The sequence below is a fragment of the Salvia miltiorrhiza genome, chromosome 7 (genome assembly GCF_028751815.1).
Source record: "Salvia miltiorrhiza cultivar Shanhuang (shh) chromosome 7, IMPLAD_Smil_shh, whole genome shotgun sequence".
Lineage (NCBI taxonomy): Eukaryota > Viridiplantae > Streptophyta > Magnoliopsida > Lamiales > Lamiaceae > Salvia > Salvia miltiorrhiza.
The window spans coordinates 46,257,267-46,329,355 of record NC_080393.1 but is presented as its reverse complement, the minus strand read 5'-3'; the positions used below and the strand labels follow the sequence as shown (position 1 = coordinate 46,329,355).

The 72,089-nt window shown below is 41.3% G+C and overlaps 3 long non-coding RNA genes across 3 annotated transcripts; 1 reads left to right on the top strand and 2 right to left on the bottom strand.

Moving 5' to 3' along the window:
• Window positions 1-23,291: 23,291 nt before the first annotated feature.
• Window positions 23,292-24,192, bottom strand: LOC130992789 (uncharacterized). The gene is made up of 2 exons (XR_009091399.1): window positions 23,655-24,192; window positions 23,292-23,560 (listed from the first exon to the last, which is right to left on the bottom strand). It is a non-coding gene; the product is annotated as an uncharacterized LOC130992789 (long non-coding RNA).
• Window positions 24,193-32,149: 7,957 nt separating this feature from the next.
• Window positions 32,150-43,404, top strand: LOC130992788 (uncharacterized). The gene is made up of 4 exons (XR_009091398.1): window positions 32,150-32,321; window positions 32,402-32,440; window positions 34,095-34,159; window positions 43,167-43,404. It is a non-coding gene; the product is annotated as an uncharacterized LOC130992788 (long non-coding RNA).
• On the bottom strand, window positions 32,505-33,314 carry LOC130992787 (uncharacterized). Its single transcript, XR_009091397.1, has 2 exons — window positions 32,880-33,314; window positions 32,505-32,785 (listed from the first exon to the last, which is right to left on the bottom strand). It is a non-coding gene; the product is annotated as an uncharacterized LOC130992787 (long non-coding RNA).
• Window positions 43,405-72,089: the final 28,685 nt, after the last annotated feature.

Below are 72,089 nucleotides of genomic sequence, written 5' to 3'. Positions count from 1 at the left end.
GTCGTAGATGATTATTCTCGATATACTTGGGTTATATATCTCTACAACAAAGGAGAAACACTGCTGGAACTACCGAAGTTGTTGAAAAAACTAAGCGTTGAAAAGGAAGTCAACATCATCAGCATCAGATCAGATAGAGGGACTGAATTCCTCAATGCAATCATTCGAGACTACTGCGAAGTGCGATGAATCAGTCATCAAACCTCTGCAACAAGAACTCCACAGCAAAATGGAGTAGTAGAAAGAAGAAACAGGTCTTTGAAGGAAGCATCAATGACGATGCTAGCCGAATCAAAACTCCCAGTGAAGTTTTAGGTTGAAGTAGTCAACAACGCGTGCTACACACATAATCGCTCCTTCCTCACTCAAAGATATGGAAAAACTCCATACGAACTATGGAAGAACAGGAAGCCAATAATTTCATAGTTTCATGCTTTCGGTTCTCGGTGTTTCATTCATAACAATAACAAAAGAAAGTTAAACACATTTGATAGCAAGGCTGATCCAGGAATTTTTCTTGGATACTCTGGAACTGAACGATCCAGCAAATCCTATCGAGTGTTTAACGCTTAAACTCTTTGTGTGGAAGAAACACCTCATGTTTTTTTTGACGAGTAATTTCAGGAAATAGGAGACTATAGGAAATGCTGAGAACACTGAAGTTTCTAATACTGAAAAACAAAGCACCGAACCCTCTACAGTGTTGGTGTGGGGACCAGGGAAAGAAGAGGATACTGAAAATCTTCAGTATCAAAAGATCAGTCAAAGAACTGAAGGTCCGACTGAAGAAGCTACAGAAGGCATCAGTCAAGGGGGAACTCCATTAACTGAAGAACAAGTTGAACTTGCTGCTGCAACATCAGTTCAACACTCCCCTGCTGCAGAAGTAAATGAAGAAATCAGATCAATCCTGACTGAAGAACCTCCACCCTCACAAGAAGAAATCAAGAAGTAACGAAGATGGTTTGAACTCCACTCAAAAGACAACATCATTGGAGAACCATCCGACGGTGTGAAGACTCGAAGATCAATGTGCAACCTCGTCTATGACATAAACCAAAACTGCATCAATGAAGATGAGCATTTCAACTGTGTCTTGTCAGACAATGAGCCCAAAGACATTGAAGAAGCACTGAAGTCCACTCAATGGGTTATCGCAATGCAAGAAGAACTTAATGAATTCAACAGGAATTCAGTATGGGAACTAGTGGATCACCGAGATGATGCAAAGGTGATTGGATTAAAATAGATTTTCAAGAACAAGAAGGACGAAGAAGGACACGTGGTGAGAAACAAAGCAAGGCTAGTGGCCAAGAGATATAGTCAAGAAGAAGTAATTGACTACGATAAAACCTTTACGCCTCTTGCAAGATTAGAAGCAGTCAGACTTTTCTTAGCCTACGCCGCTCATAAGAGATTCAAAGTACACCAAATGGATGTAAAGTATGCATTTCTCAACGGAGTACTCGCTGATGAAGTTTATGTGGAACAACCTCCAGGATTTGAAGTTGCTGGGCCAGATAAGGTGTACAAGCTGAAGAAAGCTCTATGGTTTGAAGAAAGCACCAAGAGCATGGTATGATACTTTCTCTGAATATTTGATTGAACAAGGATTCAAGAAGGGGTCAGTGGACAGAACTCTTTTCACATTGAAAGAAGGAGAAGAACTCCTACTTGTTCAAATCTACGTTGATGACATCATCTTTAGATCCAAATTCAAACGGATGTGCAAAAAATTTGCTGATATTATGAGAAACAAATTCCAGATGTCAATGATAGGAGAAATGAATTTCAATCTGGGGTTACAAGTGAAGCAGACTAAAGAAGGAATCCTGATAAATCAGTCAAAGTATGTCAAGGAACTGATCAACAAGTTTGGGATTCAACACATGAAGTCAGTGAAGATTCCAATGAACACCAACTGGAAAGTGGATCCAGAAATGAAGGAAAATTTGTATCTTCAACTAAATACGGAGAAATCATTGTTTCACTACTTTATTTGACTGCTAGCAGACCAGACATAGCGTTTGCAGTCGGAGTTTGTGCGAGATATCAATCAGATCCTAAGGAAGCTCACATGGATACTGCAAAGCGTATTCTAAGATATCTTAAAGGCACACCCAACATAGGACTGTAGTATCCAGCTGACGACGACTTCAAGCTTGTCGAATACTTAGATTCAGATTTTACAGGATGTAAAATTGATCGGAAATCAACTTCAGGAACTTGTCAGTTCCTAGGCAACAAGCTCATTTCATGGTTTTCAATGAAGCAAACTTCAGTCGCCACTTCTACAACTGAAGTTGAATATGTTGCTGTGGGAAGTTGCTGCTCACAACTCCTATGGCTAGTCCAACAACTACAGGACTATGGGATCGACGAAAAAGAAGTTCCTATCTATTGCGACAACTCCAGTGTGTTAGGTCCTGAGGGTCTCGAATAGGTGTATGGAGGGGGGGGAATACACCTATGGGCTATTTTTCAATCAATCCTCAATCAGAGAGATCTCAGTCAGAGATCAAAACGAAACTTGGCATGCAAACAAAGACGCCTGTTTTACTGAAATCAGTTTTGACCAAACAGGGTTGACGACTGATACTGAAAGCTCTTCAGTAAAGAGTTATCAGTTAAGTTGCTGGAACTTAACTGATGCAAGTAAGGGCTTCAGTCGAGTTTGCTAAAACAGAGACAATAACACTCTTCCTGACTATCAGAAGATAGATCAGTCAGACTGATATCGTACGCGGCGGAAATTAAACTTAGTTTCGAAATAGCCTCGGTGGAGCAAGTTGTTGGTTATGGTTTCTCTTTGCAGTTAGTCAGTATTCAGTTTTATCAATTGAAATAACACAAGTAAGAATGTAAAACTGAAAGCTGTAAACAACACAGAGACTTTTACATGGTTCGGAAAAACCCTTTCCTACATCCACGGTTGGTTGATCAGACCAATAATCCACTCCGCAAGTGCTTAACAGGTGCACTGCAAACCGAACCGTGTGCTTTTCGGGTGCACACAACCGTACACTGAAGAAAACCCTTCTCCAGTACCCACGCTTCACTCGCATCGGATTTCCCTTGCTTAACACAACCCGTGCTAAGACTCTCAGAGTCAGAAAACTCTTCTGACCTCCGAATCACTCAAAACACTCTTATGGGGGGAGGTTTGAACGAGTGCCAACTATACTTACAAAGAACAAGTTCTTTGAAGCAAGTTTGACCTTTGGCTTCTGGGTAAACAGATATATGCCTAGGGTCTAAGAGAATGTGTGTAATCAGCAGTGACTGATTTTGGCTTTGGAATTCTCTTCTTCGATTCAAGCTTTGGGGAGTTTAAGCTTACTGCTGAGTAGCAATTTCGACAGAGCTTCAGCTTATGTTGTTGAATCGGTGAAGGTTGAAGTGATCCTCAAGCGCTATTTGTAGGAGAACTCTTGAATAGATCCGTTGGCATAAATCGTCCTTAAAATTTCTTCCGTTGGAGAGCAATTCGAATTTGGGCTGAGGCTTCAATCTTCGAGGTTCCTTGTTTGGGTTGAAACGACTCTCTTTGATGGACAAGAGATGTGACGTCTCTAAAAAGTAACCACCAGATAGGAATGACCTCTGCAGAGATAAGATCCTGAGATCTCTGCATTTAATGCGGCTGTACTTTGTGAGTATGTGGCTTCCTCTGAACGTTGGGAGATCAGTCCTAGGAGGAATGTTCAACTGATACTTGACTTTAGTATCAGTCCTTTGCGCGCATTAAGTAATCAGTCTTCAACTGATTCTTCAACTGATACTTCAGTTGGTATCTGCAGTCTTCAGTCTTCAGTCCTTCGTTCTTCAGTCTTCAGTCTTCGACACCGCAAGCTAAACTAGAAACGAACTCTAACACTTAAGTTCAAAACAATTCTAGTCTATTACAATTAAGTCCTATGATTTTTGGTATCATCAAAACAAGGGTTAGGATATTCCACAAGGTTCCCAACAATTTCCCCCTTTTTGATGATTCCAAAACCACACAGCAGTTCTAGACAGCAAAAAGACTGAACTCACAGTACAAGTTCTAAACATGGGGTGAAAACAGTTCCCCCTTAACAATAGAACCTAAAAACTTGTACTAAGAGTTAAGAACGAAAACAGTTCTAAAACAGAACAAGGAGAAGACAGAAAAACCATAATCAGAGCCTGGACAAAGAGTCATTATCTTCAGGTTGAGATCAAAAAGAAGTTCTTTTCATTAATAAAAGACTGATAAGTCATCAGTCTAGGTACAGAGCAAGACTTACATTGGAGTAAAAAAGAAAAAACAAAAACAACATGGGAAACCCATGGACTCCAGCAGTCTGCTTGGCTGCGCCTTGAACTTCTTGATCTTCATCTTCTGTCTTCGTGTCTTCATGTTCCTAAGCTTGTTCCACTCTCACTTGTGTTCCGTTGATTTGAGGTCTTATCTTCTTGGCTAATCTTCCTCATGATCATCGGATGAAATAGGATGATCATGGTGCTTAACCAACTTAAGTTCATAGGATTGTGCTTCTTTTCCCCCTTTTTGGCAACATAAAAAAGAAGGACGAACCTAAGAAGGAAGCGAAGACCATGCGAAGGTAAGTTCGCATGAGGAAGATATTGGGGTTATTGGGGATGCAGAAGGCGAAGGCTTAGAAGGAGGTTAGGAAGAAGAGGGAAATGATGAGGGAGACAAGAAGAGAAGCAGAGGTTTGGAGAGGTGAGGGGACGTCAATTCAGTGGAGATTGTGAGGGTCTCACTGTTGACGCAGCGCCGGTTGACAACGAGTTCCTGCTCATTGTTGTTGCTCCGCATCGAAGCTTCACAAAAGGCGAGAGGCCTTTTGGTGAAGACGATGAAGTCTGTCCTATTTCAGACAGGTACTTCAAACCAATGCACCGGGCATGAGGATGGAAGACACTCGCTTCGCTGGATACAAGTGAGGGTAGAGCAAACTTTGATGTCGGAGAGACGTTGAGATCCAGTGGAAGGGTCCGATGAAGACCAGGTATGTGAGCGTCATTCTTCCACACCATGACTTTGCAGTCATAGATTTCTCCTTTCGTCGGAACAATTTTTCTCTGCAACTTTGGAAATATTGAAAAACAATTCTCACAGTGAAGGCTGTGGAGAGTTGTTAGTTGAGGCAGAAAAATTGAGAAGACAACATGGTATAAATAGACAAGATGTGAACCATGTGAGAAGATGAAAAGATATTCGAAAACTGTGCCTAAAATGCATTTGAAGAAAAATCCGCGTCCGCCGTCACTGCGAGGGACTGTGTCTTCAAAAAGTTGAAAGGCATCATTGCATTCTGTCATGTCAATGAGCTTCTCAAGAAATTTTATTGCAGAGGCAAAAGGTTGGAAAGATTTTTGGTAAAATATCAGGACAAGTTCCATCAAAACAGATTTTCCTTTTTAAAGACTTTTGTCCTTCTCGGATATTCCATTTTCCAACAATCAGTTAAAGTTTTTAAAAGAAACTGATCAGTTAGAGAAAAGTTTTTGAACTAAAAACATAAAACTCTAAACTGAAATAACTGATTTTAAAAGTAAGCTTTTTAAAAAAAACTTACTGATCAACTGAACATTGTAGTCAGTTGATACCACTTGATCCTGGTTGATTCATCAGGATGTCTTCTTCTTCAGATGAGCGTTCAGACTTCATTGCTTTCCACATCGTAGAATCAGCAGTTGGTGACCACCAGTCAACATGACTGTTTGAGTAAGTCTTCAAACACAGCATCACTCTTCAGGGTTGATGAGGCCGATCTTTCCACATAGATCAATGAACCTCTCTTCTGGAAGAGCCTTGGTCAGCAGGTCCGCTCTCTGAACAGCAGTGGGAATCCATTCCACAGAGATATTCTTCTTTTCGACATGATCACGGATAAAGTGGTGTCGAATAGCAATATGTTTAACTCTGGTGTGATGAACTAGATTCTGGGAGATTGCAATAGCATTGGAGCTGTCGCAATAGATAGGAACTTCCTTTTCGTCGATCCCATAGTCCTTTAATTGATGGACTAACCACAGGATTTGTGAGCAGCAGCTTCCGGCAGCAACATATTCAGCTTCAGTTGTAGAGGTGGCGACTGAAGTCTGCTTCTTTGAAAACCATGAAATGAGCTTGTTGCCTAGGAATTGACATGTTCCGGAGGTTGATTTGCGATCAAGCTTGCATCCATTGAAGTCAGAGTCTGAATATCCGGTGAGCTTGATGTCGTCGTTTGCTGGATACCACAATCCTAAATTGGGTGTGCCTTTAAGATATCTTAGAATCCGCTTTGCTGTATCCAAATGAGCTTCATTTGGATTTGATTGATATCTTACACATACCCCGACTGCAAATGCGATGTCTGGTCTGCTCGCAGTCAAATACAGCAAAGATCCAATGATTTCTCTGTACTTCGTCGAAGAGACAGATTTTCCTTCTGAACCTGGATCAACTTTCCAGTTTGTGTTCATTGGGATCTTGACTGACTTCATGTGCTGAATACCGAACTTGCCTATCAGTTCCTTGGCATACTTGGACTGACTGATCAGTATTCCTTCGTTGGTCTGCTTGACTTGCAATCCGAGAAAGAAATTCATTTCTCCCATCATGGACATTTGAAACTTGTTGGTCATGATGTCAGCAAACTTCTTGCACATGTGTTCGGATTTGGATCCAAAAATTATGTCATCGACATAAATTTGAACAAGCAAGAGATCTTCTCCTTCTTTGAGAGTGAACAGAGTTCTGTCCATAGATCCTTTCTTGAAACCTTGTTCAACAAGATACTCCGAGAGAGTATCATACCATGCTCTTGGTGCTTGCTTCAATCCATAGAGCGCTTTCTTCAGCTTGTACACCTTTTCTGGTCCAGTAAGCTCAAACCCAGGAGGTTGTTGTAACACCCCGTATTTAGTTACCTTACAATAGCATCGAAATACTACCGAGAGTTAAGGACTAACATACTAAAGTCGAGAGGAAGTTATCGATGGATGGTAATATGAGTGAAATAGAGATCTTAAGAGAATTGAGAATGATGTTAGAGCTAAGATGGAGATGTTATTTGTTTTCGAGTTGAGACGAAGTGCGAGAGATAGAGTCGAGGTAGTGATTGAGAATTTCTATAGAGAAGATTAATCTAGAGTGACGATTAGAGTAATGACGAGTGATGATCTGTTTTTAATGTGATAACTTTGCAAGTTATTTATTTGACGTTATGTGATTTATATGATACGTGCGCACTTATATTATTTGAGTCCTATAATTTTCGAAAATTAGCATACATGATTTTATTTACCACCACACACTCCTACACTCACAACCATTATTTTAATCTTTTTCCCACATGTGGAATTAGCGGATTGGACTTGTTGATTAGGGGGAGACAAAATACTATTGAGCATTTAATGGTTCTTATCTTAGAGAATAAGAATATTGTTAAAACCGATGAGTCTCTCTCTCTCTCCGTCATTTCTCATCATTTTCGGCCCTTCAACTTCTTCTCTCTCCCTCACGACATTCTCTCTCCTCCATTGGAGACTAAGCTCGAAGCTTCACCAGTCATAACTGAGATAAAATACTCCGCTAAATCTACCCTTAAACACTTTCCACGCTTGTTTCAAGAAGATTTGTTGAGTTATAACCTGAAGAAATCGATAAAAGATGCCCTTTTCTTGAAACTCTTTGAGTATGTGTTCTGATCCTTTAAGTCTAGACTTGCTGTGAGAAGTATGTGGCGATATGTGTGTGTAATAAGATGTTTTAAGCATGAGAAACTTCCCCTTCTCCTTTCTTCTTCATTTTCGAAAAACTTGGATTCGTACCCTGTTAAAATCTTTCTTTTCTTAAAAGGAGATGAGAAATATGTTATGTGATGATTTGAAGTGATTATGATGTGCTTTACAAAATTTAGTCTTGAGATATGAGTTTTTACAAAATTTTAGTTTGATATAAGATTTTGGGAAAAATCTGTAAGTTATGTCTTGAATGATGTTTTGATGTTGAGTATGAACGTATGAAAAGAGTTACGTGTTTTTGATGATTTTAGAGTTTGTAGAGTTCGTAAGTGGTTTATGATGATGCATGATAAGTTTTGATGCTGAGAGTGTTTGATGATTTTTTTTTAGAATGAAAAAGTTGATGAGTTTTCGAGTTGCTCTTGACTGCATCGTTCTGTCTTGAGTCCTGCTCTACTCAGCCGAGAAGTCATTCCCCGGGTATGCCAGGGAAATCGTTTCCCCGCTGGCATGCCAGAGAAATTGTTTTCCCGCTGGCATGCCAGAGAAATCGTTTTCCCTCTGGGATGCCAGAGAAATCATTTCCCCGCTGCTCTGCAGCGAATTCGATTCCTCTGAGTTCGATTCATCTGAATTCGATTCCTCTGAGTTCGATTCCTCTGAGTTCGATTCCTCTGACGATTGATTTCTCTGACGTTTGATTTCTCTGACGTTTTGATTTCTCTGGCGACAGAGAGTTCGCCATTCCTCTGGCATTTCTCCGCTGCTATGCCAGAGAGTTCATGATATCGCTGCCCGGGCAAGTTGATTCCTCTACCCTGGCGAGCATTTCTCCGCTGTTCTGCCGAGCTATTCCGCTCCGCTCTACTGAGTTTTCCCACTCCGACCACCGAGCATTCCTCTGCTCTGGTCTACGAGTCAACTTATGTTTCCTTACTTGTGATATACTTTTAAGTGAGTTGTATGCTTAAGTGTTTATGCATGCTTATGTGCTAGATTGCTCGTAATCTAGCCTGTTAAGCGTTAAGTCGAGAATAAGATTAAAGTTTATTATCATAGAGTCGAGTGATTAGACGGAGATAAGCTGAGAATGATTATGATGAGTGTTATTATAAGATTAAGGTTAAGCTTTTTGTGAGGAAGTTTCTAACTAATTCCTCACTTGTCACATGCACTACTTCGATGTTACAACTACAGAGACCAGTCGAGGACGTAAGTGAAGATCTTCCCGATTACCACCTACAGTAAGCCGAGCACTACAGGTGGGCAGTATGTTGAGAATATGTTGAGTATGAAATTATACCGAGTTTTCTGAAATGATTTATTGATGTTATGAACTTATCAAATGTTGAGTTAAAATGATGTTTATGAACTGTTTGACTTGCCAATATTTCTGATGATGAACTTGTGTGTTACCCTCTACTGATGAGACGAATTCAGATCCTGCCACAAGCGGGGTTGTGTACACAGAGGTGACTGTGAGCCGTCTTCGGGTCGGCCGGTCACGGTGCTTGAGAAGGAGGCCTACTTCTCAGTACCTTGATGATGATAAGTTGTAGATGCGGTACATGCATGTTGATTATTTTTGTCTGCAGACACTTCTTTATGATGATTGATTATGAAAACTGCATACACAGCGTCTTTGACGTTAACTAAATTTATGTGTATTGCTGATGTTATGGCAAGCTTCAAACATAAAGCTCGAAGAGCACTTTTCTTGTCTTTCGGCGCCTGCCCACTGAGTATTATGTACTCACGCCCTGCATATATTTCTAAATGTGCAGGATAAGCATGGTCGGAGGATGGCATGGGGTTGGCGGGGACCGTTGTTTCGAGTGATCACATTTTGATGCCTTTCTGCCTCTATGGCAGCATGATGTTTTTGAAATTGTTCTTGGCTTACTTAAGAAATATACTCTCGGCTATATGTCTTCATACATATAGTTCGATCACCTTTTGTTGTGTAACTCTGTATATTTTAGAATCCTTGTACATATTTGAATCACAACCTTTTGTTTATGTTAACACAAAACTCTGATGCTTGACTTTTATAGAAATGCCGATGTTTATAATCTAGAAGAATGTTAAAGTTATTACGAGTTGTTTACGCTTCCGCACAAAGACGAGATTAGTTTTCTAGCCTTTGTTTCCTTCTTTCATATAGTCGTATCGATACCCGGTCAATGCTATCAATGGCTAGGCGGCGGGCTGCGACAGAGTGGTATCAGAGCAGGTCGTCTGCTCTGAGTAAGTTTCTTGACTAAGCCGAACTTTGCTAGCACCTGTCCTTAAATGGAGTCCTAGTCTAAATTTGAATCTTAGGCTAGATGAGAGTTCTTCTTTGAAACGACACCCCAACACCCCCATCTCCGCCTGCTTACCAAGGTAAGAGTTATTGATGTTTTTGATGTTCTTGATGTTTTGATGTTCATGATGTTCTTGATGTTTTTGATGTTCTTTACTGCTTCTATGATGAGTTTTAAACTTATTTTACTAATGAGTTAACGAATTGGTTTAATGATGGAACTGCTTGAGGAGATGGAGTATAACATGTGACAACAATTGTTCCTTTTATGGAGAGATTTTGAGGCTAGTATAGCCGAGGCACCACCGTACCAAATGAGAACGAGTATGTTGTTGATTGAGGAATACCAGGCAAGTGCTACGTCCACTTTTGATAAACACGATGTTACTACTACAGGATGCAGAGTCGAGAGGATACAGCGATGTAAAGACGATATCGAGAGGCAATGCGAAGATGGTTCAGAGAGACTGGACCTCAAGAGGGTGATACGCTCGGAGAATTCCTAGCGCGTTACCATAGTCGCTGGATGGAGACTACTTCTTGCGGCATCGGCGAGGCTGAGGCCATTACACACTTGATTCCGCAGCTCCCTTCGGAGTGGCAAGAGTGGGCAGCTTTGCTAGTACCCCACTACATCTTTCGGACTTATTTCGGACGCTACTTGGGCACCGACTTTCGCGGGTTTATTGCGATGATTAGTTATCGCTATTTTGCTTTAGACGATCCACCATCACCGCTTTATGGAAACCTAAATGGACCAGAGCCAGGAGGAGCAAAAGAGGCACCTCCACTGCCAACAGAGCCTTATCCAACTATTCCTCCACCTCCAGCTGATCCTATTCCAGTTACGTCTGAGCCTGTTGTCTCAGTGCCGATTGTTTTTGAAACTTATTCCCCTGTGAGGGATCATGATCCATTTTCATCTTTAACACTCATGCCATTTCCCAGTGCCAATTTCCCGTCATGGGATTTTTCTTCGGTGACGGCACCTTTGCCATTACCGCCCTCCGAGATGACACCGTCTGTTGTGGTTGCTGAGCAGCCGATTGTTTCTACTGAGCCGATTGAGATTATCCCCTTTAACCCATACCCAAGGGTTGCCCCTTTGCCTGAGCCGGGCACCTTAGCTTTTCAGACGATGATGCACGCGATTCTATTTTCGCCATCTCGAGATGCCCAGGAGGGAGGATCACGGCCTTCCCGACTTGATAGCGATGAGGACGATTCCGAGGAGGAAACTCCCGAGATGACAGTGGGCTACGGTCGGACTCGGCCACTGCAGCGTAAGAAGGCCGCTAATGGCGAAGAGACGTGGGTGCCTGTTCCCGAGGTACCTGTCTATGGGCCGATGATGGACACTGATGTGGAAGATGAGACGGATGATGATAGCGTATATCGCTTAATCGACGAATACGAAGATGAAGAAGCTGAGCCGAATGAGGGCATGCAAGATGATGAAGAAGAGAGGGGAGCGCCTGGAGCTGATGATGGGCGATGATAGTGCTGATTAGCATAGATGTTAGTATGTCTTTTGTGATGCCTGACTGATGTACATAGATGAAATAGCATAATAGTGCGTATCTATTGATGTTTAGTACATATGATGCATGTATAGATGGGGCATCATCGAAGTGTTAGGGATTGTTTTGATGTACATAGATCCCAACTTTTGTGAAAAGACCTCGAAGAGGCAATTTTCTATGTATATATGTTTTACTTGATGTTGATGTTGCTTGACTTGATGAGTGATGATAGAATTGAGTAACCAATAAATGAGAGTTTTGAGATGATGAGAAATACAATAGAGTAGAGGTAAAGAGAGTTTACGTTGGAAGAGGAAAATAAGATGAGATGAGAGCGCTGAGATATCTGCGCCAGAGCGGAAGTGAGTCCGCTGGCGAAGCGAGTCCGCTGGCGAAGTGATTCCTCTGGCGAGACCGTTCCTCTGCCTTTTTGATTTCGCTGTACTGACTAGCGATCCCACTGACTAGCGATCCCGCTGACTAGCGATCCTGCTGACGAGCGATTCCGCTGTTGAGCGATCCCGCTGATGAGTGATTCCTCTGAGGAAGGATTCCTTTGCTCCGATATGTTGATTCCTCTGACGGACCATGCCCCCTCTGATGTTTTTTTTATATATATAAATCGTTTCTCTACTCTGCACTGTAGCATAGAGAGATTGGATCCGAGGTTGATGCGAATTTTCTTTTCCTTATAGCATGCCTCCGAGAAGACAAAATCGGAATCGAGTAGAAGAGGAGGAGGAAGAACAGAGAGATCCTACACCACCGCCTCCACCTCCTCCACAGCAAGAGAGGAGAGTAGAAGGGCTCTTCCTCCGACAGAACCCACCTACTTTCAGCGGAGCCGGAGACCCCGCTGAAACGGAAGAATGGATCAGAAGTATGGAAAGGATCTTTAGGTTCCTTAGATGCAATGATGCTGAGCGCCTTATGTGTATGTCATACCAGCTGAAGGGGTCTGCAGATTTTTGGTGGGAGGCCAAACAGAAGACTTTGACCCCAGAACAAATAGATGAACTTACGTGGGAGCAATTCAAATCAGCTCTCTGTGAGAAATATATACCGTGTAGCTATCGCAGAAGGAAAGAAATGGAGTTCGCGAGTTTGAAACAAGGAAATAAAACGGTAGCTGAATATGACCGTTTGTTCTGTGACTTGGCTCGATATGCACCATATCGAGTAGATACGGATGAGAAGATGTCAGAGTTGTTTTATGCCGGATTAAAGCAGGAAATTCGAGTTGTTTTAGCAAGTCAGAGCGCACTTACGTATGCCGAAGCACTGAACAGAGCACTAGACATGGAGCTGGCAATGCAGCCAGAGAAGACGAGTCAACCCTCTGTTCCCCAGTCGAACCCGAATGTTCAATCGGGGAGTCAATCCTTTTATAGACAAGGACAGAAGGGAAAAAGAAAGTGGGACGAGAGAAACCAAGGTCCCGAGAAGCTGTGGCAAGGTCAGAATGCGCCACCTTTTTCTCAAGGCAAAGATAAACGATCTTATACAGCCCCAGCGGCAGCAGCACAAGGACCAAGAGGAATACCTCCCTGCCCAAGATGCAATAAGTTACATTTGGGAGAGTGCAGGATGGGAACGAATAGTTGTTTCACCTGTGGAAGAGCCGGGCATTACTCCAACCAATGCCCGAACCGACAGCAAAGTGGAACCGGTGGAAGACCGAAACCATTCCAGCCGCAGCTCAAGGCCATGGAAGGAGTCCTACCGCTACCACAGCCAGTACGCCAGCAGCCAATTCACCGACAACATCAGCCGGGAAGACAACCAGCTGGCCCGCAGGCGAATCAACAGCAACATCATCAAAGAATGTTCGCGATCAATCAGAAAGCTCAAGACCAGAATCGGGGAAATCTAACAGGTATAGGCGAGATGAAAGGCGTATCCATAGTAGTTTTGTTCGACACTGGAGCGACACATTCTTTTATCTCTCACACGTGTGTAGATACTTTAGAACTGAAAGTAGAGCCTGCCCCATAATGTCTGAAAGTGACTACACCTATAGGCAGAACTACTACGGTTTCACACGTTTGTCCTAACGTAGAATTCGAGTTAGGAACGTTAAAGCTCGAGGCCAAAAATCTGAGGGTGATGCCTATGTGGCACTTAGATATAATTTTGGGAATGGACTGGTTGGAAGAGAACCATGCGAAGATACAATGCAAGGAGAGACATATATCATTCCAGCCACCTGGCTAAGAGCCTACTGCCTTCGTTGGCATTGAAGGAAAATGGAAGAAGACGCCAATTATCTCGGCTTTGCAAGCCAAGAAGCTTTTACAAAAGAAGAATACGACCGCGTATGTCGTATATTTAAACCAGAAGGAGGAATCCAAAGCGGATATTGATGACGTACCAGTTGTGCGAGAGTACAAAGACGTTTTCCCTGAAACTTTGCCAGGTTTACCACCTGATCGACAACTCGAGTTTACGATAGACCTCGAACCTGGAGTCGCACCGATGTCGAAAGCGCCATGCAGGATGGCCCTTGCAGAGTTGCAAGAATTGAAGTTACAACTCCAAGAACTTCTAGACATGGGCTTCATTCGACCTAGTGTTTCCCCGTGGGGAGCGCCGGTCCTTTTCGTCAAGAAGAAAGTGAAGGAATATTAAACTGAATTAACGTTCCGCTTTGCCCGATGATCGTTTCTTGGTTATTATTAATTTATCATACAACGATTAAACCTAACATGCTCCTATGAATTTAACAGCTGCACACAGGTGTTAGGATTTACTTACTTGTGAATTGGATGCACAGATGATTGATGATCGTATCGAACAACTCCAGTTTTGATCTTCTGAACTGTATCCCGCTCAAGTCTCACCGTTGGATGGACAACGAACTGTGAGAAATCCCAAGACAGAAAGCTCCCACGTGTTTCCTGCGCCTCCTCTCAGTTCTCAAACCCTAATAATTATCAGTGTGTATTTCCTGAGAGCTGACAGCTGTATTTTATAATAAAATACAGTGAAGGGGCGCAGATTAGGGTGTGGGGCGTCTTCTGCCTTTCTCTGGGCTAGGAGACTTTGGGCCAGTCCAGGGACCAAATACAAGGAATAAAGATGGGCCTCAAATAAATTAATTATCTATGGTCAGCCCAGACCATAATTAATTTATAAATATTAGTTCATTCCACTAGAGAACCAATATTGACTTACCCCTTTATTACCGGTGATGAGTCGGGGCTTGTATTTAGACTTATTAAATCCTCGTATTTAAAATATCCGACATCCATTAATTAATTAGAGCTCTGACAGCCTAAATTAATTAATCTCTTTGTAATCCTTAAGCAGTACCACTCAAACCTTATTATTGCGCCTGAACTTAATCAACCTGCAGGGTTTAGCGCAATAAACATTATTGAGCTCCTTAAGGGGATGTCATTATCCTATACGGATACGAGTACCAATACAGATAATCAGATATCATATATTAACCGCTATCACCCAAGATACAGAGTACTCAAGTTACTATATAACTCTTGCTCATAGTAAGTCAAAGTGATAGACGAATCAATATATATATATCTGACATCTTATTAGTATTAAGATCTTATAAGTCACCGAGATCTCTAATTCTTCACTTAAGTCAGATAGAAGAATATATCTCACTGTGGTCCTATCAATACGTATTACGTACCAGTATAAATAAGGAGTCAAGACAAACTACTTCCATCTATACCGCAACCTAAACTAATAACTTGTCCTAGAGTTATTTCGGTTGTGATCATATTATATCTCTTAAGGTTAATCCAATTATATGGTCTTCTGTGATCTACAACACACCATATAATCTACTTATATAGAGATAAAGAACATACATATGCAATCATGAACCCAATCAGATAGGAGATTAAATAGTGAAAACAGGAATCATTGTATACAAGCATAAAACGTTCTTACTTTCAGTATACAAATCCAACAATCTCCCACTTATACTAAAGCAAAACTTTTAGTATACAATGTGTCTAAATACTAGCTATTACAACATCCACTTCACTCTTTACTTCTTCTCCCACTTATACTGAAAGTTTTTCTCTAAGTGGGTGGCATCAACCGCAGCCCCATCCCTCGAGCATGCTTCTCGTAGGCCTTTTGCGGTAAGCTCTTCGTGAAAGGATCAGCTAAGTTCTCCAAAGTGTTAATCTTCTCAACTAGCACATCTCCTCTACTTACGATTTCTCGTATGATGTGGTACTTTCTCTCTATGTGTTTGGTCGCCTTGTGGCTCCTGGGTTCCTTAGAATTTGCCACTGCACCCGAGTTATCACAATAAATTATGATACTCTTAGGCAAATTAGGTACCACTCCTAGATCCAAGAGGTAGTTCCGGAACCATACAGCCTCTTTAGCGGCTTCGGAAGCAGCTACATACTCGGCTTCCATGGTGGAGTCTGCAATGCACTTCTGCTTTGCACTCCGCCATGATACGGCTCCACCTCCTAAGGTAAACACATATCCAGAGGTAGATCTCTTCTCATCCCGGTCAGCCTGGAAATCCAAATCGGTGTAACCCAAAGGAGATAGACTGTCTGACTGGTAAACTAGCCTATAATCTCGAGTCCTTTTCAGGTACTTGAGAATATGCTTTACCGCAGTCCAGTGTCCTGGTCCAGGGTTCGACTGATATCCTGCAACCATGCCAACGACATAGCAAATATCAGGTCTCGTGCAGAGCATTGCATACATGAGGCTACCTACGGCGGAAGCATAGGGTATTTTCCTCATGTCCTCAACCTCACTAGGCGTTTTAGGACACATGTCCTTAGACAGAGGAATGCCATGTCTAAAAGGTAGCAAGCCTTTCTTGGCATTTTGCATGCTAAAACGAGCAATCACAGTATCAATGTAGGTCGCTTGAGATAAGCTCAACATCCTTTTCTAGCGATCACGGACAACCTTGATCCCCAGGATGTACGCTGCATCTCCTAAGTCCTTCATTTGAAACTGTTCGGATAACCACTTCTTTATGTCCGATAATAGCTCAACATTGTTGCTAATGAGGAGGATATCATCTAGATAAAGTGCAAGGAAAACCACGTCGCCTTCGGCATCTAAACGGTACACGCAACTCTCGTTTTCACAGCGAGTAAATCCATAGGATTTAATCACCTCGTCAAAATGCTTGTTCCATGACCTCGAAGCTTGCTTAAGTCCATAAATGGACTTCTTCAACTTCCAAACAAGATGCTCTTCGCCCTTCTTCACAAACCCTTCGGGTTGCTGCATATAGATGTCCCTTCCTTCTTCAAGGAAACCGTTTAGAAAAGCGGTTTTGACATCCATTTGCCAAATCTCAAGGTTCATGTGGGCTGCTATGGCAAGGAGTATTCGGATAGACTTAAGCATGGCAACCGGCGAAAAAGTTTCATCATAATCTATACCCTGTTCCTGGGTATAGCCTTTTGCCACCAGTCTAGCCTTAAAAGCTGCGACGTCGCCATCCGAATCTCGCTTTCTCTTGTATACCCACCTACTACCTATAGCTTCAAAGCCATCAGGTAGTTCCGTTTTCTTGTATACACCCATAGCAGTCATGGATTCTATTTGAGAAACCATGGCGTCGTACCAAGAATCTGCATCTAGATCTTTCATCGCTTGTCTATAGTTATCAGGGTCGACATCCTTTTGTTCATCAACAGGAAGAAGATCCGAAGATTCTCCCAAGAACATAAATCGATCGGGTTGAACTACAACCTTCCCACTACGACGAAGCGGTGGTGGTACAGCTGTGATAATGGTTTGTGCAGTATCCTGTGGTGCATTCACTTGCGCACTTGGCTGGGGTGATGGAATCGCCTGTCCATTGCCTTCGATTTCTTGAAGAACAATCTCGGACTTAGACTTGTGCTTATCTATATAATCCTGTTCCAAGAATCGTGCGTTGGTGCTAACAACCACTTTCTGATCCTTAGGATTATAAAAATAACCACCTTTCGTTCCCTTAGGATATCCTATAAACAGCATTAATTCGCATCTAGGTTCCAATTTCTTCGCTTCCTTGTCCAGCACGTATGCAGGACAACCGCATACCTTGATATAGCTCAAGCTGGGCTGGCGCCCTGACCATAACTCGATAGGAGTTTTAGGAACCGATTTGGAAGGTACTAGATTGAGCAAGTAAACCGCTATTTCCAAGGCATATCCCCAGAACGAAATAGGCAATGATGCATAACTCATCATTGATCGTACCATTTCCAAAAGAGTTCTGTTTCTTCTCTCCGCTACACCGTTCTGTTGGGGTGTACCCGGTGCAGTCAATTGAGATGTAATCCCAAAATCTGACAAGTATTGCAAAAATTCGTTTCCGAGGTATTCGCCTCCGCGATCAGACCGCAATGACTTGATAGATTTACCCGTTCTCTTCTCCACTTCTGCCTTGAATTCTTTGAATTTCTCAAAGCATTCAGACTTGCGTTGAAGTAGGTAAATATACCCAAATCTTGAGTAATCGTCAATGAAAGTGACGAAATACTCATACCCTCTACGAGCTTTTGTGGACATCGGTCCACACAAGTCAGAGTGAACCAATTCTAACACATGTTTCCCTTGGCCTTGAAAGGCTTTGCCCTCATCTTTCCTTCTATACAGGATTCACAGGTTCTAAATGGAACAGCTTGAAAGTCTTTCAAGACTCCATTTGAAACGAGCCTTTGGATCCTGTTTAGATCGATGTGGCCTAACCTTAGGTGCCACACATGCGTATATTGTTCATGAGAATAATACTTCCTCTTATTCGGATTAGGACAGATTTGTGATGTAGAAGCAACATGGACAGAATTTTTAATTGGACATGTAATAGTATAGAGAGAGTTGTTCAAAATTCCAGAACAAATAGTCATGTTATTTTTCATGATAGAGACGCCTCTATCAAAAGTAACAGAATATCCATCCAAAAACAATTTTGAAACAGAAATTATGTTCCGCCGAAAATTCGGCACATATAAAATATCTCTCAAAACTAAAATGTCATCACCAAAATATAAAGATAAATCTCCAATAGCAACAGCTGCGACCTTCGACGCATTGCCCATGGAGATGGTGATCTCATCACTTTCCAGCTCCCTTGTCGGCTTGAAGCCCTACAAGGTGTAACAAACATGATCAGTTGCCCCCGTATCCACTACCCATGAATGAGTAGAAAACGAAGCTAAACATGTCTCAGTTACTAAAACTTGTGACGTACCTTGTCCCTTTGCCTTGAGCATCGGACAATCTTTCTTCCAATGCCCAGTCTTGCCGCACTTGAAGCACTTCCCTTTTCCCGTTGGCTTCTTCACGCCGCCGCTAGGGCCGTCCACTTTGGCTTTGCCACTCCCACTAGCTTCGTTGTCATTCTTGCCTTTTGGACCCTTCCACTTCTTTTTCCCGCCTTTCGACGAAGAAGTAGATCCCTTGGCAGCGACAAGAACCTCTTTCCCTTTTCGCGTGCCCATGACTCCCTCCGCCGTAACTAGAGCATTCAACAACTCATTGAGAGTACAGTTGGCCTTGCTCATAACGATGTTGAGACGGAAGTTCTCATAGGATTTGGGGAGAGTGTTGAGGATGATATCGACTTTGGCTTCGCCTTCGATACCCTCTCCTAGCAGATCAAGCCTGTCAAACAAATTTATCATATGCATGACATGATCGTGCACAGAACTGCCCTCGCTCATAACACATGCTAAGATTTCTCTCATGATGTTAATGCGGGCAGATCTTTCGGACTCCCCATAAACCTCAGAGAGATTTAACATGATCGTAGTCGCATCGTCCATGCCCTGATGCTGGAGTTGCAAAGTTTGCGACATAGTCATCATAATATAGCACTTGGCCATATTATTCAACTTGTGCCACCTCCTATGCGCCTCACGTTCCGCATCAGTTGACTGATCAGTTAAGGCCGCGGGACGTGGAGTGGTAAGCACAAAACTGTGCTCGTCAGCGTCAAGAATATACATTATGTGGCGTTTCCATTCGGTATAGTTAGGACCGGTGAGAGGATTATTTGCTAGAATATTAATAATCGGAGACATAGACATATCTGAAAGTAAACAATTTAAACATGTAAGAACATGAACGCATATAGTTCGTAACAAAAATATTGTAACCTTTTGATAAAACAATATTAATGAAACCTCCAACTGCTCAAAGAATCCCATGTGCAGGCCACGCTGTGTGGACGTTTACACACGAACTCCTCAACCAGACTATTCACCTAGTCATTTAATTTTCATCCATGTCAACTTAACCTTTTGACAAAAGAAATTAATAGTTGGCACCTTAACTAGACCATAACATCATCAAGAAGGGACTCCTCGGGGAGTTGTACATTGTACTTGATATGATATCTAAGCAATGACCACATTTTAACCTTGAAAATTAAATTCTCGAAATTGACATACTCACTCGGACCATGCCGCTTTATATTTAATTTTCTTGGTTATCTTATTCAATTCCATTCTCCAAAGTACTTGTAAAAATTATACAAGTAAGCCACGCTGTGTGGACGTTTACTGCATAACTCCCACTACTTTAATAGATTCAAATATTTTAATAGAAACCTCTTCTGACAAACTTATGAAAAACAAATATGAAGTAAGCCACGCTGTGTGGACGTTTACTCATATTGCTAATCACTTTGTCTAGAGACCGCATGTGGAGGTCTAAAAATAATTTTAAAGAATTAAAATTATTAAAACTGCTTAGTCTTTTTAACTTCAAAAGGTTTGTACATGCTCAAGCACATAATCCTAATCATGCTTTTCTAGAACGCAACATGTAAAACATGCTCGCAGAATTCTAAAACATGCTTAAGAAAACGATAAACCTACTATCATGCTTGTCTAAGCGCAGTTAATAAAGCATATTAACAAGCAGAGACGATCAAAAGCAAGTTAAGAGCACAAGGGATTAACACCATGGCATGCAAAGAACATAATAAAAGAATTAAAATTCTTCGTGACCCATTTGTGGAATCCCAACATCTATTCTATTTTAAAAGAAAAATAAAATAAATAAAACAAGCCCAAAAACTAAACTTTGCCCGAACACATAGGCCCGTCTTTGGAAAAACTAGGGTTTGGGCCCCCTAGGGTTTGGAATTCGCAGCTAGGGACCCTAGCTGCCGCCGCCTCCCTTGCACAGCCGCCCTCCGCCGCACAGCAGCACACCCGACGCTGCAGTAGCTCACCGGCTGCGCACGGCGCTTCCAGCAGCAGCATCAGCCGGCAGCAGCCCTAGGCGGCAGCCCCCTGTGCGAGCAGCAGCTGCCCGGCGCGGCCTCCAGCGCCTGGCTCGGCCTCGGAGATAGCAACAGACGGCGACAGCAACGCAGCAGCGGCTCCAGCGTGCGGCAACAGCAGCGGCAGCAGCGGCAAGCGCGCAGAGCGCGCAGGCGCAGCCCCGGGCGCGCACCACCCCTGCCCACTGCTTCCCGTCGCACACCTCGCCACATCCCGCCTCGCCTCGCCCAGTCCACGTGCAGAACCAGAAGCAACAGCGGCCGTGCGGCGCCGGCCTGGGTGCGCTACGCACGGCGTGCTTGCACCCGCGCGCGCGCTGTCCTTCGGCGCCCGCAGCCCCTCGTGCCCGATTCCGTACTTTTTCTCCTTACACCGTTCATCGTCATTGATTCGTCGTCGTGCTCGTCTCGTTCATCAGTTTTATAGATTTACAACGGAAAAACAAATACAATTGAAATCCTAATCTAACCACGGATTTTCTCATGGTGAAAAATGATTACAACGTCAAACGACGTATCCCACGAATCAACAGATCACGAAGAACAACAGCAGTAAAAACAACGCACATTATTAATCGTACATAAATTAATAATAGAGCCAAGAAATTAATCCTGGGCTCTGATACCAATTGAAGGAATATTAAACTGAATTAACGTTTCGCTTTGCCCGATGATCGTTTCTTGGTTATTATTAATTTATCATACAACGATTAAACCTAACATGCTCCTATGAATTTAACAGCTGCACACAGGTGTTAGGATTTACTTACTTGTGAATTGGATGCACAGATGATTGATGATCGTATCGAACAACTCCAGTTCCAATCTTCTGAACTGTATCCCGCTCAAGTCTCACCGTTGGATGGACAACGAACTGTGAGAAATCCCAAGACAGAAAGCTCCCACGTGTTTCCTGCGTCTCCTCTCAGTTCTCAAACCCTAATAATTATCAGTGTGTATTTCCTGAGAGCTGACAGCTGTATTTTATAATAAAATACAGTGAAGGGGCGCAGATTAGGGTGTGGGGCGTCTTCTGCCTTTCTCTGGACTAGGAGACTTTGGGCCAGTCCAGGGACCAAATACAAGGAATAAAGATGGGCCTCAAATAAATTAATTATCTATGGTCAGCCCAGACCATAATTAATTTATAAATATTAGTTCATTCCACTAGAGAACCAATATTGACTTACCCCTTTATTGCCGGTGATGAGTCGGGGCTTGTATTTAGACTTATTAAATCCTCGTATTTAAAATATCCGACATCCATTAATGAATTAGAGCTCTGACAGCCTAAATTAATTAATCTCTTTGTAATCCTTAAGCAGTACCACTCAAACCTTATTATTGCGCCTGAACTTAATGAACCTGCAGGGTTTAGCGCAATAAACATTATTGAGCTCCTTAAGGGGATGTCATTATCCTATACGGATACGAGTACCAATACAGATAATCAGATATCATATATTAACCGCTATCACCCAAGATACAGAGTACTCAAGTTACTATATAACTCTTGCTCATAGTAAGTCAAAGTGATAGACGAATCAATATATATATCTGACATCTTATTAGTATTAAGATCTTATAAGTCACCGAGATCTCTAATTCTTCACTTAAGTCAGATAGAAGAATATATCTCACTATGGTTCTATCAATACATATGTCATATCCCGGCTTTTAATCACTGATTAAAGGCTTAATTATTAATAATTAGGGTTCGGCATCCATTAATAATAAAACTGGTTTGATTTATCTGATGTGATTTAATTGTTATATATGTGTTTTGATGTGCTTAGTTCTTATTATTATTTGAATCCATTTGAGATTTAAAAGAGTTTTTATAAATGTGGTGCACAAATTTAATTACTGATTTGAGCATATTTATATGAGCCACATGGATTTTAAATTGGGCATGAAATCATAAATTTTCCTTTAAATGGGATATTATTTTTTATTAATCAAGGGATTTCATTTTAATGATTTTATTAAAAGATCTTTTATTTATTAAGGTCACAAGTTTTATTTAACTTGATGGTACCTCTTATCCACAATTTTTTTTTATTTATTTCACATCCACTTGATACCCACATGTTTTAATTAGTTAACCTTATCTCACTTATCCACTTGCATTATTTTATTAGTTTAAGCCCCAAAATATCTACTACTTTAACTTCTTCATTAAGTCTTAACCTTATCCAATGTTTTAGCTTACACTCTAAGCCATTCTTACTCTAATCCATTTTTGTAAAAGTCACAACTTTCTTTCTCTCCTCAAGTCAGGCTACTTTCGATCAAGAAGGGGGTAAGGATTTAATGTTCCTCCTTTCACAAACTGTTTCACCTCATCACCTACTAATGCGTTGGTGATTACTTATTCTGCAGAAACAACAAACTCACAATATACATCCCTCATATCTCAAGGTTTTTCCTATACTGAAAATCTATATTTCTATGTTCCATTTAACATTTTTTTATGATCCATACAAACACATCAAGAGAGCCATAGCACACACACTCATTTTATTTCGGCAAGTATTACAGTTCCAATAGAAATTTTATATATGATTTTGATAAGAAAAAGAACAGAAATGGAAAACCCTAATTTTTCTAATATATGATTTTGGATTTGGGAATTTGGGGGTTGTGCTCCATGTCTTCGTTTGTGTTGAGAGAACAGGGGAAAAGTGGGGAGCAGCCTGGAGGCTGCTCAGGGTCGACGCCGTCGACGGCGACAGCGAGGCGGCAGCCGCCGCCCTTTTCCTTTTTCTGTCGAAAATCGAGAGAGGGAGAGAAAGTTTAGGACTCCAAAAAAAATAGAAAAAAAGTAGAGAAGAGAAAGAAGGGGAGAATTGGAACATACCTTTCCGGCGAGACAAAGATCGGCCTCCACCGCGATTTCAGCCACGACGGACGACGGAGGAGGCGGCCAGGCGGCGGCCGTGCGCTCCCTATGGCGGAGAGGGTAGATGCCCTGTTCCAGACGAGGGGATGGAGAGGAGGCTACCCCGCGCCCTTTTCCGAGCAGAAGCCGAAGGAGAAAGACCAGACGGACGGCGGCCGAGCTCCTTCACGGCGAGGCGGCGGCTGTGGTCTTCAAGGCGGCGCATGCATCGAGTACCGGCGAGGGAGAAATAACAGAGAGAGAGGGACGGATGAAGGAAACAGGGGAGAGAGAGAGGAGGGAGGCGTCTGGCGAGGCGGCGCGCCGGAGGCGGCGCCGCACTCGACCGAGCAGAGAAGCGAGAGGGGCGAGAGAGCCGAGAGGCAGAGAGGGAGAGTGAGGTGCTGATGCTTGTGTGTGTGTGTGTCTTGTGTTTATGTGTGTTAGATTAGGGCTAGGATTAGTTGTGGGCTCAAGCCCTTCTATCTTGTGGGTTGGGCCGAAAATTTAAAAAAAAAGAGAGAGTGGGCCGATTTTATTTTATTTCTGTTGGGCCCATTTTGCCTTTAAATCCTGATGGGTGTTTATCTATTTGATTGGGCCAAAGTTTAATTAATTTTGGGCTGATAATTGATTAATGAAACCAACGAATTTTGGCCTAATTTCTTGTAAAAATGTTTGAATTTTCACTAAATTATTTTAGTGAATTTAAATCTCTTGATTTAAATTTTAATATTGAAAGTTGGGACTATTTATTTTAAATGAAGTCCGTTTTTTTATTTAAATTTATTGATGGACTTTAAAAGAACTATTTTGGGATTAAGCCCTCATTTATTATAATACTTCAAGGCTTATTGAGCATGGATTTTTAAAAGGATTAAAATGATTTATTTAAGTTATTTGTAAATGAATAATGAAATTTCTCATTTGTTGCGTGGTTTTTATCGCTTATGTGAGCATGTGATTTTTTTTTAATGATATTAAGTTAAAGATATTGATTTCTTTTATCTTGTTTGTTATGTGATTCCCGTGAGGTTATGTGACTAGTCAAGATTATGTTGGTTTTTGACTATCTTTAATGGAACGAATTATGGATGCTAGAACCCTAAAACTTTAAAAGATACCCTAGGCACGTAGAATTAGACTTTGTCTTGTGACAATTTCTTCACGAACTTATCGACTCTTCATCAATGAAGGTCCGGACGACAAAAAGTGAAGCCGAAGGATAAGCGACTCCACGTCAGCTTTAAGAACGTTTAAGGTGGGCATTACTTTTACTATACGTATATAGAGATCCCCTGCGTGTCGTAGGCCTCTTATACGAATATATGCATGAGATGATTTTAACTGTTAATTTCAGTTTATTATTATGCTCAAATGATAAATGGCTCTTATGAAATGAAAATGAAAATGTTTATGAAATGAAAATGAAATGTTTATGAAATGATTGACTGCCAAAAATGTTTATGTTTTTATATGTATCCTATCTGTGTTGGTTCGCCAACTTTAAAGGAAATCCAATTGGGATCCTATGCTAGACAAAGGTCGCTAGCTAGGGTTAACGTGTACACTTATGGAGACCGCGAGTCGCTTGCGACCGGTCTTGGCATCCGTGGTAAGGAGGCCTCCTTCCCGGCGCGTGACAGAAATGAACAGATATGGATCATATGAAGGAAAATGATCGGCCGATCGACTTTATGAAAATGATAGAAATGTTTTAGTAAGCGCAGGACTTTCAAGAAAACCCCTGTGTGTTACTGTTATGGCAGTTCAATTTATATATGTATGCATGTTTGTTTTCGGCTTATGCCACTGAGTATTTTTATACTCAGCCCTGCATGTATTTCTAAATGTGCAGGTTGAGCAGGCGATGGAATGGATCGGTGTTGAGCGGATTCCCTTTTGATGGATATGTAATGAAACCTTGAGTATGTATCTCCACATGCATAACTCACACGTTTTTCCGCTGCAAACACTCTGACTTATTTATCGTTTCTACTTGAACTTTTTACTACTTCATTTTGATTAACTTTCATTTATATATATATATATATATATATATATATATATCACTAGTTTGTTGTTATTAATGTTGGTTACTTAACAAATCCCCTTTAATTTTCGTTTCTTATTGTTCACCCAAGTCATAACCCCGGTTAACCCGTCACTGGGATAGGGGGGGCTGTGACAGAATGGTATCAGAGCAGTTCGTTTGCTCTGGCCCTAGAAACCTTATTCTAAAAAGCCAAGTCTAGTTTGATTCACTAGACATACGTGGGATCATACGACACCGCTCAACACTCCATTGCATCGTGCTCAATCAAGGAAAAAGGTAACTGCAGTTTCAACGTTTTAAAGATGTTATTGTTCTAAACTGCTTCATGAAGATGTTTATGTGAAGAGCATGCTATGATGAAATGTTGAATGTTTTGTCTTTCATGGCATATCATTGCAGTTATGATGTTATGATAGAAAGAATGATAGAGAATTGACACATGCTTTCCCCAGAAAACATAGATTGCTATAAGTTGCTTGATCACGATTCTAAAAGAACGTAGACTACTAGATTAGTAGGATATCTCTACAATCTAGATTCTTAAAGTGATGATTAAGAAGAATGAAAGAGGAATGAAAAGATATGTACGTGTTGAAGGAAAAGCACGGAATGATGATACAAGACGAATTCAAGGCAAACGCTGCATCAAGGGTTTGAGCATAATCTTTACGTTCGAATGTTCACACGCGACGAAACATCAAATCGACTTTTACTACACGATAGATTTTAAGAATAGTATGTTTTGCCTGTATATATGTATATATTTGTGTGTATGTTATACGTGGGGGTTTGGGTTCAATAGGACATAGAACTTTAAGTTAAGCTTTTGGTTGCCAGTACGAACTTGAGTACGAACTTGAGTTTTATTATGAATAATTGTCCACGGCTTTCTAAGTTCGGAACTCATGTTTCCCGTGTGACTGGGAAGTGATGATGTTGGACCTGGCAAGTCCACATGATCCAAATCTCAGTAGACGTCTTTTCGGTTGAAAACCCATGTGTTTCAACTATCGGTTGATAAGCCAGATGAGTTCTTACTCTAGGTCATTTTGTTCGACCTTGTAGTTAATCATTTTCTACCATCTGGTCGTTCTTTTGAATCTCTTGAACAGTTTCTCTAACACTTTGCTTGATGTTGTGTTGATTTTGAGTCTTGCAACTCTTGAGTTATCATAATAGATTTCCTTAATCGATAAGACTAACAAGTATTAGTATATTGACCTAGTATACCACCCAACTATAGCTTCGAATAGTTATCTCTCATTGTGTTTAAATTAGTTGAGATTAGTCTTTGTCCTATGAATACTATCGACCCCTCATTGTGATAGAAATTCAGAGTTCAAACTGAGACCGTAATATAGTGTTTGTGTACAAGGACTTAAGTTATTTGGTCTATGATAGTTTTAAGATAGATTCACAGGAAAGTGTTATGTATGTGATAGGTAGTAGGAAATAGGTCGATGACCATTTTGGTCTTTGGAAATAGAATGCCTCGTAGATGAGCCCTAGGAATGAGGTAGGAGCAAAATGAACCGCCGCAAAAGGACGAGGGAACTTATTCTCAAGTGAATCTCGTGTATATAGATTGGATTGGGGAAATCCAATTGATAGTAAGCTTGGGATTAAGGCGATGGACAAGACCCTTGATATTTTCTTTCCTCCATCTTACCGCCAATAATGACTTCTTGTGTCGCATTCCTGTTGACTGAATCTGTAGATTTTGGTGGAAGGCAAAACGACAAGGGATGACTCAACAAGGGTTGGCATAATCGCCTTAGAAATGACCTTAAGGCAGAGATATACGATATATATATTTCTGATAGCTGCTAAAGGACGGAAACGAAAATGACTAACCTGAAGCAAAACAAGATATCTAGACTTAGTACGACCGTAGCATCCGCGACATGTTCACCCTACAATAGGTGGATACAATGAAAATATGTCGGAAAATTTTCACCCCAGCCTAAGGCACGAGATAAGAATGGCATGCACTGACCACAATGAGTTTACATACTTTGAAATACTCAGCAAAGATTTGAAGGCAAGGCAGTTATGCTGAGAATCGCCCGACACAAACTCAACTCAGGGAGCAAATGATCGAGGAAAAAGGTAATGAAAAGGAAACAACAACAACAGATACTACTATGATAGTCAAAATGACAAGAAGACTTGGTAGGAAACATAGTGTCCAAAGGCAAGGGCAAGGACGTCAAATAAACGTAGTACCTGCTAAGGATAATTAGGGCCAGCTTGGGACACCTTTATAGCCGAAGTTTTCCAAGTCATATTATAGCGTATGTTTGGATGGTAATAATACCCGCTTTAAATATAGTCAGAAGAGTCATTTTGCTAAAGATTGCCAAGTGAGGCCACAAGGAGGAATGTGAAGATCGAATCAACCCGGGTCAAACTCAACCTTTTAGGGTCATTCTAGGCCAACAACTACTATATCCACCGCAACTCCCTTAAGTTAGAACCTATGCCGTGCACAAGAATAAGCAAGGAAACAACCAATGGAATTTGGCAGGTATGGGCACATTACTCGACACACCTATTATACTTTTGTTTGACACGGGTGCCTCGCATTCTTTCATCGCAAGTGCATGTGTAAACACCTTAAAGCTCCAACCTGAAAAGACTAATCAGGACTTGAGAATTTCTTCACCCAGATGAGGGGCGACAGTAGTAACACATGCTTGCTCAAACCTAGAGTTAACCATAGGTACGTTTAAAGTCGTAGCAAATAACTTATACGTTATATCGATGGAGGACGTAGATATAATCCTGGGGATGGACTGGCTAGCGGAGAACTACGCCACAATATTATGCCAAGAACGGAGAATCGCTTTCAACTTTCCAGGAAGGGACGCTTTGAGTTTCCACGGGATTCGCATAAGGAATAGAGTGCCGATCATTTCAGCCTTACAAGCGAGGAAGATGATGAACAAGAAAGACTGCCAAGCTTTCCTCGTATACCTGAACGGGAAAGTTGAGACAATGGAGGATGTAGAGATCGTACGGGTTTTCCAAGTTGTTTTTCTAGATAATTTGCCAGGATTACCACCCGATAGACAAGTAGAATTCACCATCGATCTAGAACCAGGATCGGCGCCAGTATCAAAAGCACCATACAAAATGGCTTCAAAGGAATTGGAAGAGTTGAAGATCCAGTTACAAGAATTGCTGGACCTAGATTTCATCAGGCCTAGCGTGTTCCCTTGGCGAGCGCTAGTATTATTCGTCAAGAAAAAGGATGGCACCTTGAGATTGTGCATCGACTACCGAGAGCTAAACAAGTTAACGCTTAAGAACAAGTATCCTTTGCCAAGAATCGATGATTTATTCGACCAACTCAAGGGCGCGAGTGTTTTCTCCAAAATCGATTTGAAGTCTGGGTACCATCAGCTAAAGGTTAGACATGAAGATATACCCAAAACGGCTTTCCGAACAAGATATGGTCACTACGAGTTTGTAGTTGTGCTGTTCGGACTAACAAACGCGCCAGCTGTGTTCATGGACCTCATGAATAGAGTATTTCATCCTTATTTGGATAAGTTCGTCTTGGTGTTTATTGATGATATTCTCATCTATTCCAAGAATGAAGAAGAACACAAGTAACATCTGAGAACTGCGTTGCAAGCGCTAAGGGATGAACGTCTGTATGCCAAATTCAGCAAATGCGAGTTTTGGCTTAAAGAAGTTACATTTCTAGGACACATTATGTCTTCAGAAGGTATTAAGGTGGATCCCGCCAAAGTGGAAGCAGTACAAGGGTGGAGGTCACCAACTACCCCAAATGAGATCAGAAGTTTCTTGGGATTAGCTGGCTACTATCGAAGATTCATTGAGGGATTTTCAAAAATAGCAAGGCCTATGACGCAGTTGCTCAGGAAAGGAATTAAGTACAATTGGACTAACGAGTGCGAAGAAAGTTTTCAACTGCTCAAGGAGAAGCTAACTACGGCGCCAGTGCTAGCAATTCCGGAACTAAACAAGGAGTATGTGGTCTACATGGATGCATCAAAGAATGGACTAGGATGCGTTTTGATGCAGGAAGGCAAAGTGATTGCATATGCATCGCGGCAACTTAGGCCACACGAATTGAATTATCCGACCCATGATCTGGAGCTAGCGGCGGTAGTGCACGCACTGAAAATTTGGAGACATCATCTATATGGTGTCAGGTGTGAGATTTACACCGATCACAAAAGTCTGAAGTACTTCTTCGAGCAAAAAGATCTCAACATGAGACAGCGAAGGTGGCTCGAATTAGTAAAAGACTATGACTGTGGTATAAATTATCACCCAGGGAAGGCCCATGTAGTAGCCGACGCATTGAGCCGCAAGGTCCCATCGAAACTGGGATACATCCTTACAAAGGAAGAAGAACTCATACGATATTTTGATAGGATGAGATTAGAGGTGATAAAACCACCTGCTACAATAGCGGGGTGGTCGCGATTATACCGAATTTGAGGAAAATGGTGGTAGAAGCTCAGAGGAAAGATGAAAAGTTGGAGAATTTACGAGTGAAGATAAGAGAAGGAAATCTCAAGAACTATCACGAAGAAGCCGACAATGCTATTTTCTTTGAGAAGAGAATATGCATCCCCCATGATGAAGAACTCAAGAACAAGATCATGAGCGAAGCCCATGACACTCCTTATGCCGCCCACCTAAAAAAAAAAAAAAACACTAAGATGTATCAAGATCTAAAATAGTCCTTCTGGTGGGAAGGAATAAAACGAGACGTAGCCTTATTCGTCGAAAAGTGTCTAGTTTGTCAGCAAGTAAAGGCTTTGCACCAAAGACCCTACGACGCACTACAGCCTTTGGAGATCCTAGAATGGAAGTGGACGATATTGTTATGGATTTTGTCACAGGAGTACCAAAGACATGACGAGGTAACACGGCGATATGGGTCATTATTGACAGACTCACAAAGAGTGCACACTTTCTGCCTATCCCCATCACGTATGGATCAGATAAGTTAGTCCAACTCTACATCAAGGAGATCGTGCATTTACATGGGGTGCCGAAGACAATCACGTCCGACAGAGACTCTAAGTTTACCTCCAGATTCTGGATAAGCTTGCAAAAGAAATTGGGGACAAGGTTGAATTTTAGTACGGCTTTCCACCCATAGACCAACGGTCAGTCCAAAAGGACAATTCAAACTCTAAAAGATATGTTAAGAACTGTCGTGCTAGATAGAGGAGAAGATTGAGAGCGTGTGTTGCCACTAATCGAATTTTCTTACAACAACTGCTATCAAGCAACTATCGCCATGGCACCTTATGAGGCGTTATACGGGAAGAAATATAGATCGCCACTTTACTGGATGAAGTGGGCGAAAGAAGAATCTTGGGACCAGATATAGTAGGCGAGATGATTGAGATCGTCCGTCAGATTCGACAGCGGATTAAAGAGACCCAGGATAGACAGAAATCTTATACCGACAAACGCCGAACCGACTTACAGTTTGAGTGTGGGGATAAAGTCTTTTTGAAGGTTTCTCCCTCTAAAGGGATTACAAGATTTGGCGTAAAGGGTAAGCTTAGACCCCGTTTTATAGGACCCTATGAGATCCTAGAAAGGGTGGGCCTGGTAGCTTACAGGCTGGCGTTGCCGCCAAGTCTTGGGAATGTGCATAATGTGTTTTATGTGTCGCAGTTGAGGAAATATGTTTATGATCCAAAACACGTGATCGAAAAGGACGATGTTATCCTCAGCCCATATATGAGCTATGAAAAGAGACCCGAATATATTCTAGATCGGAAAGTTCAAGTACCAAGGAATAAGTCGATACCCTTAGTAAAAGTCCTTTGGAAGCACCATGATCAAGAAGAGGCGACGTGGGAACTTGAGTCTAGCATGAAGGACAAGTACCCAGAATTATTTCATGAGGTACAAATTTCGGGACGGAATTTCTTTTAAGGGGGATAGTATGTCATATCCCGGCTTTTAATCACTGATTAAAGGCTTAATTATTAATAATTAGGGTTCGGCATCCATTAATAATAAAACTGGTTTGATTTATCTGATGTGATTTAATTGTTATATATGTGTTTTGATGTGCTTAGTTCTTATTATTATTTGAATCCATTTGAGATTTAAAAGAGTTTTTATAAATGTGGTGCACAAATTTAATTACTGATTTGAGCATATTTATATGAGCCACATGGATTTTAAATTGGGCATGAAATCATAAATTTTCCTTTAAATGGGATATTATTTTTTATTAATCAAGGGATTTCATTTTAATGATTTTATTAAAAGATCTTTTATTTATTAAGGTCACAAGTTTTATTTAACTTGATGGTACCTCTTATCCACAATTTTTTTTTTATTTATTTCACATCCACTTGACACCCACATGTTTTAATTAGTTAACCTTATCTCACTTATCCACTTGCATTATTTTATTAGTTTAAGCCCCAAAATATCTACTACTTTAACTTCTTCATTAAGTCTTAACCTTATCCAATGTTTTAGCTTACACTCTAAGCCATTCTTACTCTAATCCATTTTTGTAAAAATCACAACTTTCTTTCTCTCCTCAAGTCAGGCTACTTTCGATCAAGAAGGGGGTAAGGATTTAATGTTCCTCCTTTCACAAACTGTTTCACCTCATCACCTACTAACGCGTTGGTGATTACTTATTCTGCAGAAACAACAAACTCACAATATACATCCCTCATATCTCAAGGTTTTTCCTATACTGAAAATCTATATTTCTATGTTCCATTTAACATTTTTTTATGATCCATACAAACACATCAAGAGAGCCATAGCACACACACTCATTTTATTTCGGCAAGTATTACAGTTACAATAGAAATTTTATATATGATTTTGATAAGAAAAAGAACATAAATTGAAAACCCTAATTTTTCTAATATATGATTTTGGATTTGGGAATTTGGGGGTTGTGCTCCATGTCTTCGTTTGTGTTGAGAGAACAGGGGAAAAGTGGGGAGCAGCCTGGAGGCTGCTCAGGGTCGACGCCGTCGACGGCGACAGCGAGGCGGCAGCCGCCGCCCTTTTCCTTTTTCTGTCGAAAATCGAGAGAGGGAGAGAAAGTTTAGGACTCCAAAAAAAATAGAAAAAAAGTAGAGAAGAGAAAGAAGGGGAGAATTGGAACATACCTTTCCGGCGAGACAAAGATCGGCCTCCACCGCAATTTCAGCCACGACGGACGACGGAGGAGGCGGCCAGGCGGCGGCCGTGCGCTCCCTATGGCGGAGAGGGTAGATGCCCTGTTCCAGACGAGGGGATGGAGAGGAGGCTACCCCGCGCCCTTTTCCGAGCAGAAGCCGAAGGAGAAAGACCAGACGGACGGCGGCCGAGCTCCTTCAAGGCGAGGCGGCAGCTGTGGTCTTCAAGGCGGCGCATGCATCGAGTACCGGTGAGGGAGATATAACAGAGAGAGAGGGACGGACGAAGGAAACAGGGGAGAGAGAGAGGAGGGAGGCGTCTGGCGAGGCGGCGCGCCGGAGGCGGCGCCGCACTCGACCGAGCAGAGAAGCGAGAGGGGCGAGAGAGAGAGGCAGAGAGGGAGAGTGAGGTGCTGATGCTTGTGTGTGTGTGTGTCTTGTGTTTATGTGTGTTAGATTAGGGCCAGGATTAGTTGTGGGCTCAAGCCCTTCTATCTTGTGGGTTGGGCCGAAAATTTAAAAAAAAAGAGAGAGTGGGCCAATTTTATTTTATTTCTGTTGGGCCCATTTTGCCTTTAAATCCTGATGGGTGTTTATCTATTTGATTGGGCCAAAGTTTAATTAATTTTGGGCTGATAATTGATTAATGAAACCAACGAATTTTGGCCTAATTTCTTGTAAAAATGTTTGAATTTTCACTAAATTATTTTAGTGAATTTAAATCTCTTGATTTAAATTTTAATATTGAAAGTTGGGACTATTTATTTTAAATGAAGTCCGTTTTTTTTATTTAAATTTATTGATGGACTTTAAAAGAACTATTTTGGGATTAAGCCCTCATTTATTATAATACTTCAAGGCTTATTGAGCATGGATTTTTAAAAGGATTAAAATGATTTATTTAAGTTATTTGTAAATGAATAATGAAATTTCTCATTTGTTGCGTGGTTTTTATCGCTTATGTGAGCATGTGATTTTTTTTTAATGATATTAAGTTAAAGATATTGATTTCTTTTATCTTGTTTGTTATGTGATTCCCGTGAGGTTATGTGACTAGTCAAGATTATGTTGGTTTTTGACTGTCTTTAATGGAACGAATTATGGATGCTAGAACCCTAAAACTTTAAAAGATACCCTAGGCACGTAGAATTAGACTTTGTCTTGTGACAATTTCTTCACGAACTTATCGACTCTTCATCAATGAAGGTCCGGACGACAAAAAGTGAAGCCGAAGGATAAGCGACTCCACGTCAGCTTTAAGAACGTTTAAGGTGGGCATTACTTTTACTATACGTATATAGAGATCCCCTGCGTGTCGTAGGCCTCTTATACGAATATATGCATGAGATGATTTTAACTGTTAATTTCAGTTTATTATTATGCTCAAATGATAAATGGCTCTTATGAAATGAAAATGAAAATGTTTATGAAATGAAAATGAAATGTTTATGAAATGATTGACTGCCAAAAATGTTTATGTTTTTATATGTATCCTATCTGTGTTGGTTCGCCAACTTTAAAGGAAATCCAATTGGGATCCTATGCTAGACAAAGGTCGCTAGCTAGGGTTAACGTGTACACTTATGGAGACCGCGAGTCGCTTGCGACCGGTCTTGGCGTCCGTGGTAAGGAGGCCTTGAAGGAATATTAAATTGAATTAATACTCGATTGCCCGATGATCGTTTCTTGGATTATTATTAATTCATCATACAACGATTAATTCCTAACATGCTCCTATGAATTTAACAGCTGCACACAGGAGTTCAGAAATACCTGAAGAATTCCTAAGAATTCGTCAATCTGTCGCTGAACAGGTCAGCCAACTTCAACGCTCCGTTTGACCCCTCAAACGACCTCCAATCGTATTTTGTGCAGAAATACGACTTCTTCGTCTTCGAGAGAGCTTTCCGTGGCCGCCTGATTCGTCTGAATCGGAGTTCTGTGGAGGAAGTTATGGCCGTTTTACGGAGACTGCCAGAACATGGTTTCCTGCGAAAATCTGACTCCAGCTCTGATCTTCTCGACTGTATCCCGCTCAGCTTTCACCGTTGGATGGACAACGATCTATGAAAGTCCCAAGAGAGAAATAAGTCCCACACGTTTTTCTTCCCTGCGCCCCACAGCTCTCAAAACCCTAATATTTTATCAGTGTGTTTTCCTGAGAGCTGACAGCTGTATTTAAATAAAATTAAATACGTGTGGGCACAGAATTAGTGTAGTAGGCGTCTTTCTCTCCTTCTAGGGCTAGGAGACATTGGGCCAGTCCAGGGACCAGATACAAGGAATAAAGATGGGCCTCAAATAAATTAATTTATCTATGGTCAGCCCAGACCATAATTAATTTATAAATATCAGTTCATTCCACTAGAGAATCGATACTGACTTACCCCTTTATTGCCGGTGATGAGTCGGGGGCTTGTATTTAGACTTATTAAATCTCCGTATTTAAAATATCCAACATCCATTAATTAATTAGAGCTCTGACAGCTTAATTAGTACCACTCAAACTTTATTATTGCGCCTGAACTTAATCAACCTGCAGGGTTTAGCGCAATAAACCTTATTGAGCTCCTTAAGGGGATGTCATTATCCTATACCGGATACGGGTACTAATACAGATAATCAAATATCATATATTAACCGCTATCACCCAAGATACAGAGTACTCGAGTTAGTATATAACTTTCACCCATAGTAAGTCAAAGTGATATACGAATTAACATATATATCTGAATACTTATTAGTATTAAGATCTTATAAGTCACCGAGATCTTGATTCTTCACTTAAGTCAGATAGAAGAATGCATCTCAACTGTGGTCCTATCAATACGTAATGACGTACCAATATAGACAAGTAGCCAAGACAAACTACTTCCATCTATACTGCAGCCTAAACCAATAACTTGTCCTAGAGTTATTTCGGCTGTGATCATATTATATCTCTTAAGGTTATTCCAATTATATGGTCTTCTGTGATCTACAACACACCATATAATCTACTTATATAGAGATAAAGAACATACATATGCAATCATGAACACAATCAGATAGGAGATTAGATAGTGAACTTAGGAAACATTGTATACAAGCATAAAACGTTCTTGCTTTCAGTATACAAATCCAACAATCTCCCACTTATACTAAAGCAAACTTTTAGTATACAATGCGTCTATTTACCAATCACCTAACACTTCTCCCACTTATACTTAAAGTTTCCTAAGTGGGTGGCATCAATCTGGCATCAATCGCATTCCCATCTTTCAATGACCATTTGCGATAAGCCTTTTGTAAAAGATCAGTAGGTTTCTCCAATATGTGAGAATTTATTCTTTGAGCACAAAAACCTCGATTTACGAATAATCGTATAACTTGGTACTTACTCTCCATGTGTTTAACCCCTTGTGGTTCTTGGATTCCTTAGAGTTCGCAACTGCACTTGAGGTATCACGAAGGTGATGCTCCCACGCAAACTAGGAATTACCCTTAGATCCTGGAGGTAGTGGTCAAACCAAAAGGTTTTACCTCCCAAGAAAAAAACACATAGCTCGAGGTAATTATTCTTTGTTCCGGTCAGCCTGGAAATCCGAAATCATATAATCCAAAAAGGAACTAAACTGTCTAACTGGTAAACTATCCTTATTATCTAGTCAGAGACTTGAAAATATAATTTACCACAGTTCAGTGTCCTTAACTAGGATTATACAGATATCTTACAACCATGCTAACTGCATAGCAAATATAAGATCTCGTACATAGCAAACCATACATGAAGCTATCTACTGCGGAAACGTAGAATACTGCCTTCATTTCCTCAACCTCAACAGGTATCTTAAGACATAGTCTTTAGATAAAGGAACGCCATATCTAAAAGGTAGCAATCCTTTCTTGGCGGTATTCATACTACAACGAGTATTCTCAGTATCAATGTAAGACACTCGAGATAAGCCCAACATCTTTTTCTAGTGATCCCTTATAACCTTGATCACAAGGATGTATACTGTACCTCCTTAGTCTTTCATATGAGACTGTTCGGATAACCATTACTTTATGTCTTAACAATAGCTCCATATTGTCGCCAATTAGGAGGATATTGTTTACATAAAATGCAAGATAAACCACATCACCGATGACACGAGAGCGATTGACACGAGATATTTCTCTCCCTCCCTCACGTAACCTCGATGGTTTAAGTGAGCTGCTATGGGTAAAATGATCCGACTGTTCTGAGCATGGCACTGGCGAAAATATCATCATAACCTATACCTTCACACTGGGCATAACCTTTCGCCACCAGTCTAGCTTAAAAGCTACGACCTTGCTCATTCGGACTTATCATTCTCTTGTATACTCACTTACAACCTAAGGCATGACTGCCTCCTGGTAGCAAGATTTTCTAGTATACACCCATATTCTTAATGGATTGCTCCATTGAGGTGTGCCAAGAATCTACATTCTCGTCTTCCACTAATTCCAAGTAGATATCTGGGTCGATTCTCTTATATTCACTACCAGGGACTGAATCCAAAGATTCTCCCAATAACATAAATCGATCGGGTTGTCCCACAACCCTCCCACTACAATGGATCTGTGGTGGCACATGTGTGTCAACAGTGCGTGCAGTGTCTTGTGGTACAAAACTCTTGCATACTTGGCTTGTGTGATGGAATCGCCTGTCTAATGTCTTCAATTTCTTGAAACACACTATCTGACTTGGATTAGTAATTATTCCCATAGTCCACTTCTAAGAATCGTGTGTCATTGCTAATAACCACCTTCTGATTCTTTAGGACTAATTGCAAAGATGCATAACTCATCATCGGACATATTTTTCCAAGAGTGACCTATTTCTTCTCTCCACCACACCATTTTATATAAGGATTACATGGTGTAGTAAACTGGGTTGGAATCCCAAACACTGACAATGAATCAGAAAAGATCATTCCTAACACATTATTGGTCCTTTATCCCCTTTGTCATGAATGACCTGGTCTCCATCTTTTTCTTTATACAGGATTCGCAGGTTCCAAATGGTACAACCTGGACTGAATCCAATGTACTATTTAGACAAGAGCCTTTGGATCCTGTTAAGATAGATGTGACCTAATTTAGGGTATCAATATATGTGTAAGATCCTCATGAGAGATTAGCCTTAACTTTTCTCTTTCTTTTGTTCGATGATGTAAATGCAATATAAAGGTATTTTGTAGACAAGTTATAGTATGAAGAGAGATGTTCAAAATACTAGAATAGACAACTTTGTCATTTCTTATGATAAAAACACCATTATCAAAAATGACATAAGATCCATCTATTCAAAATTTTGGAACATGATAAGGAACTCTCAAAAACTAAACTATGTCTTTAGGACTTAAAGACAAGTCTTTAATTGCAACAACTGCGACTCTAGTCACGTTGCCTATGAAGACTATCATCTCATCACTTCTCAGCTTCCTTGTCAGCTTATAAAAAGCCATGCAAGATGTAACAATCATTATCAGTTTCTCTCGTTATCCACTACTCACAACTGAGTAGAAAACGAGCTGACATGTCTCAGTTACTATAACAAGTGAAGTACCTTAACCCTTTGCCTTGAGTATTGAAAGAAAAAATCTCAAATACTCAATCTTATCACACCACTACTCCCACTATTTCCCTTGTCTTTCTTGCCCCTTGGATCCTTCTTCTTCCCGTCATTCGACGAAGAAGATGGCTCTCCTTTGGCAATAACAAGTGCTTGCACATCTCTTTCCCACAACTTCCTTAGCCGTAACTAGAGCATTCAACAACTCAAAAAGAGTATTATCTTTCTTGCTCATAACAGCGTTGAGGCAGAAGTTCTTAATTAAAAGACTTGGGAAGAGAGTTCAGGATAATATCGACTTTTGCCTCACCGTCGATACTCCCACTGAGCAAGTCAAATTCGTCAAAATTTGCATGACATGCTCGTGCACTGAGCTGTGCTCACTCATAAAAATAACAAGATTACTCTCATCAAATTTAAATGAGCAGCTCAATCCAACTCTCCGAACACTTTCTTGAGATTCAGCATGATGCTAATAGCATCGTCCATGCCCTGATGTTGGAGCTACAAGGTTTGTGACATTATATTCATAATAAAGCATATAGCCACATTATTCGTCACATGCCACCTTTTATGCAGTTCCTTTTTCCCATCAGTTGTCTCATTGTTCGAACAAATAGAACGTCGAGTAGTAAGCAACACAAAAAAAAAGTGTTCAGTTTGTGATAAAGATAAAAATCCAAAACTGCGTTTCCATTTTATATATGTGGACCGGTTAAAAGACTTTGTGCAAGAATAAATAAACAATAAGAGACATAGACATATCTGAAAGTAACGAACATAAAGCACATAATTCGTAACAATAATATTGTAACCTTTTGATAAAACAATATTAATGAAACCTCCAACTGCCCAAGAAATCTCACGAGTAAGCCACGTTAGGGTGGTCGTTTACACATGAATTCCTCAACCAGACTATTTACCTAGTCGTTTAATTTCATCCATGTCAACTTAACCTTTTGACAAAAGAAATTAATAGTTGGCACCTTGACTAGACCATATCATCATTCACGAAGGGACTCCGTGGGGAGTTGTACATTGTACTTGAATATGATATCTAAGCAATGACCACATTTTAACCTTGAAATTAAATTCTCGAAATTAACATACTCACTAGGACCATGCCGCTTTCAATTTAATTTTCTTGGTTATCTTATTTAATTCCATTCTCCAAAGTACTTGTGAAAATTATACAAGTAAGCCACGTGGGGTGGACGTTTACCTGCATAACTCCCACTACTTTAATGGTTTAAATATTTTTATAGAAACTCTTCTGACAAACTTATGAGAAACAAATATGAAGTAAGCCACGTTGGGGTGGACGTTTACTCACATTGTCAATCACTTTGTCTAGAGACCGCATGTGGAGGTCTACATAATTTTAAGAATAAAAATTATTTCAAAATAACCACAATCTAACTTTGAAATTGAATTTTTCGAATTGACATACTCACTAGGACCATGCCGCATTCAATTTAATTTCTTAGTTATCTTATTTAAAATCCATCCTCTAAAGTACTTATGAAAATCATACGAGTAAGCCACGTTAGGGTGGTCGTTTACCGCATAACTCCCACTACTTAAATGGATTTAAATATTTTTAATAGAAATCTCAACTTAACAAACTTGTGAAATCAAATATGAAGTAAGCCACGTTAGGGTGGTCGTTTACTCATATTCTCAAACACTTTATCTTGAGACCGTTTGTGGAAATTTTAAATAATTTTTTAATCATCTATAAAATTATTAATACAGCTTAGTCTTTTTCTCTTTCAAAAGGTTTGATCATGCTCAAACACATAATCCTAAACATGCTCTTCTAGAACGCAACATGTAAAACATGCTCGCAGAATTCTAAAACATGCTTAAGAAAACGATAAACCTAGCATGCTTGTCTAAGCGCAGTTAATAAACACATATTAACAAGCAAAGACAAAAACAGCATGCAAAGAGCATAAAAGATTAACACACGACTGCAAAGACAGAATAAAAAAACAATAAAGTTCTTGTGACCCATTCGTGGAACCCCCATAAATCTATTACAAAGAACAGAAAAGAGAAATAAAAAAAATAAACTAAAAAAAAATGTAACTCGGCCCGAAACGTTCATCCGCCCGTCTTTGAAAGCTAGGGTTTGGGCCCCTAGGTATTTGAAAATTCGTCCACCTAGGGTTTGGAAAACCCTAGACGCCCGCCCGCCCTCTCCTTGGCAGCCAGCCCTCCCGCCGCACAGCCCACCCCCAACGCTGGCAGCAGGCCCGCCGGCAGCGCACGACGTTTCCCAGCCGCAGCACACAGCCCTCGGCGGCAGCCCCTCGTGCGAGCAGCAGCTGCCCGGCGCGGGCAGCCCTCGCCTGGCTCGGCCTCGGCGTCTCCCAGCAAGCAGCAACAGATGGCGACAGCAGCGTGGCAGCGGCTCCAGCGTGCGGCAACAGCAGCGGCAGCGCGCCCCCTGCAGAGCGGCCAGAGCGCGCAGTGCGAACCCCGGGCGCGCACCGCCCTGCTCGCTGCTTCCCGTCGCTCGGCCTCGCCGCCTTCCGCTTCGCCTCGCCCAGTAGTCTCGGTGAAAGCATCACGCTAAGCCCGACGCCTGACTATGCGCGCACGGCGCGCAAGCGCGTGCGCGCTCTGCCCTCGGTGGCGGCAGCCCATGCCTCACCGTACCCGTCGTGTCCTCCATTACACCGTTCTTCATCATTGATTCGTCGTCATCTTCGTCTCGTTCCTCAGTTTTACAGATTACAACGGAAAAACAAAACATTTGAAACCCTAATCTAAACCACGGGATTTTCTCCGGTGAAAAACGATTACAACAAACGTCAAAACGAGTATCCCACGAATCAACGAACCACGAAGAACAACAGCAGTAAAAACAACGCACATTATTAATCGTACATAAATTAATAATAGAGCCAACAAATTAATCCTGGGCTCTGATACCAATTGAAGGAATATTAAATTGAATTAATACTCGATTGCCCGATGATCGTTTCTTGGATTATTATTAATTCATCATACAACGATTAATTCCTAACATGCTCCTATGAATTTAACAGCTGCACACAGGAGTTCAGAAATACCTGAAGAATTCCTAAGAATTCGTCAATCTGTCGCTGAACAGGTCAGCCAACTTCAACGCTCCGTTTGACCCCTCAAACGACCTCCAATCGTATTTTGTGCAGAAATACGACTTCTTCGTCTTCGAGAGAGCTTTCCGTGGCCGCCTGATTCGTCTGAATCGGAGTTCTGTGGAGGAAGTTATGGCCGTTTTACGGAGACTGCCAGAACATGGTTTCCTGCGAAAATCTGACTCCAGCTCTGATCTTCTCGACTGTATCCCGCTCAGCTTTCACCGTTGGATGGACAACGATCTATGAAAGTCCCAAGAGAGAAATAAGTCCCACACGTTTTTCTTCCCTGCGCCCCACAGCTCTCAAAACCCTAATATTTTATCAGTGTGTTTTCCTGAGAGCTGACAGCTGTATTTAAATAAAATTAAATACGTGTGGGCACAGAATTAGTGTAGTAGGCGTCTTTCTCTCCTTCTAGGGCTAGGAGACATTGGGCCAGTCCAGGGACCAGATACAAGGAATAAAGATGGGCCTCAAATAAATTAATTTATCTATGGTCAGCCCAGACCATAATTAATTTATAAATATCAGTTCATTCCACTAGAGAACCGATACTGACTTACCCCTTTATTGCCGGTGATGAGTCGGGGGCTTGTATTTAGACTTATTAAATCTCCGTATTTAAAATATCCGACATCCATTAATTAATTAGAGCTCTGACAGCTTAAATTAATTAATCTCTTTATAAATCCTTAAGCAGTACCACTCAAACTTTATTATTGCGCCTGAACTTAATCAACCTGCAGGGTTTAGCGCAATAAACCTTATTGAGCTCCTTAAGGGGATGTCATTATCCTATACCGGATACGGGTACTAATACAGATAATCAAATATCATATATTAACCGCTATCACCCAAGATACAGAGTACTCGAGTTAGTATATAACTTTCACCCATAGTAAGTCAAAGTGATATACGAATTAACATATATATCTGAATACTTATTAGTATTAAGATCTTATAAGTCACCGAGATCTTGATTCTTCACTTAAGTCAGATAGAAGAATGCATCTCAACTGTGGTCCTATCAATACGTAATGACGTACCAATATAGACAAGTAGCCAAGACAAACTACTTCCATCTATACTGCAGCCTAAACCAATAACTTGTCCTAGAGTTATTTCGGCTGTGATCATATTATATCTCTTAAGGTTATTCCAATTATATGGTCTTCTGTGATCTACAACACACCATATAATCTACTTATATAGAGATAAAGAACATACATATGCAATCATGAACACAATCAGATAGGAGATTAGATAGTGAACTTAGGAAACATTGTATACAAGCATAAAACGTTCTTGCTTTCAGTATACAAATCCAACAGGCCTCCTTCCCGGCGCGTGACAGAAAGGAACAGATATGGATCATATGAAGGAAAATGATCGGCCGATCGACTTTATGAAAATGATAGAAATGTTTTAGTAAGCGCAGGACTTTCAAGAAAACCCCTGTGTGTTACTGTTATGGCAGTTCAATTTATATATGTATGCATGTTTGTTTTCGGCTTATGCCACTGAGTATTTTTATACTCAGCCCTGCATGTATTTCTAAATGTGCAGGTTGAGCAGGCGATGGAATGGATCGGTGTTGAGCGGATTCCCTTTTGATGGATATGTAATGAAACCTTGAGTATGCATCTCCACATGCATAACTCACACGTTTTTCCGCTGCAAACACTCTGACTTATTTATCGTTTCTACTTGAACTTTTTACTACTTCATTTTGATTAACTTTCATTTATATATATATATATATATATATATATATATATATCACTAGTTTGTTGTTATTAATGTTGGTTACTTAACAAATCCCCTTTAATTTTCGTTTCTTATTGTTCACCCAAGTCATAACCCCGGTTAACCCGTCACTGGGATAGGGGGGGCTGTGACAACATATTACGTACCAGTATAGATAAGCAGTCAAGACAAGCTACTTCCATCTATACCGCAACCTAAACCAATAACTTGTCCTAGAGTTATTTCGGTTGTGATCATATTATATCTCTTAAGGTTAATCCAATTTTATGGTCTTCTGTGATCTACAACACACCATATAATCTACTTATATAGAGATAAAGAACATACATATGCAATCATGAACCCAATCAGATAGGAGATTAAATAGTGAAAACAGGAATCATTGTATACAAGCATAAAACGTTCTTGCTTTCAGTATACAAATCCAACAGAAAGATGGCAGCTTGAGGTTGTGTATCGACTACCGAGAGCTAAACAAAGTGACGTTGAAGAATAAGTATCCGTTGCCCCGGATCGACTATTTATTCGACCAACTTCAAGGAGGATGCACGTTTTCGAAAATCGATTTGAGAACGGGATACCATCAATTGAAGGTACGAGCAGATGACATCCCGAAGACGGCTTTTCACACGAGATACGGACATTATGAGTTCACAGTTATGCCTTTCGGACTGACGAATGCCCCTGCAGTATTTATGGATCTTATGAACAGAGCCTTTCACGAATACTTGGATAAGTTCGTGCTAGTGTTCATAGACGATATCCTGATTTACTCGAGGAGTAAACAAGAGCATGAGGAACATCTGAAGATTGTTTTGGAGAAATTGCGAGCTGAAAAGCTTTATGCTAAGTTCAGCAAATGCGAGTTTTGGCTCGAAGAAGTCAATTTTCTCGGCCATATCGTTTCGGCAAGAGGGATTGAAGTAGATCCGGCGAAAGTACAAGCAGTACAAGAATGGAGATCGCCGACTACGTCACATGAAATTCGTAGTTTCCTAGGATTGGCAGGGTACTATCGGAGATTCATTGAGGGCTTTTCAAAAATTGCCAAACCATTGACGCACCTGCTGAAGAAGGAAGTCAAGTTCGAATGGACGGACGATTGTGAGCGAAGTTTTCAAGAGCTGAAAAAGAGACTCACCACTGCCCCGGTGTTAGCCGTACCTAAGGCAGATAAGGAGTATGCCGTTTACACGGACGCGTCGAAGAATGGTCTAGGATGCGTGCTTATGCAAGAAGGAAAAGTGATAGCATATGCTTCACGACAACTAAGACCGCATGAGATGAATTACCCGATGCACGATCTAGAGCTTGCAGCAGTAGTACACGCTTTGAAGATTTGGAGACACCACCTCTACAGAGTTAGGTGTGAGATCTACACAGATCACAAGAGTCTCAAATATTTCTTTGAGCAAAAGGATCTGAATATGCGACAAAGAAGATGGCTGGAGTTGGTAAAAGATTACGATTGTGGAATAAATTACCACCCAGGAAAAGCCAATGTCGTGGCCGACGTGTTGAGCAGGAAGAATCAAGGAGAGTTAGGATTTCTCCTTACTCAAGAGAAGAGCTTGATCAGAGAGTTCGAGAAGATGAAATTGGAGGTAGTAATACCACCCCAGACGGTAGAAAGCATGATTGCTACGCTGAGTATTACCCCCGACCTACGATCAAGGATAGTCACCGCACAGAGAGAGGATGAGAAGTTTGAGAAGCTACGATCAAAGATCCGAGTTGAGAAGATGGATGGATATCATGAAGCAGCCGACAACGCCATCATGTTTGAAGGACGATTGTGTGTGCCTAATGTGGAGGATTTAAAGAATGAAATCATGAGCGAAGCTCATGACACACCCTACGTTGCACATCCAGGGAGTACAAAAATGTACCAAGACTTGAAAACAAAGTTTTGGTGGGAGGGCATGAAGCGAGAGATTGCATCCTTTGTTGAGAAATGTTTAGCATGTCAATAGGTAAAAGCACTTCACCAACGCCCCTATGGCAAATTGCATCCACTAGAGATTCCTGAGTTGAAATAGGACCATATTGCGATGGATTTTGTGACTGGATTGCCGAAGTCGAAAAGAGGGAATACAGCCATTTGGGTGATCATTGATAGATTGACGAAGAGTGCACACTTCATACAAATTCCGATCACTTATGGATCTGACAAGTTAGCTCAGATCTATATTCGCGAGATAGTGCGATTGCATGGAGTACCGCTGACAATCACGTCGGATAGAGATTCAAAGTTCACATCGAGATTTTGGATGAGCATGCAAAAAGAGTTGGGTACTAAATTGAATTTTAGTACGGCGTTTCATCCACAAACGGATGGACAATCCGAGAGAACCATACAAATCTTAGAAGATATGCTTCGAACTGTTGTGTTGGACCGAGGAGTTCAATGGGAGCAAGTTTTGCCCCTAATTGAGTTTGCATATAACAACAGCTTCCAATCAACTATCAACATGGCTCCATACGAGGCCCTTTATGGAAGAAAGTGAAGATCCCCGTTGTATTGGGACGAAGTGGGAGAAAGGAAGATACTTGGTCCCGAGACCATAGATGAGATGATCACCATTTTCCAACAGATTCGGCAGAGGATTAAAGAAGCGCAAGACCGTCAGAAGTCTTATGCGGATACCAGGAGGACGGAGATTCATTTCGATGCAGGTGATAAAGTTTTTCTCAAAGTTTCCCCATCTCGAGGAGTGCACCGTTTTGGAGTCAAAGGGAAACTGAAACCAAAATATATTGGACCGTATGATATACTAGAGAAAGTAGGCCCTGTAGCCTATAGACTTGCATTACCACCGAGTATCGCGAATGTCCACGATGTTTTCCATGTTTCGCAATTGAGGAAGTATGTGTTTGATCCCAGACATGTCATTCACCAGGAAGAAGTATCTCTTGAACCAGACTTGAGCTATGAAGAGAGACCCGAAGCCATTTTGGACAAGAAGGTTCAACAACTACGAAGCAAAGCAATTTTCTTGGTGAAAGTACAATGGAGACATCACGACCAAGAAGAAGCAACATGGGAACTTGAGGAAAAGATGAAGGAGAAATACCCTGAGCTTTTTCCCGAAGGTGAGTAACACAAATTTCGAGACGAAATTTTTCTTAAGGGGGGTAGGATGTAACACCCCGTATTTAGTTACCTTACAATAGTATCGAAATACTACCGAGAGTTAAGGACTAACATACTAAAGTCGAGAGAAAGTTATCGATGGATGGTAATATGAGTGAAATAGAGATGTTAAGAGAATTGAGAATGATGTTAGAGCTAAGATGGAGATGTTATTTGTTTTCGAGTTGAGACGAAGTGCGAGAGATAGAGTCGAGGTAGTGATTGAGAATTTCTATAGAGAGGATTAATCTAGAGTAACGATTAGAGTAATGACGAGTGATGATCTGTTTTTAATGTGATAACTTTGTGAGTTATTTATTTGACGTTATGTGATTTATATGATACGTGCGCACTTATATTATTTGAGTCGTATAATTTTCAAAAATTAGCATACATGATTTTATTTACCACCACACACTCCTACACTCACAACCATTATTTTAATCTTTTTTCCACATGTGGAATTAGCGGATTGGACTTGTTGATTAGGGGGAGACAAAATACTATTGAGCATTTAATGCTTCTTATCTTAGAGAATAAGAATCTTGTTAAAACCGATGAGTCTCTCTCTCTCTCCGTCATTTCTCATCATTTTCGGCCCTTCAACTTCTTCTCTCTCCCTCACGACATTCTCTCTCCTCCATTGGAGACTAAGCTCGAAGCTTCACCAGCCATAACTGAGATAAAATACTCCGCTAAATCTACCCTTAAACACTTTCCACGCTTGTTTCAAGAAGATTTGTTGAGTTATAACCTAAAGAAATCGATAAAAGACGCCCTTTTTCTTGAAACTCTTTGAGTAAGTGTTCTGATCCTTTAAGTCTAGACTTGCTGTGAGAAGTATGTGGTAATATGTGTGTGTAATAAGATGTTTTAAGCATGAGAAACTTCCCCTTCTCCTTTCTTCTTCATTTTCGAAAAACTTGGATTCGTACCCTGTAAAAATCTTTCTTTTCTTAAAAGGAGATGATAAATGTGTTATGTGATGATTTGAAGTGATTATGATGTGCTTTACAAAATTTAGTCTTGAGATATGAGTTTTTACAAAATTTTAGTTTGATATAAGATTTTGGGAAAAATCTGTAAGTTATGTCTTGAATGATGTTTTGATGTTGAGTATGAACGTATGAAAAGAGTTACGTGTTTTTGATGATTTTAGAGTTTGTAGAGTTCGTAAGTGGTTTATGATGATGCATGATAAGTTTTGATGCTGAGAGTGTTTGATGATTTTTTTTTTCAGAATGAAAAAGTTGATGAGTTTTCGAGTTGCTCTTGACTGCATCGTTCTGTCTTGAGTCCTGCTCTACTCAGCCGAGAAGTCATTCCCCGGGTATGCCAGGGAAATCGTTTCCCCGCTGGCATGCCAGAGAAATCGTTTTCCCGCTGGCATGCCAGAGAAATCGTTTTCCCACTGGGATGCCAGAGAAATCATTTCCCCGCTGCCCTGCAGCGAATTCGATTCCTCTGAGTTCGATTTCTCTGAATTCGATTCCTCTGAGTTCGATTCCTCCGAGTTCGATTCCTCTGAGTTCGATTCCTCTGAGTTCGATTCCTCTGACGATCGATTTCTCTGACGTTTGATTTCTCTGACGTTTTGATTTCTCTGGCGACAGAGAGTTCGCCATTCCTCTGGCATTTCTCCGCTGCTATGCCAGAGAGTTCATGATTTCGCTGCCCGAGCAAGTTGATTCCTCTGCCCTGGCGAGCATTTCTCCGCTGTTCTGCCGAGCTATTCCGCTCCGCTCTACTGAGTTTTCCCACTCCGACCACCGAGCATTCCTCTGCTCTGGTCTACGAGTCAACTTATGTTTCCTTACTTGTGATATACTTTTAAGTGAGTTGTATGCTTAAGTGTTTATGCATGCTTATGTGCTTGATTGCTCTTAATCTAGCCTGTTAAGCGTTAAGTCGAGAATAAAATTAAAGTTTATTATCATAGAGTCGAGTGATTAGACGGAGATAAGCTGAGAATGATTATGATGAGTGTTATTATAAGATTAAGGTTAAGCTTTTTGTGAGGAAGTTTCTAACTAATTCCTCACTTGTCACATGCACTACTTCGACGTTACAACTACAGAGACCAGTCGAGGACGTAAGTGAAGATCTTCCCGAGTACCACCTACAGTAAGCCGAGCACTACAGGTTGGCAATATGTTGAGAATATGTTGAGTATGAAATTATACCGAGTTTTCTGAAATGATTTATTGATGTCATGAACTTATCAAATATTGAGTTAAAATGATGTTTATGAACTGTTTGACTTGCCAATATTTCTGATGATGAACTTGTGTGTTACCCTCTACTGATGAGACGAATTTTGATCCTGCCACAAGCGGGGTTGTGTACACAGAGGTGACTGTGAGCCGTCTTCGGGTCGGCCGGTCACGGTGCTTGAGAAGGAGGCCTACTTCTCAGTACCTTGATGATGATAAGTTGTAGATGCGGTACATGCATGTTGATTATTTTTGTCTGCAGACACTTCCTTATGATGATTGATTATGAAAACTGCATACACAGCTTCTTTGACGTTAACTAAATTTCTGTGTATTGCTGATGTTATGGCAAGCTTCAAACATATAGCTCTAAGGGCACTTTTCTTGTCTTTCGGCGCCTGCCCATTGAGTATTATGTACTCACGCCCTGCATATATTTCTAAATGTGCAGGATAAACATGGTCGGAGGATGGCATGGTGTTGGCGGGGACCGTTGTTTCGAGTGATCACATTTTGATGCCTTTCCGCCTCTATGGCAGCATGATGTTTTTGAAATTGTTCTTGGCTTACTTAAGAAATATACTCTCAGCTATATGTCTCCATACATATAGTTCGATCACCTTTTGTTGTGTAACTCTGTATATTTAAGAATCCTTGTACATATTTGAATCACAACCTTTTGTTTATGTTAACACAAAACTCTGATGCTTGACTTTTATAGAAATGCCGATGTTTATAATCTAGAAGAATGTTAAAGTTATTACGAGTTGTTTACGCTTCCGCACAAAGACGAGATTAGTTTCCAGCCTTTGTTTCCTTCTTTCATATAGTCGTATCGATACCCGGTCTACGCTATCAATGGCTAGGCGGCGGGCTGCGACAGTTGTTCTACATAGACTTCATCTGTGAGCACTCCATTGAGAAATGCACACTTGACATCCATTTGGTGTACCTCGAAACCTTTGTGAGCTGCGAAGGCTAAGAAGAGTCTGACTGCTTCCAATCTGGCAACTGGAGCGAACGTCTCGTCGTAGTCGATTCCTTCTTCTTGACTGTATCCTTTAGCTACAAGCCTTGCTTTGTTTCTCACAACGTTTCCTTCTTCGTCTTCCTTGTCCTTGAAAATCCATTTCAAGCCAATCACCTTTGCATCGTCTGGTCGATCCACAAGCTCCCAAACTGAATTCCGGTTGAATTCATTTAGTTCTTCTAGCATTGCGATGACCCAATGAGTAGACTTCAGAGCTTCTTCAATATCCTTGGGCTCTGTAGATGATAAGAAACAGCTGAAAATCTTATCTTCGTTGATGCAGTTCTGGTTGATGTCGAAGACGAGGTTGCACATTGATCTCCGAGTCTTGACGACATCTGATGGTTCTCCAATGATGTTCTCCTTTGAGTGGAGTTCAAACTATCTTCGATACTTCTTGATTTCTTCTGGAGATGGTGGGGCTTCTTCGGTCAGAATGGTTCTGAGGTGTTGAGCACCTTCTGGAGCAGGGGAGAGTTGAGCTGGATCTGCTTCACCACGTTCAACTCGATCTTCAGCAACTGGAGTTCCCCCTTGACTGATGCCATCTGCATTGGCTCCAGTCTGAACTTCAGACCTTTGGTTGATCTTCTGATACTGAAGCATCTCAGTATCTTCATCTTTGCCTGGTCCCCACATCAAGACAGTAGAGGGCTCGGTGTTGTGGATTTCAGCTTTGGAACCTTCAGTGTTTTGGACACACTTTTCAGCTTCTTGTTCCCTGAAATCATCTGTAGACTCATCAAAGATCACATGAGGTGTTTCTTCAACACAAAGAGTTTGAGAGTTAAACACTCGATATGCTTTGCTTGAACGTTCAGTTCCAAAGTATCCAAGGAAGACTCCTGGATCAGCCATACTATCGAAAGTGTTTAACCTCTTCTTTTCATTAATGTGGATGAAACACTTAGAACCGAAAGCATGAAAGCAGGCAATCGAAGGCTTTCTATTCTTCCATTGCTCGTATGGAGTTTTTCCATGTCTCTGAGTGAGGAAGGAGCGATTCTGCGTGTAACATGCGTTGTTGACTGCTTCGGCCCAAAACTTCAAGGGGAGTTTTGATTCGGCTAGCATAGTCCTTGCTGCTTCCTTCAAAGACCGGTTTCTTCTTTCTGCAACTCCGTTCTGCTGTGGAGTTCTTGCTGCAGAAGTTTGATGACTGATTCCTTGTTCATCACAATACTCACGAAAGACAGTATTGAGGAACTCAGTCCCACGATCTGATCTGATGCTGATGATGTTGACTTCCTTTTCAACGCTCAGTCTTCTCAGGAGCTTTGGCAGTTCCTCCAGCGTCTCTTTCTTCTTGAATAGAAAGATAACCCAAGTATATCGTGAATAATCATCCACAACTACTAAGGTGTACTTCCTACCATTGTAGCTTCTTGGAGTGATCGGGCCAAACAGATCCATGTGAAGTAGATGCAGAACCCTTTCAGATGAGTGTCCTAACTTTGACTTGAATGACATCCGTGTCTGCTTTCCTCTTTGGCATGCTTCACATTCTTGCTTCTTCTGAAACACAATAGAAGGAAGACCTTCTACCAGTTGATGTTTAGCAAGTTTGTTGATTGTCTTGAAGTTGAGATGGTTGAGTCTCTTGTGCCACAGCTAGTTGAGCTCCGAGCTGTTCTTGCTGATGAGGTAGGTTTCTGGTGGGCTGTCTTCCCAAGAAACGATGTAGAGACTCCCTTGTCTGAATCCTTTCAAAACCACCTTCTTTTGATTGTTTCTAACAGTGAATTCATCTTTCTTGATTTTCACTGTGAAACCGCTGTCACAAAATTGACTCACAGACAACAAGTTATGTTTAAGACCAGAAACAAAGCTAACATTACTGATACTGGCGTTACCCATTATGAGCACACCGTAGCCTTTTGTTTCTCCGATTGAGTTGTCTCCGAATGCAACTTTGGATCCAGCTTTCTCAACGTATTGAGACAAATATTCTTTATAGCCCGTCATGTGCTTCGAGCAGCCACTATCCAGATACCACGTTCTGATTGAAGCTTTAACCTCTTCCTTCTTTTTGTGTTTCCTGACATTGACCTGCAAGGAAGAGTAGCTTCAGGCACCCAATCAAGCTTTGGGTCCTTCGATGTTAGTTCGAGTTCCCTTTGGAACCCATATCTGCTTCAGAATTGGTCTGGCTGATCTCTTGCACTTTGTTGATTATCTGATTGACGTTGTTGGCGCTTCAGTTGGCACATGAGCATTCTTCTGTTGAGAAATTCCTTTGAAGGCCTCACTCTTGTAGCAATTATGTCTGATGAGTGGTTGAGGTCTTCTTTGCTCGGCGAAGTATCTTCCTTGAGATACTCGAGTCTTTGTAGACTTATGGAGACTTGTCTGACGTCCAGTTGCTTGTCGTTGTGGATATCGCTTAGCTCGTCTGGACTCAGCCGTGTTTGGTCTCCATAGATGTTGTTCCTTTTGAAACTGAACTGATGTCAGTTTCTGACTATCGTGGCCTTTCTTCCCCCTGGATTGGTGAGGAAGATTCTTCTTGATTCCTGATGTTCCTTCCCTGATCTTTGAATGAAATCTACTTTCCAGTCTTCTCAGTAAGATGATCTGGTTGGGGGCCTCCTTTGCTCGTTTATAGCTCCATGGAGGTGGAACATTTGATCTAGCCATCAGTCTGCGCTTGCGAACTTCATCCATATCATGATCTCTTGATTCTTCTGATGTTGTGATTTCAGAAGGATCGTCCTTTGAAATGATCATGATCTTCTTTCCTTTGTCAGCTGCAACCTTTCCTCCAATGCTTTTAACAAGGCCCTTCGATGGAAAGTTGCTCATCATGGGTGACTGCATCATGCAGTTCTTGACTGTTTCTTCCAGCTTGTGATTGAGCCTCTTGATCTCATGAGATGCTTTCTCACATTCTGAGTTGGAGTTTCTGAGCTTTTCCTCCAGTCGGCTGTTCTCCATGATTAGCTGATCAAGACAAGTTTCATCCAGAAAGTAGATGATTGTCTGATTCTTAGCTCGTTCATCATTGATCTCCTTGTCCAATTTCTGATTCTGCTTGAGGAGATCTTCGAACATTTTCCTCAACTGACAGTGATCAGTCATGAGCTGATCAAACTCGTCAGTTTCATCGGATGAGCTATCTCCAGATTCTGAGTGGTCTCCTGAAAGCATCAGGAAGTTATCAGTATAAGGAGTTTTTGAGTGAGAGATTACCTCTGAGCCATTCATTCCATTGTCGTAGCTGTTGTCAGCCACGCTTTCTGATTCATTGGCCATCAGGGCTCGGCTCTCATCGTCTGAGCTGGAACTGTCGAAGTCGGATGATTCTGATGTGTCTTTGGAAGAATCAGCATCGTCAGCAACCATCGCTTTCTTCTTCGAAAAGCTGCGATCTTTCTTAGCTCTCAGTTCTCTGCGCTCAGCTTGAGTCAGATCAGGGCATTCATGTCGAAAGTGCCCTTTCTTTCTACATCCAAAGCATTCCATGTCTTTGATGTCGTAAGCGGCTGACTTCCTTTCTCCGCTTCGATCTGTGGAATGTCTGGGTTGCTTTCTCTTTCCTTTCCTTTGTAGTGCTGCTTGTGGAACCTTCTGTACTTCCGGAACTTGGACTCCATCTTGTTGAATCTTTCAGTCAACAATGCATATTGACTGAAGAAGTCCTCTGGGTTGTGTTCCGTTGGTTCCATGATCTGCTTCTTGCCTTCTCTTGTTGAGGCCTTTAGTGCAACTCCTCTTGAGGTTGATGGACCATCTTCGTCTAATCCTCAGCCTTCTTGTTTCCAAGATTTCTCAGACGGTCGAACTCATTTGCCATGAGATCGAAGAAAAGCTTATTTGTTGGGAGCTGACTGAATCTTGGCTTATGCTGATGAGCGACTGAGTAGATCTGCCATTCTGCACGTGGCAGTGCTCGAAGAATCTTCAGGTTGATTTCTCGTTGAGTGTATTTGTCTTTAGAAATGGATTGAACTTCATTCAAAATTTGGTTGAATCTAAGTTCCATTTCCTCGACAGATTCATTCTTGAGCATGAGGAAGGAGTCGAACTTCTGACAAGCTATAGATAGCTTATTCTCCTTGATTTCCTTGGAACCTACGCACATTCTTTCCAGAATGTCCCACATCTCCTTCGCAGTTCCGCACTTGATGATCTTCATGACATGCTTGTCGGGAACGGTGCAGAGATGATGCTTTTGGCGAGGTTGTCTAGCTCATCTTGCTTCCTTTCTTCGGTGGTGAAGTCTGCTTTTTGCTTGGGCTGGACCTCATCGTAAGGATCTTGTTGTGGATCAACAGGAACCCTTTTGACAGTTTCGGTGATGGTGATTGGTCCGCTGGTGATGACTTCCCACATTCGGCAATGTTGGGCGGTGAGGAAGCTTTCAAGCTGAAACTTCCATATGTCGTATTTTTCAATACTAAACATAGGTAGAGAAGATAATCTGCTGTGGTTAGTCTCCATCAAAAAAGAGAGAACAGATAACAGCAGATAGAACATATAGAAAGCACAAAAAGAAAGAGAGAACTTTTTCGAGACCTTTAAGAAAAAGGATCTAGTTTAATTAGAACCTAGTCAGATACAGGTAGTTCTTGCGAACAACCTGCTCTGATACCAATTGTTAGGTCCTGAGGGTCTCGAATAGGTGTATGGGGGGATACACCTATGGGCTATTTTTCAATCAATCCTCAATCAGAGGGATCTCAGTCAGAGATCAAAACGAAACTTTGCATGCAAACAGAGACGCCTGTTTTACTAAAATCAGTTTTGACCAAACAGGGTTGACGACTGATACTGAAAGCTCTTCAGTAAAGAGTTATCAGTTAAGTTGCTGGAACTTAACTGATGCAAGTAAGGGCTTCAGTCGAGTTTGCTAAAACAGAGACAATAACACTCTTCCTGACTATCAGAAGATAGATCAGTCAGACTGATATCGTACGCAGCGGAAATTAAACTTAGTTTCGAAATAGCCTCGGTGGAGCAAGTTGTTGGTTATGGTTTCTCTTTGCAGTTAGTCAGTATTCAGTTTTATCAATTGAAATAACATAAGTAAGAATGTAAAACTGAAAGCTGTAAACAACACAGAGACTTTTACGTGGTTCGGAAAAACCCTTTTCTACATCCACGGTTGGTTGATCAGACCAACAATCCACTCCGCAAGTGCTTAACAGGTGCACTGCAAACCAAACCGTGTGCTTACCGGGTGCACACAACCGTACACTGAAGAAAACCCTTCTCCAGTACCCACGCTTCACTCGCGTCGGATTTCCCTTGCTTAACACAACCCGTGCTAAGACTCTCAGAGTCAGAAAACCCTTCTGACCTCCGAATCACTCAAAACACTCTTATGGGGGGGAGGTTTGAATGAGTGCCAACTATACTTACAAAGAACAAGTTCTTTGAAGCAAGTTTGACCTTTGGCTTCTGGGTAAACAGATATATGCCTAGGGTCTAAGAGAATGTGTGTAATCAGCAGTGACTGATTTTGGCTTTGGAATTCTCTTTTTCGATTCAAGCTTTGGGGAGTTTAAGCTTAAGGCTGAGTAGCAATTTCGGCAGAGCTTCAGCTTATGTTGTTGAATCGGTGAAGGTTGAAATGATCCTCAAGCGCTATTTGTAGGAGAACTCTTGAATAGATTCGTTGGCGTAAATTGTCCTTAAGATTTCTTCCGTTGGAGAGCAATTCGAATTTGGGCTGAGGCTTCAATCTTCGAGGTTCCTTGTCTGGGTGGAAACGACTCTCTTTGATGGACAGGAGATGTGACGTATCTGAAAAGTAACCACCAGATAGGAATGACCTCTGCAGAGATAAAGATATCCTGAGATCTCTGCATTTAATGCGGCTGTACTTTGTGAGTACGTGGCTTCCTCTGAACGTTGGAAGATCAGTCCTAGGAGGAATGTTCAACTGATACTTGACTTTAGTATCAGTCATTTGCGCGCATTAAGTAATCAGTCTTCAACTGATTATTCAACTGATACTTCAGTTGGTATCTGCAGTCTTCAGTCTTCAGTCCTTCGTTCTTCAGTCTTCAGTCTTCGATACCGCAAGCTAAACTAGAAACGAACTCTAACACTTGAGTTCAAAACAATTCTAGTCTATTACAATTAAGTCCTATGATTTTTGGTATCATCAAAACAAGGGTTAGGATATTCCACAAGGTTCCCAACAATTTCCCCCTTTTTGATGATGCCAAAACCACACAGCAATTTTGGTTAAAAACCCATTTTTAGGGTTTTCTTGAGCACTCTCGACTCCAGTAGCCGTCTATGCAATATTTACCCCTTTTTCCTAGTTTTTGAGTAATTTAAACATCATCAAAAATCTTTTGGATTCGTTGGATTGAAGATCATGTTAGTTTACATTATGTTGGATTGAAGTGTTGGATCGTACTCATTGTAAGAACTCATTTGATTTCTTATTTTAATTTTTATTGAATTTTCTTGGATTTTCTTGGTTGTTTATTTGCTTTGATGAATGAGTATTTCTAGATAGTGTTCTTGATGTGATTGATGCTTTTGATAACTTTAACACCTAGTTAGTTCGTCGTTTGATTTGCTCGCTGAATTTTCCTTTGATTGTGTGTGTTAAGGAATCTCTCTATTGGTGGTTAATATTCTTATTGAGTTTGATGCTTGTCCTTTTTCTCATGCCTAGAGAATTGTTGATCGATGTTTAGGATTTCATATTCGTTTTTTAGAGGTGTTAGATTACAATTCTAGTTCTTTATGCTTTATCACTACATTCTTTATCTGCTATTTATTTATTGCCTAGTTAACGTTATATGCTTCATTTCAACTACGTTTTAGTGAATAAGAGAGCGAGAGAATGTCAGACCCAACTATTGATTAGAGTGTTTAGGATTTATCATTTTCTGTGAGTAGCATGATTGAAGCCCTGCTTAGCCTTCCTTGAGAGATGACTTGGGTCAACTTATCATGCTAGGATGCCTTTGTTCTATTGCAAGTCAATCTAGAGGTGTTTTAGGTTGATTCAAATTTTGGCGTTGTTGCCGAGGAAGACTTTAGGCGTTTGATTGTGTTACATTTGTTTTTCATGTTTATTTTGTTTATTTCTTTTAACTCGGTTATTTTCTCCCTCCGGTGCGTTTGATTTGTTTGTTAGTGTTGTGTATGCAAGGTCGCAGAAGCCTAAAGAGAAAGGTAGCCTCTTACTACGACAACATTCATCAACCTAGTGAGGTCTTGTCTAGCTTGGAGGAGGAGTCCGAGTTCAGTTCGAGAGAAGTCGTGGAAACAGTGACTCACGAGCGAGTCGGTGAGGAGAAAGTGGAGTCCAACTTCATTTTGGAGGAATTTGAGGATTCAAGTTCGGTTAACATGGAGAAACCATTAGAGAACGGTGAAGATCGTGAACAAGAAGAAGAAGATCAATCCATTCATGATAAAGAAGTCATGGCAAATGCAAATGTGTAGTATATGGGAGACTTCACCCGGCCCGTCATAGGGAACACGAACACCTCAGCTATTGTGCTCCCTACCACCGTAAGAAATTACAACTTGAAGCCAAATGATTCAAGTTTGCTACCTCTTTTCTACGGGATGCTGAATGAGGATGCCCTGTAGTTCATTCGTGATTTTTGCACCCAAGTGCAAACCTTCCCACTGTTGGATCTTACAGAAGATCAGTTAAAGCTTAAGTGCCTCTCTTATGCACTTAAGGATCGGGCGAGGACCTGGCTGCTGTCTCTACCTCCTAATTCCATCACCACTTGGGGAGAAGCTTGTGAGAAGTTCATGTGGAAGTACTACCCAATCATTAGACGCAGAAGATCAGAACTCAAATAATGAACTTCATGCAAGGAGCTGATGAGCCTTTTCATGAGGCTTGGGAGAGATTTCAAGAGCTCATTCGCCAGTGCCCGCAGCATCAGCTGGTCGCTGTGATGTTGATGCAATTCTTTTATGACGGGTTGCAGCAGACTGCTCAATTCATGGTGCACAGCACGGTAGGACATAACATTGGTAGGAAGACCGCCGACGAGCTTAAGGAGATTTTCAAGACCCTGGCTGAGAGCTCACTGAAGGAATATTAAATTGAATTAATACTCGATTGCCCGATGATCGTTTCTTAGATTATTATTAATTCATCATACAACGATTAAATCCTAACATGCTCCTATGAATTTAACAGCTGCACACAGGTGTTAGGAAAACTTACTTGAGAATCGGATGCACAAACTGTTGATGATCGTGTCGAAAGAATCTGACTCCAGCTCTGATCTTCTCGACTGTATCCCGCTCAATTCCCAACGTTGGATGGACAACGAGCTATGGAAATTCCCAAGACAGAAAATCACCTCACGTTTCCTGCGCCCCACTCTTCTCTCAAAACCCTAATTTTATCAGTGTATTTTCCTGAGAGCTGACAGCTGTATTTTATATTAAATAAAATACGTAGGGGGCGCTACATTAGTGAGGGGGACGATTTCTGTCTCTTCTAGGGCTAGGAGACATTGGGCCAGCCCAGGGACCAGATACAAGGAATAAAGATGGGCCTCAAATAAATTAATTTATCTATGGTCAGCCCAGACCATAATTAATTTATAAATATCAGTTCATTCCACTAGAGAACCGATACTGACTTACCCCTTTATTGCCGGTGATGAGTCGGGGCTTGTATTTAGACTTATTAAATCTCCGTATTTAAAATATCCGACATCCATTAATTAATTAGAGCTCTGACAGCTTAAATTAATTAATCTCTTTATAATTCCTTAAGCAGTACCACTCAAACTTTATTATTACGCCTGAACTTAATCAACCTGTAGGGTTTAGCGTAATAAACCTTATTGAGCTCCTTAAGGGGATGTCATTATCCTATACCGGATACGGGTACTAATACAGATAATCAAATATCATATATTAACCGCTATCACCCAAGATACAGAGTACTCGAGTTAGTATATAACTTTCACCCATAGTAAGTCAAAGTGATATACGAATTAATATATATATATATCTGAATACTTATTAGTATTAAGATTTATAAGTCACCGAGATCTTGATTCTTCACTTAAGTCAGATAGAAGAATACATCTCAAACTGTGGTCCTATCAATACGTAATGACGTACCAGTATAGACAAGTAGCCAAGACAAACTACTTCCATCTATACTGCAGCCTAAACCAATAACTTGTCCTAAAGTTATTTCGGCTGTGATCATATTATATCTCTTAAGGTTATTCCAATTATATGGTCTTCTGTGATCTACAACACACCATATAATTTACTTATACAGAGATAAAGAACATACATATGCAATCATGAACACAATCAGATAGGAGATAAGAATAGTGAAAATAGGAATCATTGTATACAAGCATAAAGTTCTTGCTTTCAGTATACAAATCCAATAATCTCCCACTTATACTAAAGCAAAACTTTTAGTATACAATGTGTCTAAATACTAGCTATTACAAAAACTTCACTTCATCTCTCCCACTTATACTGAAAGTTTTTCTCTAAGTGGGTGGCATCAACCGCAATCCCATCCCTCGAGCATGCTTCTCATAGGTCTTTTGCGGTAAGCTTTTCGTGAAATGATCAGCTAGGTTCTCCAATGTGTCAATCTTCTCAACTAGCACATCTCCTCTGTTTACGATTTCTCGTATGATGTGGTACTTTCTCTCTATGTGTTTGGATGCCTTGTGGCTCCTGGGTTCCTTAGAATTTGCCACTGCACCCGAGTTATCACAATAAATTATGATACTCTTAGGCAAATTAGGGACCACTCCTAGATCCAAGAGGTAGTTCCGGAACCATACAGCCTCCTTAGCAGCTTCCGAAGCAGCTACATACTCGGCTTCCATGGTGGAGTCTGCAATGCACTTCTGCTTTGCACTCCGCCACGATACGGCTCCACCTCCCAAGGTAAACACATAACCAGAGGTAGATCTCTTCTCATCCCGGTCAGCCTGGAAATCCGAATCGGTGTAACCCAAAGGAAATAGACTGTCTGACTGGTAAACTAGCCTATAATCTCGAGTCCGTTTCAGGTACTTGAGAATATGCTTTACCGCAGTCCAGTGTCCTGGTCCAGGGTTCGACTGATATCTTGCAACCATGCCAACGACATAGCAAATATCAGGTCTCGTGCATAGCATCGCATACATGAGGCTACCTACGGCGGAAGCATAGGGTATCTTCCTCATCTCCTCAACCTCACTAGGCGTCTTAGGACACATGTCCTTAGACAGAGGAATGCCATGTCTAAAAGGTAGCAAGCCTTTCTTGGCATTTTGCATGCTAAAACGAGCAATCACAGTATCAATGTAAGACGCTTGAGATAAGCTCAACATCCTTTTCTGGCGATCACGAACGACCTTGATCCCCAGGATGTACGCTGCATCTCCTAAGTCTTTCATTTGAAACTGTTCGGATAACCACTTCTTTATGTCTGATAATAGCTCAACATTGTTGCCAATGAGGAGGATATCATCTACATAAAGTGCAAGGAAAACCACATCACCATTGGCATCTAAACGGTACACGCAACTTTCGTTCTCACAACGAGTAAATCCATAGGATTTAATGACCTCGTCAAAACGTTTGTTCCATGACCTCGAAGCTTGCTTAAGTCCATAAATGGACTTCTTAAGCTTCCACACAAGATGCTCTTCGCCCTTCTTCACAAACCCTTCAGGTTGCTGCATATAGATGTCCCTTCCTTCTTCAAGGAAACCGTTTAGGAAAGCGGTCTTGACATCCATTTGCCAAATCTCAAGGTTCATGTGGGCTGCTATGGCAAGGAGTATTCGGATAGACTTTAGCATGGGAACCGGCGAAAAGGTCTCATCATAATCTATACCATGTTCCTGAGTATAACCTTTCGCCACCAGTCTAGCTTTAAAAGCTGCGACTTCGCCATCCGAATCTCTCTTTCTCTTGTATACCCACCTACTACCTATAGCTAAGAAACCATCTGGTAGTTTGGTCTTCTCGTATACATCCATAGCACCCATGGATTCTATTTCAGAAACCATGGCTTTGTACCAAGAATCTGCATCTTGATCTTTCATCGCTTGTCTATAGTTATCAGGGTCGACATCATTTTGTTCATCAACAGGAAGAAGATTCGAAGATTCTCCCAAGAACATAAATCGACCGGGTTGAACTACAACCCTCCCACTACGACGAAGCGGTGGTGGTACAGCTGTGACAATGGTTCGTGCAGTGTCTTGTGGTGCATTCACTTGCACACTTGGCTGGGGTAATGGAATCGCCTGTCCATTGCCTTCGATTTCTTGAAGGACAATCTCGGACTTAGACTTGTGATTATCTAGATAATCGTGTTCCAAGAATCGTGCGTTGGTGCTAACAACCACTTTCTGATCCTTGGGATTATAAAAATAACCACCTTTCGTTTCCTTAGGGTATCCTATAAACAGCATTAGTTCGCATCTAGGCTCCAATTTCCTCGCTTCCTTGTCTAGCACGTATGCAGGACAACCCCATATCTTTATATGATTCAAGCTGGGCTTACGCCCTGACCATAACTCAATAGGAGTTTTAGGAACCGATTTGGACGGTACCCGATTCAGCAAATAAACCGCTGTTTCTAAGGCATATCCCCAAAACGAAATAGGCAATGATGCATAGCTCATCATAGATCGTGCCATTTCCATAAGAGTCCTGTTTCTTCTCTCTGCTACACCGTTCTGTTGGGGAGTACCCGGTGCAGTCAATTGGGATGTAATCCCAGAATCTGACAAAAATTGCAAAAACTCGTTCCCGAGGTATTCGCCACCGCGATCAGACCGCAATGACTTGATAGATTTACCCGTTCTCTTCTCCACCTCCGCCTTGAATTCTTTGAATTTCTCAAAGCATTCAGACTTGTGTTGAAGTAAGTAAATGTATCCATATCTTGAGTAATCGTCAATGAAAGTGACAAAATACTCATACCCTCCACGAGCTCTAGTGGACATCGGTCCACACAAGTCAGAGTGAATCAATTCTAACACATGCGAGGCCCTATTCCCCTTTGCCTTAAAAGGCCTTGCCGTCATCTTTTCCTCTATACAGGATTCGCAGGTTCTAAATGGAACCGCTTGAAAATCTTTCAAGATTCCATTTGAAACGAGCCTTTGGATCCTATTTAGATTGATGTGGCCTAATCTTAGGTGCCAAGTATGTGTATATTGTTCATGAGAATAATACTTCCTCTTATTCGGATTTGGAAGGATTTGTGATGTAGATGCAACATGGACAGAGTTGTTAATTGGACATGTAATAGTATAGAGAGAGTTGTTCAAAATTCCAGAACAAATAGTCTTGTTATCTCTCATGATAGAAACACCCCTATCAAAAGTAACAGAATATCCATTCAAAAACAATTTTGAAACATAAATTATGTTCCGCCGAAACTCCGGCACATACAAAATATCTCTCAAAACTAAAATGTCATCACCAAAATATAAAGATAAATCTCCAATTGCAACAGCTGCGACCTTCGACGCGTTGCCCATGGAGATGGTGATCTCATCACTTGCCAGTTCCCTTGTTGGCATGAAGCCCTGCAAGGTGTAACAAACATGGTCAGTTGCCCCCGTATCCACTACCCATGAATGAGTAGAAAACGAAGCTAAACATGTTTCAGTTACTAAAACTTGTGACGTACCTTGTCCCTTTGCCTTGAGCACTGGACAATCTTTCTTCCAATGCCCAACCTTGCCGCACTTGAAGCACTTTCCCTTGGCCGTTGGCTTGTTCACACCGCCGGTAGGGCCATCTACTTTGGGTTTACCGCTCCCACTAGCCTCATGGTCATGCTTGCCCTTTGGACCTTTCCACTTCTTTTTCCCGCCTTTCGACGAAGAAGCAGATCCCTTGGCAGCAACAAGGACCTCTTTCCCACGGCCTATCACTCCCTCTGCCGCAACTAGAGCATTCAGCAACTCATTAAGAGTGTAGTTGACCTTGCTCATAACGACATTGAGACGGAAGTTCTCATAGGTTTTGGGGAGAGTATTGAGGATGATATCGACTTTGGCTTCGCCTTCGATACCCCCTCCTAGCAGATCAAGCCTGTCAAACAAATTTGTCATATGCATGACATGATCGTGCACAGGACTGCTCTCGCTCATCTTACAAGATAAGATTTCTCTCATCAAGTTAAAGCGAGCAGACCTTTCGGACTCCCCATAAACCTCCTTGAGGTTTAACATGATGGTAGCCGCGTCATCCATGACCTGATGCTGGAGTTGCAAGGTTTGTGACATAGTCATCATAATATAGCACTTGGCTATGTTATTCGACTTGTGCCACCTTTTATACGCCTCTCGTTACGCATCAGTCGTCTCATCAGTTAAAGTCGCGGGACGTGGAGTGGTAAGCACAAAATTGTGCTCATCAGCATCAAGTATGTACATAATATGGCGTTTCCATTCGGTGTAATTAGGACCGATGAGAGGATTGTTTGCTAGAATGTTAATTATCGGAGACATAGACATATCTGAAAGTAAACAAATAAACATGTAAGAACATGAAGCACATAATTCGTAACAATAATATTGTAACCTTTTGATAAAACAATATTAATGAAACCTCCAACGGCTCAAAGAATCCCATGTGCAAGCCACGTTGGGTGGACGTTTACACACGAACTCCTTAACCAGACTATTTACCTAGTCTTTTAATTTCCATCCATGTCAACTTAACCTTTTGACAAAGGAAATTAATAGTTGGCACCTTAACTAGACCATATCATCATCAAGAAGGGACTCCTTTGGGAGTTGTACATTGTACTTGATATGATATCTAAGCAATGACCACATTTTAACCTTAAAAATTAAATTCTCGAAATTAGCATACTCACTCGGACCATGCCGCTTTCAATTTAATTTTCTTGGTTATCTTATTTAATTCCATTCTCCAAAGTACTTGTGAAAATTACACAAGTAAGCCACGTTGGGTGGACGTTTACTGCATAACTCCCACTACTTCAATGGTTTAAATATTTTTATAGAAACCTTTTCTGACAAACTTATGAAAAACAAATATGAAGTAAGCCACGTTGGGTGGACGTTTACTCACATTGCTAATCACTTTGTCTAGAGACCGCATGTGGAGGTCTAAAATAATTTTTAATTACTATAAAAATTATTAAACAGCTTAGTCTTTTTCTTTCAAAAGGTTTGTACATGCTCAAGCACATAATCCTAAACATGCTTTCTAGAACGCAACATGTAAATCATGCTCGCAGAATTCTAAAACATGCTTAAGAAAACGATAAACCTACTATCATGCTTGTCTAAGCGCAGTTAATAAACAAATATTAACAAGCAAAGACGTGCAAAAGCAGATAAAGAGCATAAGGGATTAACAACCACGACATGCAAAGAACATAAATTAAAGAATTAAAATTCTTCGTGACCCATTCGTGGAAACCCAACATCTATTCTATTACAAAATAAAAAAGAAAAACAGGCCCAAAACTAAAACGCAGCCCGAAAACGTCAAGCCCATCGTCGGAATTAGGGTTTGGGCCCCCTAGGGTTTGAGCTGCACCACCTAGGGTTTGGAACCCTAGGAACCGCCGCCTCCTAGTCTCGACAGCAACCAAACCAGTGCGGCAGCAGCAGCCCCGGCGTGGTGGCAGCCGCCTCGGCTCGGCAGCCTCGGCAGTCCTCGCGCACAGCAGCAGGTCCGGTCGGCAGTAGCAGCGCACAACGGCAGCAGGCGCGCGCAGCCACCAGCACCCGGTCGGCAGCCTCCAGCAGCAACAGGTCCTCGGCGATCTCGGCGGCAGCAGCTCCAGCAGACGACAACAGCAACGGCAGCAGCGGCAGTGTGCCGCCCGCCGGGCGCGCAGCGCGCAGAGCGCGCAGGCGCGGCCCCCGGGCGCGCACCACCCCTGCCGGTTGCTTCCAGCCGCTCGCCCAGCCCTAGCCGAGCCCGCCTCGGTCTGCCTTGCCTCGATCCGGCAGTCTCGGTGACAGCAACACCCGGCAGCGCGGCAGCCTGACCAGGCGCGCGCTGCCCTCGGCGCCGGCTGCCCGTGCCGCACCGTGCCCGTGGCATCCTCCTTACACCTTCCTCGTCGTTGATTCGTCGTCATCCTCGTTTCGATCCTCAGTTTTACAGATTTACAACGGAAAAACAAATACAATTGAAATTCTAATCTAACCACGGATTTTCTCGTGGTGAAAAACGATTACAACGTCAAACGACGTATCCCACGAATCAACGAATCACGAAGAACAACAGCAGTTAAACAAACGCACATTATTAATCGTACATAAATTAATAATAGAGCCAAGAAATTAATCCTGGGCTCTGATACCAATTGAAGGAATATTAAATTGAATTAATACTCGATTGCCCGATGATCGTTTCTTGGATTATTATTAATTCATCATACAACGATTAAATCCTAACATGCTCCTATGAATTTAACAGCTGCACACAGGTGTTAGGAAAACTTACTTTAGAATCGGATGCACAAACTGTTGATGATCGTGTCGAAAGAATCTGACTCCAGCTCTGATCTTCTCGACTGTATCCCGTTCAATTCCCAACGTTGGATGGACAACGAGCTATGGAAATTCCCAAGACAGAAAATCACCTCACGTTTCCTGCGCCCCACTCTTCTCTCAAAACCCTAATTTTATCAGTGTATTTTCCTGAGAACTGACAGCTGTATTTTATATTAAATAAAATACGTAGGGGGCGCTACATTAGTGAGGGGGACGATTTCTGTCTCTTCTAGGGCTAGGAGACATTGGGCTTACCCCTTTATTACTGATGATGAGTTGGGCTTGTATTTAGACTTATTAAATCTCCGTACTTAAAATATCCGACATCCATTAATTAATTAGAGCTCTGACAGCTTAAATTAATTAATCTCTTTATAATTCCTTAAGCAGTACCACTCAAACTTTATTATTACGCCTGAACTTAATCAACCTGCAGGGTTTAGCGTAATAAACCTTATTGAGCTCCTTAAGGGGATGTCATTATTCTATACCGGAAACGGGTACTAATACAGATAATCAAATATCATATATTAACCGCTATCACCCAAGATACAGAGTACTCGAGTTAGTATATAACTTTCACCCATAGTAAGTCAAAGTGATATACGAATTAATATATATATCTGAATACTTATTAGTATTAAGATTTATAAGTCACCGAGATCTTGATTCTTCACTTAAGTCAGATAGAAGAATACATCTCAAACTGTGGTCCTATCAATACGTAATGACGTACCAGTATAGACAAGTAGCCAAGACAAACTACTTCCATCTATACTGCAGCCTAAACCAATAACTTGTCCTAGAGTTATTTCGACTGTGATCATATTATATCTCTTAAGGTTATTCCAATTATATGGTCTTCTGTGATCTACAACACACCATATAATCTACTTATACAGAGATAAAGAACATACATATGCAATCATGAACACAATCAGATAGGAGATAAGAATAGTGAAAACAGGAATCATTGTATACAAGCATAAAGTTCTTGCTTTCAGTATACAAATCCAACACTCACAACAGAAACCAGTCCGTGGAAGCAAGGCTGAGGCCAGTGCAGTGGCACCCCAGTATGAACTGCAGAAGCAGGTGTTGGATTTATATACTGAAAGCGAGAACGTTTTATGCTTGTATACAATTATTCCTGTGTTCACTATTTAATCCCCTATCTGATTGTGTTCATGATTGCATATGTATGTCCTTTATCTCTATATAAGTTGATTATATGGTAATTAACGGATCACAGAAGGTCATATAATTGGAATAAACTTAAGAGATATAAATAGATCACAACCGAGATGACTCTAGGACGAGTCGTTGGTCTAGGCTGCAGTATAGATGGAAATAGTTTACCTTGACTATTTGTCTATACTGGTACGTCATAACGTATTGATAGGATCACAGTGAGATGTGTTCTTCTATCTGTCATAAGTGAAGAATCAAGATCTCGGTGACTTAATAAAATCATAATACTAATAAGATTTCAGATATATATGTTGATTCGTGTATCACTTTGATTTACTATGGGTGAGAGTTATATATTAACTTGAGTACTCTGTATCTTGGGTGATACCGGTCAATATATGATATTTGGTTATCTGTATTAGTACCCGTATCTGGTATAGGATAATGACATCCCCTTAAGGAGCTCAATAAGGTATATTGCATTAAACCCCGTAGTTTGATTAAGTTCATGCGCAATAATAAAGTTTGAGTGGTACTGCTTAAGGATTACAAAGAGATTAATTAATTTAAGCTGTTAGAGCTCTAATTAATTAATGGACGTCGGATATTTTAAGTACGGAGATTTAATAAGTCTAAATACAAGCCCAACTCATCATCGGTAATAAAGGGGTAAGTCACTATTGATTCTCTAGTGGAATGAATTAATACTTATGAATTAATTATGATCTGGGCTGATCATAAGAATTAATTCATTAGAGGCCCATCTTTATTCCTTGTATCTGATCCCTGGACTGGCCCAAAGTCTCCTAAGCCCAGTAGGAGTTAAAATTCGCCCCTTATAGTTATCAGGGCCCTAGGACTGTGTTTTGTCTATAAATACAGCTATCTGCTCTCAGAATAAGACACACAAAAAATTAGGGTTTTATAGATAGCAGTAGGGGGCGCCGACTTTGAGGTGGCCAAATTCTTATTGAGAGTTCTCATAGTTCGTTGTCCATCCAACGTTGGGAATTGAGCGGGATACAGTTCAGAAGGTTAGAACTGGAGTCATTCGATTCAGCCATCGACAGCCTCTGCATCCAATTCACAAGTAAGTGATTCTAACTCCAATGTGCAGCACTTAAATTCATAGGAGCATGTTAGGAATTAATCGTTGTATGGTGAATTAAGATATTCGAGAAACGATCCACGTGGGGCTAAATCCTTCAGCAGGTGGCAGAAATTATGAGTGAGATGCAGCAGATGAAGATGAGTAGGGTGAAACCACCTCGCACCCATGAGCCTAATGTCGAGAGTTGTGGCATATGCGGCGAGTTTGGTCATGGAGTTAATAAGTGCCACCGGATGGGTGAGTACACACCGGAAGGAGAGGCCGAGGTTTATGCAGCCCAGGGGTACCAGGGAAGACTGTCATTTGAGCAACGCCCTATATACAATCAAGGGCAACATGGCTCAAGTACGGGATGGAGGAGTCAGCAGAACTCGGGATGGAGAAACCAAGCTCTTGGCCAAGGGTCACGATTCAATCAAAACATCAGTTCCGCCGGAGTCCACATCAGATGGGTTATCAGAGTCAACATCAGTTTTACCCACCTCAGCCGCAATACTTTCCTCAGCAATATCAGCAGTAGTACCCCCAGCAGTACTCCATGCCACAAGGGAACTTTCAGTAGCCGCAGCAGTATCAGACTGCTCCCCAGCAGTTTCAGAAGCAGGTTCAACCTCAGAAGTCGTCCCTGGAGGATACAATGCAATCTTTCATGGAGATGACCAAGCAAAACATGGAGTCTCAGTCCGCTACTATCAAGCGTCTTGAAACGACTGTTGGTCAACTTTTTGGTACCTTGAACCAGATTCAGCAGCAGCAGCAGCCAGGGAAACTTCATGGCCAAGGATTGTAACCCCACCAAGCTCAAGCGGTCACAGTCCTTCGTAGTGGAAAGTTGGTGGACAACAAAGTGGAGGCCCCTACTGATGAGCGTCCTAAGGAGACTTGTGAGGAGGAGAGGGAGAAGGAGTCACCCTCACTGAGAGAAGAAGAGAAGAAAATAGAGCCCGAGGTGAAGCTTCACAAGGCCACCAAGCCATATTTCATGAGATTACAACATTTGGAGATGATCCAAAGTGTTCTCGCGTGGTTTCTCATGCTCATAATTAAACATCAGAGGAGCAGAGACCAAGCGCTATCAAGAACTTAATAAGAAACCAAATTTCAACAACATTTCACAAGAGATAAGATATTAGGCAATTACAATCAAAGCACTCCTCCTAGCATCTACCGAACAAATCACATCAAAAGTTGCTCATCAAGGTGTTGCATCCAAAACGTTAAACCCATAACACTATTCATGAATATATCTATCAACGTGAACGAGGACAACAACCAAACCAACACAAAACCAGGATCACTAGCGAATCCCCGCCAAAATCAAGGGTACACTCAAAGATAATTAAATAATCAGAGTAAGGAGACCATTCGCCCAAACCAAACAGTCCATGCAAGCATAACAAGGGAACCAATCGTCCCAGAAAATACAATCCACGACCAATGCAGCACACATGCTACGCAAACCAAACACACACCCTCCCCCCCACACGTAAAAACATGCACTGTCCTCAGGGCATAAAAATATGAATGTTAGAGAACTTCTCTAAAATGAAGTGTAGCCAATGAACCCTTGGTAGAGTGAGAGAGAACCAACGCAGTGAGCAACAGAAACAAACACCAAAACAGTAAAAAGAGACAAGACAAAAAGAAATAAAGAATAAACACAATATTTACAAAGAGGAGGGAAATAAATTGCTCACAGAGGCCCCGGAGGGGGCGAGGGGTGGTGGAACTGGTCACGATGCTGCAAAGAGAATGCATTCCACTGAGCTTGGAGAGCCTGTAGACTGCATCATTATAAGCCAGGTGCTGATTGTATGAAGCCATGTGAGCGTCATAAGTGGATACTTGGGTACGTAAATGCAACATCTCCCCGGATAAAGAGTTAACCTGGCCACAGTGACGGCGGACGTAAAAAATTTCTTCAAAATACTTTTAGGCACGAAAATCGAACAACTTTTCATCTTCTCTTACTTAGTATTTCAAATACTTCTTCACTTGCAACTTTTTCTTCATCATAATTAACAACTTTCCACAGAAACTTCTGTGAGAACACTTTCCAATAGTTGCAGAAAACTTTCGTTCCGACAATGGAGAGATCAATGACAACGAAGTCATGGAGTGGGAGAATGATGCTCACCCAACTAGTCTACACAGGACCCTTCCACTGGATATCGACATTTCTCCGACGTCAAGCTTGTTTCTACCCTCACTTATATCCAGCGACAAGAGTGTCTTCCATCCTAATGCCAGGCGCCAAGAAGCTTCTAAGCTTCTGGAGGATACCATTTGAAGTACCTTTTTCAAAAGGTTACTTCAACTGGTTATCAAGATCATCTCACATATCTTGCCCACCTCCATGGCATGCAATAACAACGAGCTCTCTCTTGTTGTCTGCTGGCATCCCCAGCTGCACATGGTCTTCTTAACAAAGGCCTCGTGTCGGCAAATCGATAGTGTTAGTCCTCACGACTGTCACTGATTCAATTTTCGCCTCTTACACCCATCTCACATACTCTCCCTCTCTCTCCATTTTAAGCCCCTCATTCTCCATTTAAGGTCCGTATGCATAGCCGCTTTACATGAATATCTCCAAAGAGCTGTGCATACATACCTTTTTCCCACCCTCCTTCTCCTCACAAACACTTCTCTTCCCCGCATCCACGCTCCTCTTCTCCTCATCAACCCTCATCTTCTCCATTTCCAAGCCTCTTCCTATTCTCTGTCTCCCTCATCATCTCCCTTCCCACTGGCGTCTTCCTGGCATCTTCCTCTTCTGCATCTCTGTACTCACACTCCTCTCGAATCTTCTCACGAGCTTCTGAGACTCAGAGTTGGGTACTTTCTGATCATAGCTTCCATTATCAACTCTCTCTTTTTGATGTTGCCAAAAAGGGGAAAAGTGGAAGTCAGAGATAAGCCTTCTCAAAGTTGGTTCTCTGCATCTTCTCGAAAGACTGAAGTTGGTAAAGCAAAAGGATCACCAGAAGTTCAAGGATGACAAACCAGTAAGACCTCGAGTCAACGAAAAATAAGTGTAGAAGAAACAAGCTTAGGAACATGAAGATGAAGATGAAGATCAAAGACGAAGTTCGAGGTGCAAACAGGCAGACTGCTGGAGTCCATAGGTTTCCATGTGTTTTACTTTTTACTCCGTTTTGTATGTTTAGCTTTGTACCTCAACTGATTTCTCATCAGTTATTCTTTTAATGAAATGAACTTTCTTTTGATCTCAACCTGAACACAATACGTTTTTGTCCAGGCTCTGATTATTTACTTCAGTTATGTCTTCATTTTGTTCTTTTGAATTGTTGTGTTCTTCCTTCGTATGCAAGTTAATAGGTTATCTTGTTAAGGGGGAATAGTATTCACCCTGTTTAGTAACTTACTGTTCTTGTTCAGTCTTTTCTTGTCTTAGAACTGTTGTGTGATTTTGGCATCATCAAAAAGGGGAAAATTATTGGGAACTTATTGAAATATCCTAATCCTAGTTTTGATGATACCAAAATCAATATGTTTCACTTGTAATAGACTAGAATTGTTCGAACTCAAGTGTTAGAGTTCTTTTCTAGTTAAGTTGTTGTTCTGAAGACTGAAGACTGAAGACTGAAGTTGCCGACTGATGTGATGATTAAGGCAAAGTCAAATACTGGTATTTAACTAACCAGTCCAAGAATCAGTTACGACTGATTATTTAATGCGAGCCACGTGGATTCAACGGACTGATACTAAACTCAAGTATCAATTAAACATTCTTCCTCGGACTGAAGCTCCAAAGCTTAAAGGAAGCCACGCACTCCAAAAGTACAACCGCATTAAATGCAGAGATTTCGAGGATCGTTCTATCTCTGCAGAGCCTTCCTTTTAGGTGATTACCTTTTCAGAGACGTCACATCTCCTGCTTTCAAAGTAGCCGTTCTCACCAAACATCTCGAAGATTGAAGCCTCAGCAAAGATCAAATCTATCTCCAACGGATGAATTCTTGAAGACCATTTCAGCCAACGAATCTATTCAAGACATCTCCTATAAAAAGAGCTCGAGGATCACTTCAATCTTCACCGATTCAACTACGTAAGCTAAAACGCTGCCGAATTCGTCACTCAGCAATTCAAAGCCATTCCAAAGTTTGAATCGAAGAAGAGAATCACAAAGCCAAAAATCAGTCACTACTGATTACATACAATCTCTTAGAACTTAGGCAAATATTATATATCCAAAGCCTAGGTATAACTGATTACAGAGAACCTGTTCTTTGTAATCTAGTTGGCAAGTTTTCAAAACTCTTTTCAACCGACTGAAATGAGCGTTTGAGTAGTAAAGAGTTCAGACCAGTGTTTTGACTCCAAGAGATCTTAGTCTTTGCGGAAAGTCATAGTTTTGTCTCAGTGAAGCTAAAAGTGAGAAATTCAACCCAGTATATTGGTACTGAATATTGGATCTTCAGTTGTTTAGGTTTGCTGTGCACCAGTAAGCACAAGCCCAGTGAAGTTGTCAGTCTGATCAACTGACCGTGGATGTAGGAAGTGTTTTCTGAACCACGTCAAAATCCATTTGTTGTTTATCGCTTTCA